At 42.5% G+C, this 72,089-nt stretch overlaps 1 protein-coding gene across 1 annotated transcript; it reads left to right on the top strand.

Moving 5' to 3' along the window:
• Positions 1-53,525: 53,525 nt before the first annotated feature.
• LOC115389486 (uncharacterized) lies at positions 53,526-54,515 on the top strand. The gene is made up of 4 exons (XM_030092886.1): positions 53,526-53,570; positions 53,647-53,702; positions 53,776-54,027; positions 54,121-54,515. The coding sequence occupies exons 1-4, from the start codon at positions 53,548-53,550 to the stop codon at positions 54,513-54,515; spliced, it is 726 nt and encodes a 241-aa protein (XP_029948746.1). The 5' UTR covers positions 53,526-53,547.
• Positions 54,516-72,089: the final 17,574 nt, after the last annotated feature.

Genomic DNA, 72,089 nt, shown 5'->3' with positions numbered 1-72,089 from the left:
GTTTCTTTACAGAAATCTTCATCATCACAATGTATCACCAAGAAATAACTTTGTTAAAATGCATAAATCTTTAAGAAAAAAGGACGGTAGTTTTAAATAAGCCGTGGTCAAGCCAAACATTCAAGCCAAAGCAGACGATACGAAGCGATTAAAAGCCCGATGGCATCCTGACCTCTTCTGTCCTCAGATGACAAACGTTTCCACGCTCACATTTTGCTTCTGACACACCCGGCCATCGTCTCACAACACTGATAACCATGCGCTGTATTTTATTTCACTCGCTTTTTTAACCTGACATCTCGAGACGTGATTAAGTGAGATGGGAAGAGAGACAAGGTCGAGAGACAGACAGATTATGTTTGATTACTCATGTCAGATCCAATCACGTTCACATTCCACTACTGATGAACTCATTCAAACATCGACGGCGGTGAAATTCCAATTTGAACGTATCACAGTTCAGATTTGACGGATCAAGCTTGTGCATTCTTGTTTTTAACCTGAAACTTTGTTTACAGATTTGTTCGCAGCCACAGAAGAGAAATCTGAAGACAACTCACAAGCTCCCAAGAAACTAATTGGAGAACCCCAGAACTAATTAAAACATGGGAAGAGTCTTTAGGTGTTGTACCGAGCACAAAAGACCTCACTGACCCACTTCTGTACACAGGTAGGGCGCAACAGCCTGAGCTGCGGCGGCTTTAATTGGAACACTCCCACTAATTGTGTTCCAAACATCAAAAAGCGCCGTCTCCAGAGACGCTCTCCTCGCTGTGTGCTGGCGGGAAACAAGCTAACTGTACAGGCGCACATGCTTTCACTGTAAAAGTGTCTCGCTCTTGAAACGCGCATGACGGTTTGTCAGCAGCTGCTTGGCCTTTCCTTCAGCTCTCAGAGCCATAAATGTTCACGTTTGAACTAAAAATAGCCTTTTCTCGTCCTTTTAACCCATCTTTTCTCCTCCGATTTCTATTCGTCTGCAAATATACTCCTCCGCTCCCTTTCTCTCCTCGTTCTGGACCGCTTTTATGCCTTTTCCTCAGCCTCCCCCTCTTGAATTCCTTGGTCTCGCAGTTAATTAGCTCCTTTGCCATCAGTTGTTTAGGGATTATAAAATTGGCCTTTCTGTGCTGACACTCAAAACAATAATCATCTCTGTCTGATGGCATCTGATCTCTGCTTCGGTGAATTCAAGGGGCTTTATCGCACAGGAGCACGTCGGGTTGATGCTGTGACCATAATATTGAGGTCAAAGGCACTGAATGCATTTGGTTTAATTTTGAGTCAAAAACGTGAATCTGGCTCTGTCTGGTGGAGATGTAACCAAAAATAAGAGGAGGACAGACCACACCTTTAGCAGCTGATGTAGGAAATGCTGTGATGCTAAAACATGGTTTTTTGGTTTTTTGTTTTTTGTTTTTTTTTGCAACACCTAGCCTAAGTTTTTCCATTCACTAAAATGACACTGGAGGAAAACATTATTATTTTCTTTCCAATCGCATGTAAGTATTCACTACAGCCATGGTGTGCATGTTCAGTAGCAGCGTTTTCAAAAAGTTGCATTTTCTCTTGTGTTCATTTTTGAAAACTTCCACCTTGGAAGCCATTTTCAAAAAGTTTTTCTTTTCAGTGGCTCCAAGCACGGTTGTGTTGTAAATGGGGCTCATTTATGATTTTTTTTTATAGTTTAAAAACAAAGATAAATCCTGGAATTATACTCTGACTTGACAGACTAGATATGATCATAATTTACAAGACAAGAGTATGGGTATATTTGCAGAAGATAATGTGAAGGAGTTTCCAAATATTGTGTACTAAACAGGCTGTAAAGCTGTTTTCTGATAATTGAACAAAAAAAAACTGGAAATTGCAGCACCAAGTTTGTTTGTTTGTTTTAAATAATCAGATAAGAAATGTCAAATGAGTTCGACCAGGATTTCTTAACTATTCAAGAATTAGCTCAGTGTTACGTTATGGTCCAACCCTCTCTCAGTGGAGAAAATTTTCAAGTGTAAAAACCTCAATTTACAACTCGTTGCTGTATATTTTTCCATTGTCATCTGTTGTGAACTTGCTGATTGTGTAAATCGGTTATGATGGATTGAAAAAAAAGTTTAAATCTCCCTGCTTGAATAAGTATTGGAAATATAGATTTTAAAGTCTTTTGGGTGTCTCATGTTGAGCCTCATGCTGGTAATACCCCAGCCCTTCCCATTATCTTTAAACATTTGTATTTTCACTCTGAAAGTGGCAATCGCATCACCAGCCTCTGATCATTAGCCACTTTCAAGCTCCCACTTCAGCCTTTTTGTACAACGACATAAGAATAACTGGAGGTCAGAACAAGGAGAAGATGTAGAACGTAGCCTGCAGGGTTGCGGGCGGTGGTGGAGTCGGGGGGTTAGGGTTAGATTTTACTGCTGTAGCAGTGCTGTGGAGCACGGCTGCGCTCTGACAGTGATGCTATTTAACACAATCATCTGGCCTCCGGGCCAAAAGTCTGTCCACATTACAGTGAAGTGGGGAACACAAGCCAAGGGGTGTGTGCGTGTGTGTGTGTGTGTGTGCGCGTGTGCGTGTGCGTGTTATTCTACCAACCTCACATTCACATTTCTGTGTTCATATTTATGTGGGTTGTGACTTCAATTACATATTTATGTGCCATTTGCTCGTCTCTCCGGTGTCTGTATCCACCCTGAGTGCTCCGAGGGGAACGAAGGAACTTTGGCCTGTCTTTGTTCTGCAGTGTGAGCACAGAAGGTACCAACCGTTTGGAACCTGAAATCCACACATATGAAGTCTTTACACACGGTGGTTAAAGCTCGTGTCCGGAATTTTGAAAGAGAGAGTTTTTTTTTTAATCCAACGTCTCAGGTTCTGCCCTCCCTCTGCTTTCATGAGCAACCAAGCCACGCCCCTTTAATTGTGCACGCTATTATCCGTCGGGTGAAAATGAGAGCCTCTCAGTCCTACAGCATCCTCCATGTTCAGCTGTTTACGGTGGATGTTCAGCAGACAGTGGATATATCCGAGGTAAGCGCGGCGGCTGCTGCGGAGCTAACTCTCCTCTGCTGGGCGAGCGGCCGTGCTCTCTGGCTGCTCCACACTTTGATTGACAACACGAGAATGCGGAAGCTCGAAATCTATTGGCTGAAGCTGACCGGCGCTTTTTCGGATAACATGGGGGTCTATGAGACGAAGGCGGGGCTCATAAATAAATGTTTATATTGCTTTATGCCAATATTATATTATTGTATCGAACCAGACTGACACTTTTAAGCTCTGTTGAAAAATGATACATACATTGGAAACGAACGGAAACTCCGGACACGAGCTTTAAGGATTTTCTCGATCACTTGATATTTAATCAATTTGTCAAAAAATGCGTCATGAAAATGTGACAGTCTCCTATTATAATCCAGCAGCTGTCATGTAATGCATCTGTTAAAGGAAGCAGTTTTATTAATCAATCAGTTGATGTTATTAATGATAGAGTAAAGAGAGTGTTTGAGTTTTGCCTCCCTGGCTTCGACATAAAGAACCCGTCATGCTCACAGTTCAAGACAAAGTCTTCCAAGTATCATTTACAAGCACATTCTACATTTTACAGTCAATCCCTCCCCAGTCGTTCACGTGTTTCAGCCTTTTATTCATTCACTGTTGGTATAAAAAAATGTACAAAAATCCCAACTTACAACAACAAAAAGACATTAAACCAAAGTAGGGGTCAGATCTTTGTACAACAGAAGCAATCTTCAAGAAAAATGTGTGAGAGGTGAACTGGTTCCAAACGGCAAGGTTTCCAGCCTCCAAGCTTTCAGCCACAGCAGAACCGGCATTAGTGGCTTCACTTTAAAACAGCTGCCACATTATTCATCTGCCGGTGGTGTGTTTTGAGTGTTGGGTTGATGGAGTTGAGAACTGGGATAATTACCATTTAGAAAGGTCCCATCACCCAGTTTAAAGGATTCATGTGACAAAAACAACCAGTCAACATGGCCGCCTCCAGCGGTGCAGCTTTACCTCGGCTGACGGGACAGAAGAGACGTAAACAAGCTTCACAGAACATTCAGCGACTCACAGGGTGGACGGAACACACTCGGGGTGTACAGTATTCATTTCTGCATGTCTGCTGTTGCCGTGGAAACAAATTCAAAGTGTTGCTGTGCAACCACAAAACTTCCCTTAAATGAAAACACAAAAACACATTATTTTTACTTGAAAGGCGGCGTCTACAGGGCCCGAGGCAACACACACTCATATAATGGGAGCTTCCTGAATCAATATGTAAATATGAGGACTGAGATGGTTTTTCCTCTCTTAAAGCAGTCGGCTCATTCACAGCTTCCTGAGCAGCAGTAAGAGAAACTCTAGATGTTCTGTGTTTACTGGACTCATTATCCCTGAACTCTGTAATAAATTTAAGACATTTTAAGCACTTTGATTTGAAATGTGTGACACAATAATTTGTTTTCATCGAGTTAAACAGAAAATGCTCTTTATGTATTGATCCAGTTTGAAACAGAAAATCATTGAAATTAGAATTTTTGTCGTGCTATGTCCTGCTCCAACGCCAGATGAGCCTGTTCTAGAGAGGAAGTGATGCAGGAAAGAGTGAAGCTGGCCTCGACTCTCAATATAGGACAAAAGTCTCACTGAGGGCAAAACTTGTTACAACCAGCAATAATGGCAGCAACTGCTCTAAATCAGGACATTGACACGCCGTAATGTATTTTTGGTAATAAACTGACTCTGTTCTGATGACATGAGTCCTGTTTTTTGCTCCACATCTCTGCTCTTTTAAACACGTTTTATCAGATAGAAAATCATGCACCAATTGTCGGTGTGTTAAATACATGTTCCAAACCAGTCGTTTATGTCGTAGTGCTTTATTTAAAGTCACATTCAACAGCCGAGCGAAGGCAGTTCTATTAGCACGCCATTAATTATTAACCTTGACTCGTGGAAATTAAGCTCCAATCAGGCTGAGGCGGGATTACGCCATAATTCAGCAAAACAAGCACAAAAGCAGTGATTGCACATAGTTTTTTCCCTTTCATGTGAAAATATTCGCTTCAGCCATGTTATTCAGTCCTCCTCCTCAAAGTCACTGGGAGAGAAACATCTGTTTTGATTAATCCTCCACTTAACAGATTGTCTTCCGCTCAAGCCTTACGTGCATTGAAATCTAATGTTTTATTTTAATGATCGGGGTGATTTTTTCCTGATTTACATGAACAGAATGCTTCAGAACGCATCCATGTACACAGGAAGGGCAGCTGCCGTTTCAAAGAACATCTAGCGTCTTGATCCTACACTGTCTGTGAATCCTGTGGACGTGAATGCAGGTGCAGTTTGGCGTGAAGACCAAAGAACATGAAAACAGCGCAGTAATGGTCTCTGCTTCTGTGATGGGAAGTGTCCATGTTGCCCCTCCTGTGTGTGTGACTTTCATCAGGGAAATCAAGTTTCCAGTCTAAAAACATGCATTTGAGATGGAAAGAAGACTTCTGGGCTCCGTTACAAAGGAAAACTGAGGCTGTCCGTAGAAAATAGTTCTTCAGAAATCATTTCTCCAAGAGGGATCAATTAAAGTATGCAAAAAAATCCCAAACTGGCCATTGGTGAGAACATGACTAACGGTTTCTGGGTTTCTCTCGTGTTTCAGCTGTGATCTTTGCACCAAGGCTCCAGCCTCAGTGGATAAATTGTTCTGCAGGATACTGTCAGGGTGAATCAGTAGAACTTGACAGACACACTGACCCTTGAAACGGAAGCGTAGAGAACGTAGTCGAGAGACAGGTTACTCTTATCCTACTGCTGTGCTGTTTCAGTGGTAATCCAGCTCTGAAAGCACCTTCAGTGACCCAGTTGGAGCTCAGAACTCTCTGGAGCCAAGTTTTAGCTGACATTTGGCAAAAGGGAAAAACTAGCCAGGACCGGTTCAGTCCATCATCTGACGTTCATCCTATCAGCAGTTTACGAGTGCTAACACTACCAATTTATGTCACACACACAAACTACAAATAAAATCAGAGACTCCTCAAATACATATATAAAAGACTTTCTCCTACAATGTTTTTTTTTTTTTTTTTTGTGCAGAAATGATCATTTCCGCATTTTTGCTTCAGAAGTTCTGCTCTTGAAAACAATGTCAGTTTACGAGAAAATGGCAAAAATACTGAAAACGATGTTAAAATGCCACTCGTCACAGCCTTTTCAAAAACCTGCACCTTGGAAGCTGTTCTCAAAAGCTCCCAATTTCAGTGGCACTGAGCAGTAAACACAGCGAGGGGTTGGTTTAACCTGTGCCCTGAACTGACCGCCGTTCCGTTTTCACTGCAGAACGCTGTCATGTGGAGCAGGGCCTGAGACTCGTCTCGATGTGTTTCCCACATCCCACACAGCTGAACACGTCTGTTTGTACGCGGTTCCTGGAGTGGCGTCATCGGCCCAGAGTTAAACTGATGACAATATTTGGTGCATCTGGAACTGATCTCTATTTAACTCCACAGAGGAAGGAGAGTTGTGGATTTGTTTACACGGATTCACAGTTCATCCTCTTTATGAAAGAAATAACTTAGATTTAAGCTGATGCATGCTCCTCATATCCAACACCCCAGTTTCTCACGGTTGCTCAGTTCATCACTTTTTGTTCCCATTTAGTAAAGGTTCTCACAGACGACTTGCTCGATTTTCACATGAGCCATGGCTGATACCAGTTTTACTTTCATTCCTGCACGATCTGCCAAGCGGCTAATAAAGCAGTGCTAATCACATTGGAAACTGCTATCACTTGTCACAGATTTGTTTCTAACCATAATTTTTGCTGAAACTCTAAATTCATGCAGATGCCAAGATTTGCAAAAACAAATAGTGTCTGAACTAAAGTCATGCTCAGCCAACAGTGTTATTACAATTAGACCAAGCCTTTAAAATGCACAATCTCCACATTCTGCACGCTGCTGTTTCTTGTTTTCGGGCACAGAAAACCTCACAGCCGCTTATTACACACCTGGCATGCTTACGTACCACAGTGAAGTGTTGATTATCTTTTTTTTTTTTTGCATTAAACAGTGGCAGGAGCAGCCAACTGATACTGAGCAGAAGTGTGACACTAATATACTACTAAAACTTCACAAAACACACATCCTATGATTTTCTAACAAATTGCAACTACAAAGCAGCTGTTTCACAATTACACAACATACTTTGAGAGAAGAAGCTTTGATTTGGGGCGATTTTTTCCCTCTATTACAGCAAGTATTGCTGGGTAACTCTGATCGTGATTGATCTGACTGAGCAGCCTCTGTGGATGTGAGGATGAACAGAACATGTAGTTGATATTGGCTCGTTTCCATGACGACGTTCTTAAGTGAAAATCGTAAACTAGAGTTTTTTCGTTCTGTAGTCGGAGCCACTGAAAATGAAACATCTTAAATAACCCTGTACACACACACACCTGCTGGCTGAATTCACTTTATCACAGTCCTCCTTGGATTGTTCATCCATCGACGTTTCACCAATCCCATCCTCAACACACCAAACCAGAAACTGTCTTCCTTCTTCACCAACACTTCCATCAGTTCACTTTTGCAAAACCACAGAGCTGATCCTGAGTCACAGTGGACTGAAGCAGGGAAAACCATGGAGACATCGCTTGTTACACACTTGATTCCATCTACAGTCAGTTTACGGTTATCCGTTATCCACGGTTTCCTTGGATGGTATTTGGGAGAGAACTCGTGCACAGAAAGAACATGCAGAAGGACCTTGCCTTGCCTTGAAATCTCAACCTTCCAGCTGAGAAATGAGGATACTGACCACTGAAAAATGCACTGGCCTCTTCAAAAGTTCCATCTTGGGAGCCACTTTGCTCTGAACACTGTTGCTGTGTAAACGGATCACCAAAACACAGCAAAAGCTACTTGTTCTCCAAAGTATTCATATAAACCCCAAGGATTGCACAGGGAGAACATGCAGCCTCCACACAGCTAATAGGTTGCAAGACTTGACTGAAAGCAGGGACTCCTCGTTTCACTGCGCAGGCCAGGGTTCCAGCCATGCAGCCGTCCATGCGGGCTGCTCGGGTGCGCTTGAAAACGTATCTAATCTGTGAATGAGAGAGAAACCGTGATTCCACTGGGGAGGAAATGTGAGCTTCAGCAGGAAATACTGCCGAGAGAAAGAGAGACGCACAGCCAAAGATCAGAGCACAATGGAGCAACAGTCATGCAGCACAAAAGAAGTTAAAAGGGAGCTGCCCCGAGAGATGGTGCGATAGGGGAACGATGAAATATTTACATGACAGGAGTAGGTGGGTTTATCTCCCGATGAAAAATAGATGAGTTCTCTTCGCAGCTTCCCGGGATCTGTCCATTCACCGCGAGTCTCACTCCAAACACTGAGCAGGGACTCAGTGCTACTGACTGACAGAGGACCAAGATAGCATGAAGGAATGATAGAAGTGTCAGTGACACACTCTTCTGTACGCTACATCCTACTGATGATACCTAACAAACACTAAGGCTGACTCCAAACCCCGCATTTGCTCTGTTTTGTGCATTTTAATATATATTTCTATTTGATAGAATGAGAATTTTTTTAATAAATGGTTCTGCTTCAGCACTGTCAGAACCACGCCTTTCCACATTTCCTTTGCCCGTGTTTGTTAGCGCCTGTTACATTCTGTCAAAGCTGCATGCGGGGCATGACTTGCAGAGGGAGTGAAGGATTCACACTCTTCTCTGTTGAATGAAATTCAGTAATTTTGTGCCAATGCATTCCACATCAGAGTAGTTTGTTATTGGGATCCAGAGATGACGAACAGTAGGACAGGTCAGAGGTCAGTCACAGCCCAGCAACGCCAGGACACATCATTCAACACCCAGCAGTGACATTTCTGATGAAGACGAATTAATCCAGTCGAAACGTTAAAGGGATTTTTGTTGTGAGGAGCTGCAGCCTCCTTAGTGGTCCAGCTTGGGCTTGTTTTGTTTGCCAAACCTTCAGTTGTTTCATGTTTTATTACTATTATTTGTAAATAAGGGCACTACAATTATTAGTTCAGATCAAGAGGGTTGCTGTTTGGCTCTGCAACCCTTTTTTTTCTCCTGTTTTTCATTCAAGAGATTATTAATGCAAGACACATTCAAGATGAGAAGTTGTCTTTTGTTCCTTTTTTCTTGATCGGCTGAGAGTCCTTGATATAATTTTGGTGTATTGGATTTTTTGACCCTGCAATTTTCATTAAGTAATAAACTGTTTTGTTACGGTCCAAAACTTATGAGTGTTGGCCTTCTCGCCAATAGGAAGTGAGGGACGAGCCCAGAACTCCTTGACCATGGACAGGACATGGTGCGCGTGAAAACCAGTCAGCAGGAGTCAGACTTAACGTCACGCACGCTATACTGTTAGTCTCATTTTTGTAATCAAAACTATAATTCAAAATATCAACTCCTTTAAGTTAGTTTAATGTAGTTTTCATCACATTTGCTGCTTTTTTGACAGTATTTTCTCGACAAAGTGCGCTGAAGATGAATGCAGATGAACACACGCGCCGATGCTTTGATTTGAGTGGCTCATCAAACGCTCTCCCAGCAGAGGCCTCTTGAGGACAGATCATAAAACACATCAGAGGAGGTCAACTGCCAAAAAGCTCTCATGCAGCCATGCAAATGGAGGCCTATCAATATATGGAGGCGCATTAGCATCGTGTCATGCATTTTACTGAAGTCTCTTGTGATGTGCAAAAATATGGAACAGTGGTGGATGCTGATAAAGTGACTGCTAATCAAATGCTAATTTAATTACTGCCATTCGAACAATAGACGAGAGAGTACAATAGCAGACACTCTTGATCCCAATCAGTGTTTATATGGAAACTGTTTTTCTCTTTGTTATTTTTCTCTGCCTCCTTCTCAGCCCATCATCTTCATTTGAAAATCATTTTAAAATCATGACTCCAGCAGTGTTTGTCTTCGCCAGTATTTCTCTTTGGTTTAATCAACGGTGGAGCGTAGATCGCTGTGTTGGGTAGAAAGAGACGACCCACACTGAAATAACGATGAATTTTCTCTTGAATTACTGAGGTGTAAATGGTTGTTTGTGTGCAGCTCATGAAGGGTTTGAATGCTTTGACTGACGGTTACCTGCTGTAGGTAATTTTAATAAACCCTAACAAACAGTAGCTGCATCAGACTGCTCTTCTGAGTGGCTATTATTCATCAAGGCTTCTGCCACACTTTGATTTCTCCTAGATGTCACAGCGTTTAGAACTTATCGCACATCCTGCCTAAATGCAGAGTACCTGCTAATGTGTGCAGAATCTGCCGTGTACCATCCTTGGCCCTGTTTGTTGCTGACATGGCAAAACAAACAACCGGTCGACTGAAAGTCTTTGTTCAGTGATCCTGTCTTTTCATATTCAGGACTCAAAATTGTATTTGTTGTTTACAGCAGTTTGTGGAACAGTCGTCTTCATCAGTGCATCTTCTCTTTCTCTCATTCATGGTTGCAATGGCAGATTCAGACACTGCATTGAACCGTCAGCCAATCCCAAACCAGATGAACATTCACTGGTCTTTACAGGACAACGGTTCTCCGAGCCACTGAAGTGTTTCCAAGTGGAACTATTTGAAAGTGATCACTCTTCGTACGTGAGAAGTGATTCATAACAGTGAATGCAGTGTGTGTCCTTCACTCTTGAATTTAACAGCGTTTCTCCAGTAAAGTGTTCATTTACCATCATCTGATCACAAAACAAGAAAAGCAGCTTAAGGGAACCTCAATGTTTACAGCGTGTGCGCATAAACAGTTGGTTTTATTATATTAAAAACAGCACTCACTGTATGGATTTTGCCTAAACGTCAAACCTTGGTGCAACAGAAATGCTAAAATTGCACATTTTCACTTGAAATACAATTTAAGTCTAATTTAGGTCTAATTTAAGTTTGAATGAAGACATGAGGACAACATCTCACAGCTCAGGATCCCACTGCAATTCTATTTTTTTATAACGCCAGCCACAGGACCAAAATTCACAGTTCCCACATGAATCTTCTGTAAAGTGAAAAATCTGCTACGGTGTTCAGACCCGTTAACAATGAGGAGAGTCAGCAGAAAACTTTTAAACCATGACATTTGCACTTAAGAAAGCCTAAAAACAGAGGGAGCTTCAGTGTTTGCTCTTCATGTCATTAGGAAAGCCCCCCGTCTGGAGCTCAGCGGCGGTTCTTAGACGTTTCCCGACTCTTTTCAGGAGATTGTGCACGGCCTCGGGTAGAGGAACTGTCTTTCATTTCAATCCTTTCTCTGATGTTTAAAGACCAGCATATGTACGTTTCTCATTTTCAAATGAGGCCAAATGAAGCATAAATAATACAATGCGATACTGTACAGACATTATTATAGTATGTTGTCATGGAAACAGGCCTAGGTCTTAATAAATGAGGTTTTTTTCAATCGAATAAATGGGTGATCAGTTACTGGATATACTGTAGCTGTTGACTTTTTCAAACCCTCTCAGTGAACTGAAGTGGAGATTAGATTATCTAATGTGATATTTAATATTTCTTTTTTATTTGGTTGAGTTCTATGATTACTTCCAGGACGACATTCAACTGTTTGAAAAGGACACTTTAAATTGTTTGAAACCCAAACATTTTGCTCCAGCAGACCAATTTTATAAGATTCAATTATCAAAAGTTGATGTTACAGTCAGACCCCCTGTATTGCACATGGCTGGATGATTCCAGCATAGTTTCCATGTTGTCTCAGAGGTGGCAGTACATCCAGCAGGCTGTGTCGTCATCTAAACAAGGAGGTTAATTTTTAATGTTTCAGTACTGGGATTGATTATTTTGGAGTTTACCAGTGTGCTCACACTAACAAAGTCTGAACCAAACAGATACACTGCAGATGATTCAACGGTGTTGAACAAATGTTGATTTAAGCTCAGCTTATTCTTGTATTTGGTTTTGAAATTGGAATTTTATCAGTTGCAAGAACATCCAGATGTTTGCTTATCAGTATCACATATCAAGCGTTCTGCATTTTAAACAGCTGTTTATCCTAAAAAAACCAACAAAGCATTCCAAAACTGATTTTATGTATAATTCCTCTTCATTTTCATGAATTAGCCGACAGTCCAATCTCAGTCAGTGATGTTTACAGAGAACGGAAGATTACTTTCTACTTTAATCAACTATTAAAAACACTTAAGGCTTTAAGCCATTCTTCGTCTGTTCAACAGTCGTCCAACATGTCTGACTTCATTTTCAGGTCAGGGGACAACCAGGACAGGATATTTAGGAAAACAGCACCAGAGTCTTGTGTTAATGCAACACTCTCACACTCCTGCATCTTGTACAGGTTCTCTCTTGATAGCATGAGACCAAGCAGCCCTTCCGGTATCAGTGGAGTTGTACCTGTGACCTCCGCTAATGGAATCAGTCAGTTAGTGGGGATAAACTATGAAGCCGCCCCAGATTCTTCACATTAGTTGTCCAGAACCGAGGGTGCTGTGAAGTGCAGGGACACCGTCTCAGACTCCTGTCCAGCTGTTACAAGGGTGACACTGGGATGTGTGCTAGCCCAACAATGAATTATATCCACATGCACGAGTAGGTGCTAACAGACAGGTGGTGGGGGTGTGTGAAAGTCGAGGTCATCGTGGAAAACTGGATCACTGATCTAAAGTTTGCTTCCAATACTAAAATATGAGACAGACAGAGACAGAGAAGGCCCTGACTTCAGGACAAGCAAGAAGGAGCATCTTCAATTTCTCCTAAATGAAAACTAAAATCAAAGTCTCGAGCAGATTAACAAGATTCTTTTTGTTTTTCTTCGTTTGATTCTCATGCTGCTTTTCTCAAACACGCATTGAATTTGAGCATTGGGTTGAGACATCCAACTCTTGTCCCTGATGCGTCTTTTGAGTACAGATGGCAAGACCATGTGTTGAGACCATAGATGCTGAACAGAGCTGGGGCCTTACCTACGAAACTCTGCGGGAAAATCTGACAATAATGTGCGTGGGAACGCAACGCAAACTTCAGTCCGCAAAAAAAATTGGGGAGCCAAAGAAAAGTCCACCGCACAGCTGTTCGCAATTTCCAAGTCATGGTTTCAAATCCTGCAGAGAACATGACGGTGGCCGACCCCACCCACAATCCCGTCCCAACTCCACCCCTTGGCACCATATATGGGTATGCAAACAAACTCATGAATGAAATATGGGTATATTAGAGGGTGCGGCGCAGCGCGGAGCCTGCAGATAACAGCGGATTGGGCAGATGACGTGTCGAAAAGTTAAGATTTTAATGACATTCGGGCGGGTTGCGGTTGAAGCACTCAAATAAAAAAAAAAGCAACATTTTAAATCTTATTCCAAACATAAAGGAACAAACGAAAATGATAGAAAAACACTTTTTGATCAGCCAAACGAGCAACAGTGTGCATAATCATGGCATTTACAATTTAATCGCACATTCAGCAGGGTAACGCAGCTTTTCCTTTTCAAGGCCGATCAGCGTCTCGCTGCAGCAGAACACAAGTGTCGGCCGGCAGGTGAGACGCGCTGCATGCAGGAGGTGATGCTGCGGCCCCTCATTGGTGAGGTGGAGAGCCGTCTTCTGTCCTTTTTGGAGGACACAGCAGTGGTGTGACAAATGGAAACATGTTGAGTGGGAGCAGGTGACCACAACGTGGTCAGTGCCATCGGGCCACTACTGCTGAAGTTAAAAAAAGTGGTCCGACTTGAAGGTGAGTTGTCAGAATTCATAGAGTCTCAACATTGCAGAAACACCTAAAAAAAAAAAAAAAAAAAAAAAAAAACTTGACATAAAAATGTAGTGGAAATTGGTTGCACAATATGATTGTGCGTTCATGCATTATCAAAATAGTTTTGCCTCTTGAGTCAACACGGTTTTAATGCGCTGCAGCACATAGAGGCTGTGAGCCCTGATGATTCGGGGTTCGGACGTCAGATATGGCCGTGGCTAAATAGCAAACATTTTTTTGTGTCAATTTGCCATTTAATTGAGAACAATTTGAAGTGTGTATCATGAGAAAAATTATTATGTCATTACAAGTGACAGTCGGTATTTGTAAGTGCAGAGACAAAGATATTGTAGTGTTTTTATTACTTGATGTGTTCGATTGCTCCCCTTTGAACAATTTATTTTGTGTTTATTTTAGAAGATGTAGAAAGGTGAGGGTACAGGATGAAAACATTCCAAAGTCACTGAACGCGACTTCCTCAAAGTGTCTCCCCTCATGTGCTCATCACCACTCACTGTCTGTCTTAAATGTATCTTTAAATTATATCGAACTTATATCTGTTATTAGTATAGTGTAAATACCTGTCCGTCCTAAACGTTTATCGTAATTATCTCTTTGTGTCTGCTAATGTATATCTTTATATCTGTTATTTATTTCATTATATCTGTCTTGGATCTTTATGTAAATTATATTTGATTTATATCTGTCAGCTTATATCTATTACTTAATTATATGTGTCTTCGATTTGTATTTTCGTTATATTTAATTTAAAGTTAATAATTAGTTGTGTCAGTCAGTCTATTTCTGTTATGTAATTATATCTAATTTTACATACAAATTAAATTTAACTTTTCCTTGTGTCGTTGGGCTTTGTATTTTTCTACTTTTCTTTCTACGTTTTTTGCTGCTGCAACCCTGCGGGACAAATGAAGGACTTTCACTTCTCTCCTTTTTCGTCTCCGCGTAGTTTTTTTCTGAATTGTGCGGTCCTGTACGGTAACTATTTTGTTGGCGGTGAGGACCGCAAAGTCACACGCATTTTTTTCCTTCGCAAAATTTGTATAGGTACCTGCTTTGGCGCAGAGGAGCCGCTGCGCAGAGTTTTGGGCTCGTTTTGTGCAGCGAGCTTTATAGGTAAGGCCCATGGTGAGGTGAAGGCAACCTGAATGGACCGTATAGTGGAACCACCAGAGGGATCAGCACTACAGCAACAAACCTTGTGGAGGGGAGGAGCACAGTAACATCTTGCAGCAGTACAGTCTCTTACACCTGAGTGAAAAGCATCCGGCACTTGGGGAGGAGATGAAGTGTACGTAATTTAAACTAACTAAAGTCCACTCCTCTGGCCTCTCAGGTGTCACTGCAATGTAGGGCACACCGTCCATCCAAGGACACTTCAACGTGTGGACATGGGGAGTGAAACCTGTTAGACGGCCGCTCTACCAACTGGGCCCCAGCCGCCTCATTGGCTGACAGGAGTGTAAGAGGGCAGGGAAGTAGAGTGAACTGAAGAATCTGACCGAGGAAACGGGAAACAGGTAGGTTCATTCATTGATTCGTTCATTTATTGTTTAATTCATTCTTTGGGTTTGTGGACCTAAGTGAGAAAAGCCAGAGATGCTCCAGCAGACACAGGACTCAGATCGTGGTTTAAACAGGTGTGACTGGGGTGGATGTCGACTGTTTCCCCAAGCAAAGCTGGTGCTTCAACGGGCGGGGTGGGAATACATGTAGAACATGAATTAAAACGTAATTGCAGTCAGTTATGCTGACAGAGCACAGTCCTGCAGGCTGATGACTGATACGCTTTGTGTGTGTGCCGCATGTCTTTGTTTTTCTCCTTCATTCTGTAGAGCCAAGCAAATCAAAAAGACATAAGCACTGTTGTCTTACCATTGATTTATTTTTTTTTCTAATTTCAGAAAGATAATTGAGGTTTTCCTTTTTGTCTACTGAAAACAAAAGAAGAAGTAACACTGACAGTGGTAATCACAATGCTCATCAAAGAACACCCCTAAACTGACAAGCTAACAGGCTGACAGAAGCATAAAAAAGTTTTCCTCCAGGCTTCGCTTTGTCTTTATGGCTGTGTGAAATCCCCCAGACAGCATTTCTCCGCTCCTGTCCTGGGCAGCCGGTCCTGCCTGCTTTAAAGTCTTCCTGCTGCGTGAGTCCAGGCACAGGTCCACTTCCTACAGAGCCGAAACAGTTCCTGTCGAGCTTCCTGTTCCTGAAGGTCAACAGGGAGCAAATGATGTAAATCTCTGAGATTTTGTAATTCTTCGATCATGTCAAGTTCATTTCAGTCATTCTGCTCGTTTGCTTGTCCAGACGTGATGATGCACATATTCCAAGATGGCCACCCGGAGCCAGCATTGGGCTTGAGTTGAGACTAATCATTTAATGTTAGCTTTAAACTTTGAGAGAAAGTCTAAACACAGACGAGGTGAACATGCAGCTCACCTTCCTCCAGACAGAACGGGTCTTGGACCAAACTGGGATATTCTCGCCGTGCGGATGACAGGCGTCTCGCTTATTTACAAAGCTCAGCATTGAACACAATTTATATCGCGATAGATATGTTGCAACACTGCAGTGCCTGCGCTTTAAGATATTCTCCTGTATTTCAAAATGAGAGGATTAAATCAACCGCTCAAACAAAAGCAGAGAAAATGACTGCAGATTTTTTTTTTTCCCGTCGTCTCAAAGAATCCTCTCTCTCCTCCATGTCCGCCGTCTGAACATCTTTTCTTTTCAATATCTGTCTGTCCACATGCAAAATAAGCCGTTAGCTGGGAGATAGAGCGTAATTACTTGCAGAGAAAGTGCCTAAATTGACATTCTCACCGCCTCTCGCCTTGGAAAGGTCCTCCTAAGAGGCTTACAGCATGACAAACCTGCAGCGTTAATAGGTTAATCCTTAAGCCTCCCCACAGCCTTCACTTCCTCCACACCTTCATGTATTTGTTGTGAACACATGCAGTCATTACCCCCCCTCCTCTGCCCCTTCATTTCTAAATACTTCCCCTCACTTTCATCCTGGCTCTCATAATGCAATGCCCTATGTGCTGCTTCTTTGTCTGTGGTTAATTAACATTTAACTAACACACTGTTTTCTTTGTGAGATTCTCCTTCGCCCTCTTCTCCTCCTGCCGCCGCCTCTTTTTCCTCCTTTCTTTCATTACTTCCTCTTGCCCCCCCTCCCATCCCCCATCTTTTCTTCTTCTTCCCTCTCTCTCGCTTTGTCTTTGATTCCAGCCCTGTGGCGAAGCTCGTGAGTCGTTGCTATCCTCGAATGGATAATTAGAATCACATCGCAGCCCTGTATAACTGTGGAAGTGTTTCATATAAGATTTATGTTTCGCCGAGCTGCTTTCTCAATGTTCTCTCACGCAAATATTCACACAAACACACGATCTGGACTTCACATTTCTTTCTATTTTTCAAATGTCTCTTCTGATCGCTGGTTCTTTTTCCCCCCCTGATGCCTGTGCTTCCCGCTCTCTGGAGTTCCGTTCTTTTGTCTCTCTACCTTTCAGCCTCCCTTCGGAGGCCTCACATCCCCCCAATGGGAAAAAACTGCTTTGCTAACACACATCAGAACACACAATCTTGCACGTACGCACACGCGTACATGACAAACTCTTGCTGTCAATTGTTTCCACTTGTCTTTCCACTGCCTTCTGCCTCTCCCTCTCTCTCTCTCTCTCTCTCTCTCTTTCTTCCTCCTGTCTGCTGCTAGCAGTGATTCCCAGAGTTGGCTCCTCCTCGGGGGACACCGCTCCACAAAACAACTGTACACAATCAGCCATAGGCTAGCTCAGGAAGCACCAGTCCCTCTCTTGATGGATTGGCTATTCCTCTGTTTTGTACACGCGCACACACACACACACACACACACACACACACACACACACACACACACACACACACACACACACACACACACACACACACACACTTACAGCTCTTCTTTTCCCAGACAGCCTCTTCAGACTCATGTCTCAATAATGTGATATCTGTGTTTTCTAGCTTTCCCACAGCTCTTGAGGACGGCCATCTTTTCCTACACCGCGCCTCAGGAGTCTTTACAGCACATTTTCAGCTCACTTGCACAGGGAAGAAACATGCTTTGCATTACCACTGCATGAAAACATTCACTTTACTCTCACACTGTGTCGAACATTTTCCATATGAGACTCTATTTACACTGTTATGTACCTTGTTTTATGTCTCTTTAGCCTCCATTTAGCCTCAGTTATTGTTGATCTTGAAAGACCACAGACATTAAAGATGATTAAGAGTTACCGAGATGAAGTGTGTCCGAACTACGTCGTTTTCAGTGTTTCTTCCATTTCTGTGTAAACACAGTGCAGTACGTGTAAAACATGAAACTTTGCTGAAAGAACAATGCAGAAACAAATGTCTTCAGATGAAATGGTTTCATGTACATGTGGCCTTAATCAGACTATGGAAAACACAATCATTTGAACAGAGATACAAAACCAATTTCAGCAAATAGTTTGTGTGTAAAGAGGGTCTGAACATGCAAAACGCTTCAGGCCCAAAATGAAAAGACAAATCATGGAAAGGCTTTTTCTCTTTGGATTCTTGGAAACAGCGGTCAGTAAGATCATGTCCACGTTACTCCAGATGAAGATGCAGGATCAGCTTTTGTTTGCTGTAGTCTGCTCAGTGGTTTTGGTCGTAAATTTGCTGATTAGCATCGTTTGTAAGAACAAAAAGAGAATGAGGCAGTTTCTGTTTTATCTTCTCTAATTGTACAGGCCACAAGGTTCAGCCCATTTCTTTGATATTTCTATATCTCCTGTGACTCTGACACATCTTCTTTGATCATTAGCAATATGGGAATTACCTTTGACAGATCATGAACATCCTGAAATAATACTTAAATGGATGAATAAAGAGCGTCAGGACATGGGAATATTCTAGACATTCTTCTGTCCTGAGTCAGAGCTCGCTGTATTTAGAAGACATTACTCAGAGATCTTTATTTACAGACTGAATTCTAAGAGGTATCTCTTTGTTTTGATGACTAAATGTGTCTCAGCCTCTTTTTTTTCCTTGTTTTCCCGGAAGACAGAAGCACATGCTGGCATGACTCGGTATTTTCGCTGAACAGAGGACTCTTGCCAGCCGCACTGGCGTAAAACACCCTGCCAGGTGGTCTTTGAACTCGTGACATGATAGTTTGTGATTCTTTATTTTTGCCTTCCTTGATTCTTTGTCTGTGAAGCTATTTTGGCTGCAACCTAAAAGAATAAACAGCGATTCAAAATACAACACACACAGGCAGAGCGGAGGAGAGTGAAGTGGAATAATGAGCAAATTAAACTGAGAGCATCAAACCTCGACACATTTTTAGAGTAAAGCCATGTAATTATTTGTACGACTGATATTGTTGCGACTGGTTTTCTATTTGCTGCGGGATTTCCTCTGTCTGCTCTTTGTTTCTGAAGTTTTGCTGACAGTCATGGGAGATTATTTTGTGTTACGTCTGTTCCGCTGTGATCAGAGCTCCACACCAAACCACTTCAACTCTGCTCACTGCCGCCGCCCTCATAAATCCCCATAATACCTCCTGTGTCACCAAACAGGATGGAAAATGACAGATGGAAAACTTGCTTTTCACCGCCGCGACTCGAGAGGCCGTCTGTCTCCCTGCTCAGCTCGACAACATGTCATTAGCTCGGCTGTTTAATTCAACGGGGGATGTCAGACAGATGAAGATGACCCATTGGGAGGATCAGCGGGAAATTGGCATGATGAGAAATTTGTACTTGAGGCGTCATTATTGGCAGCGGTTCGGTTTGTGTGTGTCGACAGGATGGGGAGAGTGACAGTGATTTGGCCCATCAGGATTCCCTGAGATCATCGTCCTCACTGAGACTTTTCTTTGATTCACAGGAACATTTTGTTTGTTGATGATCAAACTGACCCATTTTTCAGACATTGTGCCGCCAGTGTTGTCCAATCTATTCCATTTAATGATTTACTTTAAAGGTGCATTAAGGAGGTTTACAATCTTAAAAATACTTATTTTCCACCATAAATATGTTACACATTTTTAATGATGTGTACAATGTGCCCTGACATATTCATTACAAGTACCTCTAACAGCGCTAAATTGTCACTTGAAAGTTGCAGTGCCGGTCCGGCACCAGAATTTTTTTGGGGGAGAATTTGAAAGGAATGACGTGATGCATGCTCCGGCTGGTTAAGTTTCGTTTTGTCCGCCATTACTCCGCCATTGCTTAGTGAGCAACAACTGAGCAGGATCTTCCAGAAAGTAAGAAAAGACTGGCTTCTAGCACTGCCACAACTCCAGCACAGACTCCACCAGGTAAAAGAAACTTACAATTTACTTGAGCGCGGAAGGAGTTCCCCTCTTCCGTGCACGCAAGCCACAGGCACGAGTTTTTCACTAAGCTGCATTACGCCCAAGGCCTGCAGGGGGCGCTGTTTCGCATAAAACGTGCAAACTCCTTAATGCAGCTTTAAGTTGTTTTGTAAAGTTTATTTGTTAAGAGTAAGTTATTATATTGGGGAAAAAAAAACTTTCTGTTACTTTTTCTCCCCTAAGTCTCGTTTACATGTTAACATTTCCAAATGAAGATGCATCGTTTATTAATTTTTGTTTGTTGAAAGTTTTGTATTTACATGACAATGTTTTGAAAATTCAGTTCTTTTCTTCTTGTGTATCTAATTAGCATGCCAAGGCACGGATTGGCGCTATTGGCTGCTTTGTAATGTAATGAAGTTTGATTGCTATTGTGGATGAATCTCAGCTCTAAAACTCCCAAATCCCAGGAGAAGATGAACTGGGAGTCATGACGCGCTGGAGGACAACGATGTTTCCATTCTCAAAGCAACGTTGCTTCATAATGCATTCATTCACACTGTTGCTGCTTACATTTGAATAAACCTTCCTACATGCCCACAGATCTACTGAGCTGTGCGTTTTAGTCAGAAATGAACAGAGTATCCCATCTGTCCCCGGACACATCAATTAAAGTCGTGAATGGTCGCCGTATGCTTGTGTCCCTCGTGTCCCCCTCAACTCATTAGCCGTTAATTAGCCTGTTTGTTTTCGCCCATTCTTCTGTTTTTCTTTGCCTCTCAGAGACGTAAGGTGTCAAAAGACTTGTTGATTTCACATTAAATGCAGGAAGCAACAGTTTTCAGTCCAGTCCATTTCTTTTCATCGTCACTCTGACTCTTCAGGATGATTTTGATTTTATTCTGGCAGTTAATCAGTATCACCTGACACCACAGGCAGAAATCATTTGGTGACTAAATGACCAGAAAAGCTCTGATCCTAAGGACCCAGAGTGGCACTTTGTTTCTGTCCACTGGCTGCTTGAATCTCTTTCAGATATCTGATAACTGTCACAGATGTTCTCCAGATTAAACTTTTGTCCCCTTGTTTCATTGTGCTAAAACCAGAAAGTCCTACAACCTGGAAAAACTGCCAGTGCAGTATTTCCATAATATTTCCAATAGTATATCCATAATATCCATCCATAATATAAATGTATATATTTTTTAAGTAATACAAAAGGGATTGCAGTGATGAGAACAAAGATGCTCAGACATACCTCGTGGTGCCACAACATCCTCCAGCTCATCTCTCAGAACCCGAGAAGTTCTCATACCAATCAGTGGCTTTGATTTTTCCAGCAGGTCCAGAGATTATCTCTGGGTTTTTATCCAGTTAGATGTGGATGACACATCTCACCAGAAGGCAGCAATGGGCCACAAAAATCAAATAACCAGTCAACGTCAACGGGCTCCTCTCAGGCCCCATTTACACCACGTTCACAGTGGAAATGGAAAAGTTTTATTCTGCTTTGGGTGCCGGTTTAAACGACAAAAGCATTTAGAGCCACTGGAAATGCAACTTTTTGAAAATGGATCCCAAGGTGGGACTTTTTGAAGACACTTTGATTCCATCTCCATGAAAATGTGAGAAAGTGCAACTTTTTGAAAACTCACACACATTTGATCTTTGTAGGAAAAGCAGAAGTGTTCTGAAATGCAGCTAATGTGCATTCTCGCCAGGACCAAAGTAAATAGTTCCTCTGCACAAGTGAGTAGATGGTCAAACACAATAGTGGCAGGTTCCAGAGAGTCATGACTCCCAGTCCGTATTCTGAGGGGGTTCTGGTGGTTTTATAGAGAGTCACCTGAAATAGCAATCATACTTGGTCATCAGTCCATACGGATGTGTGTGTCCTCTCTATTGTTGATGTTTGCAGTGTATTGTTCTCTGAGCCCTGAAAGCACGTGTGTGGATTCATTACACAAACAGCTGACAGCACCAAGTTGTGGCCTGACATTCTAACTACATTGTTTTCAGTGCTTCTGTCATTTCTGTGTAAACGGAGATCGTTTTCAAAACTTTGGAGGTGTTGATAGATACTGTAGCTAGACACTCAGCTGGAAACTGTTTCGGTCCATACAGGAAACGACACTGTTTCAATTCATCCCCATTATTAAAAATAAAATTTGAATCTTGATCATTTTATTCTCCACTGATCATGTTTTCTAGAGGATTATAGGAGTGTGTGGACCTGGAAAACCTCTTATGAAGAAATAAAACTACTGCAGTCTGTATTAATAATGTCTGGCTGATTGATGAAACATGATATTTAAGATGCTTCTTTTCCAGACTGATCAAATAATGAGCATCATGGAAAAGCCATCAAATAACAGCCGTCGTTAATAAAAAACTCATGAATACATGCTGCATAAAGACGGCCCTGACAGATAATACTGCATGAGGAGAGGCGATGCGAGACGCTGCATCATTGTGAGGCTGATAATTAAAAAGCCTCATAGAGCTGGAGTGTGGTAACATGTTGGCAGAGTAACTGTGAATTTCAGCCTTGTTGAGTGACAGTGACTAATAACAGAAAGCCTCCCAGCAGATGTGCAGTTTGGACTCTCTTTGTTGATCCACCTCACTTGACTTTGCTGTCAAAGGTTGTTTCTTCGGCTCGGTGTGAAAATGAAACACCCAATTTGTATAAGGTGCAAGGAGCCTTGCAACGGAACTGACTAATTCAAACATCAAAGTGGGACTAAACTGGACATCGGTGACCTCTGTTAGATGTTACCTTTGAAAGTTTTCCAAATAAATGACTGGCTTCACAGTTTTCCTTTGATTTGAATAGGACTGAATAATGAGCGGGAGCTTTGAATAGTGTGCAGAATCCCCGGAGAGTTTCATCTGTATGCATACTTCCCGGCCTCTTTATGCTAATTCTTTACACTGGAAAGACATGCTAATAGCCTCAACATCTGACATGTTTCATTCAGTTCTTCATTTGTGTCCAGCTGCAAAACACAATTTGTTGCCTTTTCAAATCAGCTGCTTTGTTATTTTATCTGTTTGTCCTGAAATAATCTTTCAGGTTTTCGCTTTGCTTGAATTTGCATTCAAATAAAGAGGCTACTGGTGAAGATACTGCACCCGTCTGAGTGCCTGATGTTGCCATGAAGAAGATTGAGCTGCACATTAACTTTATGTTATGGCTTCAGTTTCACTCCAAAACTCATCCCTCCATTTTCTTTCCCGCTTCGGCCACTTATGGACGTCCACATATTGCTGTCTCCTGCTGTGGTTTTTAGGTCTTTTTGGTGGACTGTGCCCTGTTCTTTTCCCAATATAGAAGACAAAAACATTCTCTTTGTACTGTTGACTGAAATCTTGCATAGGCTTGTACACGGACCATTTCTGTTTAGAAAATTGCAGTCAGCACAGCAGACATATAGTTGGACTTCGATTTCAGTAGCCTGAAATGCTCGCTGGCTAACAAGCAAGTTTTAGCTGAATGGTTAATCGTTGGGGAGAAGCTATGGATTAGATTTGGCTGTCCCTTATTGGCTCTTCAGTGGCTCCTTTTACCAAATTCACTCCAATCATCACCTCCTTTGTTCTTCTTCTGTCTCCCTGATCCTGTCTTGTTTTATGGACCTTTTCAATTTCATGTTAGTGGATGATGGCACTGTTGGGTCTGTTCAAAAAGGCTGGAATTACTTCAGTTTTGATTTAAATTAGCAGAAATGAGAATATTTTCATCACTGGGACCTGAGCTGAGGTATCAGTGATGCTGCCATGAAAGCTCCCTTGCTTCTGCCAAACTGGCCTCGAAGCCATTCTGTCAGGGGGTGTTTGGAAAACTGTGCATAATTCAACAACGATAGGAGAAGTTACTGCTAATGTTCTTTATAGTCCACCATGAGGTCCAATCAGCTGCTGGTTCCCCCACCACTACGATTCCCTATCCCCCTATCATACTTTTTGGATAGGTTTCCTTAGTTTATGAAGTTCTGACAATGAGAAATGAGCTGCAGGCGCTTCAGCCTGGTCTTCATCCATGTTGGGATCTTCAGACATGAGGACCATATATCAGCTAAAGCTACAAATCTGGAGTGTTATGGTAATGTGTGATGCGACGTTCATGCAAAATCCATATATGTTTTCAACAAAATACAGTGGAAAGGGCTGTGTGCAACACACTTGAAGCGGTTTAGTGCGTAGTTCTTAACTAGTGTTGGTTTGTGACAGAACAGTGCGATAGAGCCTGAAGTGAAGGATTGCAGCCCGGTCACCTGATCCATCTAAAAAATACAGGATTTTGTCATCAAACATCAAAACTTCAGTATTTCTGTCCTTAAGTTGAATTCAGCCTCTTGGCAGACAATCAGCTTTTCATTTCTGGTGGAAACAAGATTTTGGGACCTTTTTAAAATCTGCTGTTCTTGCCACTCTTAATAATAATAATAATAATAATAATAATGATAATAATAATGCATTGGTTTTATATATCGCTTTATTGGACACTCAAAGATGCTTTACATTGCATTATTCATTCTCTCCATACTGGGTGGTGGTAAGCTACTATTGTAGCCACAGCTGTCCTGGGGCAGACTGACGGAAGCGAGGCTGCCAGTCTGCGCCATCGGCCCCTCCGACCACCACCAACCATTCACTCTCACAACTTTCACACTTAGGCAAGGTGGGTGAAGTGTCTTGCCCAGGGACACGACAGTTTTATGCCTGCGGGAGCGGGGATCGAACCACCAACCTTCCGGTTATGAGATGACCCACTCTACCATCTGAGCGACTTTTGCTAAATTGTGTCCAGCTGTGATGACTTCCTTCATTAATTAAATCGTCAAGTTAATCCTGTGGCGATCAGACTAATGAAAGTTCCTCAACAAGTTAGAAAGTTTGTTTTATTTAAATGTGATGATGAATGTGTCGTAGTAAATAAACACTGACAGTGTGGACTGAGATAATGCACAACACAGCAGCATGTTGCATTATTCCCTACTTACAGAGAGCATTAATCACTATTACACTAATAGCTTTGTAGATTATGCACAACAATTTAAAAGGAATTAATCTGCCTGCATGAAAAAAAAAGCTATGCACTTTATAGATGTTTTTGTTTTTAGTGAGCATGGCAGAAAAGATTGCACAAATGAACCATTAGTCTGCAATTCTGTCATACGTGCACTCAGAAAAACAAACCCTTTGAAGCCTTTCAGACACTTTTTGATATGTTCCAACATTAACCAGACAATAGAACTTGAGCTGTGTTTGAACTTTGTTATTAAACTGTCAGTCCTGAAACATTTCGCTAGCTCTGAAACGTCAGCTGCAAAACCACCAGCAGAAAACCTGATTATCCTCCCCGCTCCCACACAATAATTCTCATCAGCCGCTCAGACAGCAATAACAGTAATAACCCTGAACAGGCAGATGAGAGCACCAAGTCGTGAGAATCTACGAGAATACCTTTTGGTACCAGCTCGCTGCGTGCGTTCATGACCACTGGCAGGGATAATAAAACAACGCCGATAGCTCCAGGAGCTAATTATGCCGCTGCTGTTAATCTGTCTGGCCTCCTGTCTGTGTTGGATTGTCTTGTTTGTTTGGACTTTTGCTGTTTGCCCTTTGGCTTTGGTCTTGGCATTGATCTAACTCGTAAAAACTCTGGGAGAAAAAAAAGCTGGACGTTCAAAGATTTTATGAGAGGAAAAAGAGAGAAAGAATTCATGCAAGTGACCACAAACAATAAGAGCTTCTTATTACCGTCCTACGGGGCTTATATGGAAACTCTAAATTCCAGTGTGAAGATGCAATGATGCTGTTTCTTTTGTTTACAGAAGGGTTCTTCTGACAGTTTTATCTGAATTAGTTACACTCTACCAGATAACAAAAAAATATCTTTACTCTTAGGGCCTATTTACGCAATGTCTTTTTTAAGTGAAAACCCAAAACTGTTTTTGCGCTTAGAGCCATTGAAAAAACGTTTTGAAAAAAGCTTCCAAGGTGGAACTTTTCGAAAATGTTGACTGTCTCCATGGAAACCGGGGAAAAAACAACTTTATGGAAATGTTCAAGCTTCATCTCCGTGTAGACAGCAGAAACAGTCTGTTCATGTGAATGTCTGTGTACTCGCCATTGTTAATGTTCACAGCATATTGTCCTCTGCCTGAATGTGTGTGTGCCTTCATGAGAAACAGCAATGCCAGCCCCCATTCAGGGCCCTGCAAGAAAACACTTCAATTTCCATATAAATGGACATTGTTTTCAAAATGTTCCTGTGTCAATGCACAACTTTTCTGAAATGAAAACACAAAAAACAGTGTGTTTTCACTTGAGACATTACCTAAATGAAGCTTTAAAAAAAATAATAAGTTCAAAGCGGGACAGCCAGGTAATGGTGCTCAGTTTTGCTTCTATTTGCAACTACAAGCACATGTTGGTGACCAAAGATGACAAAAAAACACACTGGTTAGTAGGGGTGTAACAATACATACAGTATATTTGTATTGAACCGTTTCGGTACGGGCCGTTCGGTTCGGTACAGGACTGTGCACGGGTGAGTTCACGGGCCAAAGTTTGTTTTTTTTCCCCCGGCTCACGGGCCGGATGGTGTGTGTGTTAACGTTCTGCCGCTTGCATGTGCAGCTACACCTGCAGCCATGATTGCTACTGCTAGCAGCTTCGTCCATTGCTTCACATGTCCGCGTGGCGCATTGGTCCCTGGGACGTAATGTCATGAATTTTGTGACCGCGTTGCGCGTATGCGCACGTCGCACCGGTACACGCACGCGCCAGAGCGCCACAGCAAACAAACCATGACAGACACTAACTTTGAAAAGTGAGTCTGTGAAGCGAACAGGCTGCAACTCTGTCTGAAGAAACTCAGAGAAAAGCTGGAGGATGGAGAGAGCAGACTCTGTCAGGAGGAGGAGAAGGTCTGTCACTGAAGTGAAGCAGTGTGCGAACTATACCGCGGCTGTCGGGGGGCTCACTTATTGGGCCTCGGAGGGAATATGTCTGCTTTAAGTGACGCTTAAGGCATAGCACCCCCACGCTTCAATGGTGAGGACAAGTACTGCATGCAGGTCGGCATCTTCATTAAAGTAAAATAGTGATGCGCAAATCATCCATTAAAATTGACCTGATTCTGCATATAATCCATGATTATGATCATACAAAATCAATAATAATAAATTAAAGGAAATACATTGGGGAAACAGCATTTTTCCAATATTTAGGCCCCCCCCCAAAATTTCACAAATCATGTTTTCAGGGGGGCTTATCTTTCATCAAGGGGGGCTGAGACCCCCCTGGCCCCCCCATAGTGTGCACCCTGAGTTAAAGTATCTAATCGCTCGGGCGCCGGCCCAAGATTCAGAAACAGAAAAAAAAGGCTAAATAAACTCTGATACTAAATGATAACGTACTGACAATGTATGAGCCTCATTTCCTATAAATAATCTGAAATAAAGGAGCAGATAAACAGTCTAGAGAGCCGGAAAAGCTTCTCGAGGATGCGTGGATCAGTGCGCTTGCATGGAATGTGCACAGCTGAGCCCAAATGTAGCAGGAGAGAAGAGCGTTGGCATCGGTGATGTGCCGCAAAGCAGACACGCGGACATGGGAAGCATGGACAACAACAAGAAAATTTAGGTTTTACATTTTGTTCCCTACTGTATCGAAACCGAACCGAACCGTAACCTCAGAGCCGAGGTACGTATCGAACCGAGATTTTTGTGTATCGTTACACCCCTACTGGTTAGACATCTAAATATTTTGTTTTCGGATCCAAATCCCAGTCGAACCTCACCGAGTTGATCATTACATCATTCCATCTCAATGATAAAGCTTGTCGGTTCGTCCTTGGCAAGTTAAATGTGTATTCGTACAAAATGATCTGCCGATCAGCTGATCTAGCTGCAGACGCTACTGATGCTATGTAGCTTAAATTTAGGACTTGAAAAAAAGGGGTGTGAGAAATTTCCCATGATGCTGAGTCCACTGATGTTACTGATGAAGTTGATGGCTATTTCAGCGTGTTTGAGCGCATCGCCTCCGCTCTTCACTGGCCACCAGAGGTTTGGTCTCTGTTGGTGCAGTGCAAAATTCACGGTAAAGCCCAGGAAGCAATTTCGGCACTTCCTGTAGAGGAGAGCCTGAAATATGACAGTGTTAAAGCCGCCATCCTCCGCGCTTATGAGCTAGTTCCTGAAACTTTCCGGCAGAAATTTAGAAACAGGGAAAAATCACAGAGCCAGACTTTCAGTGAGTTTGCTAGAGATACAGGGGTTTTGTCCTCTAGAGGACTTAGCTATGCGCCATTCTGCTTTTCAGGGCGCTCGTCTCCCAAATTCTGAAACGCTGCAGAAGCTTCCCTTGGCACTGAGCCACCTGTCATCTGACCAGCTGGGTGACGTCAGCGGCCCAATGGATAGTTTCCCGTGTTTGTTCAGCGTCAGGCCCACTCGAACTCATGCTGTTAAACTTGAGGTTAACCACCCGCTCCTACTTTACCAGTGTATTCCAGCATTCTTGAGGTGTGGGTTGGAACAAATCCCTGGCTGGTTGCTGTATACACCAATCTCGACCCGCCCAGGTCCCTTGCCCGCATGGACACCTGTAACCAACGGCTGATGCGCCGGGCCCTGATCGTGTAGGGTCAACCTGGTAATACGACACAAGAGGTAAAAACATCTTTGCGGATGCCCGGTCCAGACTTTGAAAAAAATACACCCTCCACTGTGATTGTACATTTGTTTTGTGTAACAACCAGGGGTTGTTATTTTAAGGGGAGGGGCGTTACGGCTGCTGCCGTATTGTTTGTGGCTTGTGTTGTGTGTGTGCGTGTGTGTGCGCGTGCATGTGTGGCTGTTTTCCCTCTGCTTCACCTTCAGGCTCTCAGGCATGGAGGTGATGATTGAATAATTGACTGGGGCACTGGTCCATCTGGGAGAGCGCGCTGGCCTCCAACCACGGGTGGCCGTGGGAGGAGCGAGACCTTCAAAAGCTTCGCGGGAGGCTCAGTCTGGGGGCGGCTGTGTCTGATCAGTGACCTGTCGCTCCTCGTTGGTCTGGCTTGGCTGTAGCAAACTGGTCTTTGTGTTTGGGCTTTAGGAAGGCAGCCATTGGTTTTGGGTTGTTTAGCTATAGGTTTAGGATCACTGTGTGGACTAGTGTTTGGTTCTTTGTACTTTGTGTTGAGTTTTGATTTATGGTGTTCCTTAGTTTGTATCCTGCCCTTTTTACTTATTAAACACCTCTATCACCTTTACCATCTGGGTTTTATGTTGCCTCCTTTTCCTCCTTTAAGAGCCCTGGACGTAACAACTGACAAGATGGAAGAGCAAAACCAGAAGGAACACATAAATGTAAAAAAGCATAATTAATTGTATTAATACAAATGACACCCGTGTTTAAGAAATATCCAATCATTTCATACTTGAAATCAATCTTAGCCATTTTTTGAATCGTTGGTTAATTTTTGAAATCGCTCTTTGGAACGAGTTTGGGTCGAGTCGTGGCTGCCTTCATCTCAGCCAGTGAGGGGGCGAGGGGTGACGACAAGTCGAGTGGCAGCTCGTTTCATAGGACTTTGTTGTCAACCCTTCCCTTCACCCCTAAGCAGAGGGCCAAGCGGAAGGGTTAAGGGATAGAATAGAGATTGACCCTTAACCTTTACCTGGTAGATCTCCAGTGGAAAAGATCCAATACCTATCGTAGTCAGGTCCCTGAACCACCTCAATTCTTAACGTATTGTGGTGGAGAAGAAGCTTGTTTCTGCCGTAGTTAGGCCCTGTCACACCATCACGAATAACCGTGTGAAGAAAACTAATTCCAGCAGCTTATATGTACCATCTCTTTCTTTCCCCCAGTAATCAAAATTCATGAACATAGATGAGAGCAGGAGCACAAGACTGACTGCTAAACAGAGCTTCTCCCCACTGTGTTGCTCTTTCTTTACCTCAACGGTCCTTCACAGCATCTATTTGTGCCTTCCTCTATCAATGGAGAGGATCTGATCTAATTTGTTTAAAAAAAAAATCCCTATGGAAAAAGTGAGTAAGATTGGATTCACATTACAAAGAGGAGGAATCAGAATCGTCTGGTGATTACGCTCCGTTTACATGGCAGTGTTTGCATATGAAAACAGCAAACTTGTGTTGCATTTCAGGAGTCTGTTGATGCTTGGAGTCAGTAAAAATGCAACTTTTTGAAAACATTTTGTTTCCATGCAGCGAAAATGAAGCTTTTCAGAAATGTTGGTTTTGCACAAGAAGTTCAACCATGACAGTGAAGGAACCTGGGAGCCGTCTAAGCCTTAGACATCATGTCTCGTCTTAGTAAAGCTAGAGGTGCCTTCAGTGGACTCCAAAACATCTGGAGGTTCAAACAACACAGCCTCAAAACCATGTTCAGGCTTTCCGACAGCAATGCTGAGGCTGTTCTGCGGTTAGGATCAGTGTCAGGAGATATGAGAAAGATTAATTTCTTTCATAACAGCTGCCTCCGTAATATCTGTAATATCCACTGACCCAACAGAGATGAAGAATCATAGACTGTGAAGGCTTGGCCATGTTCCAGTGATGTCCGGTGACAGGAAACCCAAAGCTGAAATGAAACACACTCCAACTGAGAGGAAAAGAGACCAACAAACACCTGGAGAAGGACTGCGATGGAAGAGCTGGAAGAGGTGGAAGCCAAAGTTCAAGAGCAGGGTTATGAGTGGCCACGGCTTTAGCCCCCAAACGGAGGAAGATGTTGAACGAGGGACTCCTGACATGAGCAGGCTGTACAAAACAAGCCAAAGGTAATGGTGTGTATTGCAGGTCAGTCAGTTCTTTGCAGTATGTTATGGTGTATGTTTATAATGTGATCAAAACGAAGAGACACAGCTCTAATGAGTTTTCTGTCTCAGACACTAAAACTATCTTTAAACTTCAGTACTTATAGTGTTTACTGTCTCCTTCTTTTCAGAACTTCAATGTGAGATATTCGTGCTGATTGAAGATACCAAGCATGTTGACTGCCCAACAGTCAACTAAAGGAAAACGTACAAGTTTGTGAGTTTCCTTCATTCTTTCATCCAATTTTTTTCTGACACTATAAGAGAAGGAGTTCATCTCGACGAGACTAAATTAACTTGTCTCCTTTTTCTTTTCTCTGCTTCCCCACCATCGAGTACCGCCGCCAAGGAAATCCAATTAGGAAGATTTCAACATGGCTGACAAACGACTTTTTGCACTCGCCGCTCTTCTTCCTTTATTTGGATATCGCTGCCATTTAGATAGATGGACCAAGGAATTATGCCATAAGCAGTTGCTTTTCTTTCTCATATACACGCCCACGCACATATGATTGCCCCAGTGCATTGGTGCTTGCACACACACACACACACAGACTCACAACTGTTTGAACAGACACATACCAGTAGGATTAAAACCTAAAGATAGCATGTTTGTCATGATTTACGAGCTACAAACACACAAAAAATGGAAATGACACACACTCATTTCAGCCCTGGATGCTTGTACTTTCCAACAGCAGAGCCTCCAACATAAAGGTAGCCACTGCAATAACCATTCTGGTGTAAAAATGAGTTAAAAAATATCTATTTTGCCCACATGACCACTCCTTTTTCATCACAAATTATCTTGGAACTGCTGCAGCAGCAAGGAGCTGTAGATCTTATAACCCACCACACAAACACACACCACACACACACACACACACACACACACACACACACACACACACACGCATACATCCTCTACCCATGCAATCCTTACACAACCCCACACCCTGATGAGTTTCCATGAAATGCTTGCATCCCTCTCTCTCCATGCTCTGTGCACACCATTGATTTACAGAGAGGATCGAGCAATGCTTTAATGGCTTTTTACCACACGACTCTCTTTCTGTGCAGAGGGATCGATAAGACTCCTCATACGGAGACCGAACCTTCGGATACCACTTTAAAGACCCTGGACAAGTCATTAGGGACTGAGTGTAAGACATGTTACTTAGGTAAGTGGGTCTGTGGGCTGGTTCCAGCAGTAAAAAAACACACAAAACAAAATATTATTGCAACGGTCTTATATAGTGTTTGATCAGGGATAAACTCTATTTCCAAGTGAATTAAGTTGCTAAAGTGGCCCATGCGGTGAAAAGTAATGGCTGTATTCCAAACCATCCTCTTCATAATGGGATAATACTGCAGTCCAGGAGTCTTCATGCCGCAGCTCATTATCAGTCATTTGAAAACTGCATTATGAGTTCCAGTTCCCCTTTGGAATGTATGTGAACAGTGGCCAGAAAAATTACGTGAAAATAAATCATTTTATGACGGTCCTTTTCAGAAAATGTTCGTGTATATATGCCAACGTTTAAAAACAATGTTGTTTCCAGCAGAAACACTGAAACGATGCAGTTGGCATCAGTTGGGTGACGTGTTGGCACTGTCGCTTGTTTTGGTAGTGAAACCACACACAAATGAAGACAACAATATAATCCATTAACAGTGGGAGTACATGGGCATTCGTGCACAGGTGACCAAGTTGTTTGTTATTCTGGGTGATGCTCAACTATAAAACTAACGAGTAGCAGGAGAATCTGGACTGGGAGTCATGACACTCTGGAGGCAAGTGTTGTTGTTGTCCATCTACTGAGCATGTGCAGAGGCCTTGGTGCAGATCAGAACTGATCCTACTATTTGAGAAAAGGTGTTTGGGGGCTGGCATCAGAGCACTTTCAAAATGTTGCATTTTTTCCAACCTCTATGGAAATTGCGTCAGATCAGTTTCAAAAAGTTCCACCTTGGAAGCCAAAAAAATGCATTTTCAGTGGCTCTGAGCACCGTTGGCATGTAAACGTTGTATGTCTTTCTTTTGGTGGTTTCCATGGTGACAGTATGTAAAGCAAACTCCAGTGAATAAACACGGAAACGCATGATCTATCATGCAAAACCCCCTTCGGAATACGTCTGTGTGCGCACAATATCAGTCATCTATTGAGCATGTTTTTCAGCAGGCTTTATGCAGCATGTTGTAAATGAAGCCCATAATCTGCATTAAAATCCTGCCTGCTCTTCAACACCGATTACTATGAAATACATTTAGCAACATTTCAGGGGGAACGATACCGTGATCGTAGGAGGAAGACTGATTTATAGGTTGAATTCCACGACGGTGGTGTTCCCACACTGTTCCTCAGTTAATCATAGCCAGACAGCGTTACTATGCCTGACCAAATATAGAACACAACCGGCTTGTAAGTGAGTGAAGCCTGAAATATGCAAGTGGATGTTAGTGAAGTCACAGCAGCTCCATTAGGGAAAGGATTTCCTCGTGTGTCATCAATTTTGAATTCAGCTTTACTATTGTTAACAGCTATTCAGAAACACAGACAAGCATTTCTACTCTCGGAAATGTTTCACCTGCATGAGATTCTGGCTGCTGAACTGTCAGTTACAAATTTGAAAATTAGGCTTGTCTTATTACATAAACTCTGTTTCCCTGCAAACTAAAGCAAAAAGTCAGAAGAATACCAACTTCTCAATCACAACCTGCAACACATCTCATCAGCATAACTTGATGAAATCAGTTTCTGCACAGCAGAGTAATAGCTCAGAGGAATTTTCAATTCATGGCCCAAACATTTTGGAATCAGGTTATCCCTCATCATGTTGGATGGGTTTGCACCTCGATGCTGAATTTGCAATAAGTAACTTTGGGTCTATAAAATACTTTCCGGAACAACTTTCCTTTTGATTGCCTGCACTAAAATAAACCTCACATGCAGACTTGAATATATTTCATATTGATTGGTGGACCTCAGTGCTGGAGGGTTACATAAAGAGGGAGTGGATGCACATTATGTATCATAGAATATCCTGCAGGGTTTGTTCTGAAATGATCAGCTTGAGTATGTGCGCTGCCAAAAATCAAATATAGTTTGAAACCTTCCAAAGTTTCCTTTATTGTTATTTTATTTTAAATTCCCATTGCAGAAGTTAGACAAGAAGTACCTTTAAAGAAACCCCCTTGATACATGGAAGGTTTCCTCAGCACCCAATTAGCTATATTCAGCTTTAATTACAGAAACAGTGTTGGATTGATTGATTTTGGTGATCCAAGTGCTTGACGGAAACTGCTGTCTGTGCTGTTTGCTGCGGTTCCTGCACATAAAAGAAAAGAAGCTGTCACACGCAGAGCTTTGTTGTTGGGAAAAGGCAAGTTTCCCATAAGGCAGCTCATGCAAGTCTGATGCAATCTTGTGATATTCCATGTGAAATGTACAAATAAACCGCTCTGTTCTCCCGTCACGGTGGTGGTGGTGTCCTGGGGAGGCCTCTGCATGTTGAGCAGACATGTAGAAACCCGTTAATCCACCAGCAGGGAGCTTTACTGGTTTTAAGGTGATTGTCCAATGAATCAAACTACAATCAGCCTAGAAAAATCATGAAGTTCCATCGAGCTTCCGAATGCTGACGGCGGCTGTGCTTCAGCGGCTTCATTCCTCCAGCATGGGGTTAATGCGCTGGTTAATGATGGATGGTGGGTGGTTGGGGTATGTTAGCTTTCTGTAAAGACTGCAGGGCACAGAGAGAAATGTCAGTGGGTTTGTGCTCTGTGGAAATGCACTGGAAGAGCTACCAATCTGTCTGTTTTAAATATATATATTTAAAGGACCTGTATCATGCTTTTTTAACTCGTCCAAACCCTAGAAATAGCATTAACATGGTAATAGTTTGTTTTTGGCGCTAAGTAAAAGTCATTTTGTGTGAAATAAAAGATTTTCTGGGGCTAATTCTGAAACCCGGAAGAGAAAACGCTCTGGTTCACTGAAATCCCGCCTCTCCCCCTGTGGACTTTGACTGACAGCTACTTCAACCAATCAGCGCTTCAAAACAAATACGCTAGCTAGCTTTAGCTCTTTAGCTCTAGCTTCTCCACACGCAAAGACACGCGAAAAACGTGTTTTCCTGTGAGAAACTCACCAAGCGCAGACCCTTCAGACTCTTGCTCTTGTTTGGCTGTTGCTTTCAGACGATGGTTAAAGTTTATCTCCATAATCGGAGTTACAAAAAGCGGCAGGCCTGCGGGAGGGGGGCTCAGGGGAGCCATCTTCACCGTGTGACGTCAACGTGGGAAACAGAGCGTTTTCACGGGTGCGGGAGGGGCTGCCTCTCTGAGCAGCACAACAACGAGGAAAACTCAAACACAGGCACGAAGGAAAAAAACCCTTTGGGGGTGTTTTTGGTGAGTACATAACTATATAACAAGGTTAAAACATACAAAAAGTGAATTTTGCGTGATACAGCCCCTTTAACTCTCATGAGGCCAAACCCTAAATATGATGCAGGATATGATGGCAGGCTATCTTTTTTTATGCTGCTCATCGTTATTTTCAACTTTGAATTAAAAAAAGAACTGTCTGTATAGATATGCGTTTATACTTGGAATGGACTGACACCAGTTTTTTAAAGGACAAGTGTGAGTACTAACATTTAAATGCCACGGAGCCTAATTTATACTCCAAATGCAAATGACACACAACAGCCATGCTTTGTCATGAACCCTCTCCACACACCCTCTGCGTCGACGCTACACACACCTACACCAGCCTTGACGGCTCCAGCATCCTGCAGTGTGTACAGCAGAGAGCCAGCAGTGCACCGGGTCATCGTGTTTCCCTGTCCGTACTGCAGACCGAGGAGGTGCGCTGTTCACCCGTCACACTTGAATCATGTGTACCATGTGGCATGGCTGGTGTGTGAATTATGAAACATTTTAGCATGTAGCATGTAGCATCCACTCAGCAGCTAAACAAATGGGAGACATTTAGCTAATTCTGTTGTATCAATTATCTGTGGAGATTAACTTCCTGGTGTTTTATGAACTAGCATTCGCCTCCTCTTGTTATTTTGACACTCCATTGTTGACACTGGATTATTATTTTTATAGAATCTCCAAACCGCAGACTGAGGTCTGATCAAGCTGGATTGAGGATTTTCTACAAGTTCGAGCACACTGTGCTGTACAGTATAGTAACTGAGAGATGAGCGCTCCTGTTTTCTCATGTGATGTAATACAGTGACAATGCAGGTATTTTCCTCCTTTCCTCTGCTAGAAAAGGATTTGTGCCTCCATTACCCACAATTCAAAAGCCACCTGCCCAATTCGTAGGATTGCATCAGACTCCTTTTGCGAGAACTGAGTTTTTGAAGGTTGGCACTCAGCGTGGTGCTTCAGCCGGACATGCTTTCTCACAACCAGAAGACTCATAGGTCAAAGATTTCTGTGGCTTCGGTGTTAATGTGTGGATATTGTGTGTTTTTTCTATGCTTTCTGGCATTTCTTAATTCCACATGAGATTATTTGGCGATGCTGAAATATTTGAAGGCGGCAGTGGGAATGTTAAGGCTCAGTTCCACTCTACATAAGTACCTTAACAGAAATACCTTTTTACACTTTGATGATTCCACTGCGTTGGAATGAGACCTTAGCGTTCAAACCACCAGAAGGCGCCACTCTGAATGAACATACAGGCCAAAGAAAGAGGTCGTCCTAAACAAGACCCAGTTGGCAGCATTGCAGGCAGCACTGATCTGTGTGGCCATTACACACCTCAACGTGTCATGCAACCACCTTTTAAATGCTTCTGCCATTTTTTATTGGCTTCTCATCTTAAGAAGGCCCGATAGTCTCCCAGCGGGTTTGTTCTGTTGGCTTTCGAGAGATGGAAAGAAATAATGGACAAAATGAACTCAGCGCACTGATTAAAGGCTTTGTGCATGTCCGTATGTAGGCGTAATATAATGCATGAACGAGCTTTCGCTCCTGTTATGGACAATCTACATGCCAAGAGAAATAAAGTCTGGATTGAACAGGCATAGATTTGTTCAATAACGGCATGAGGTGAAGCAGCCGCGAGTTGGATTTAATTAATTCTTCTGCTAGAGTATAAATGGATGAACAGTAACAACATTGGCGGCCAGACTGACATGACTTGGTTGTTTCATCACCTGTAAGAGCAAATTAACGTGTTTTTCTGTCCATCCTGATGTCTGTGTTGTCACAATTGTTGGTGTTTATAGGGGATTCCTCTTGTGGCCCAACATCTGCAACATTTTCAGCATTTCTGCTTTTCCATGTAAACAGACATCGTTTTCAAAATGCTGCCATGCAAATATGAAACTTTTCTGAGAAGAAAACACAAAAATGACTGAAAGACTGACAGAAAGCTGAATTTCTTAGTGCAACTTCATTTTCTTGTAATTAGGACAGACGTACTGCAGGATGAGCAGCTTCATTATCGTGAAATTTCCTGACACGTTGCTGGACCCTGTTGCGTTTCGCAGCCGGTCCACATCCGCCGCTCAGTGACACGGGAACGGCTGCATCGCTCTATCCTGCTTCTAATATGGTGCAAGCAGTCATGGAACACACAAGGGAAATTTATCAAGAAGTTTGAAACAATGTCCTTGGGGAAATTATAAGTAATAAGACACCTGACAATGATAATGAGCCACACCGTTAGATGACAAAAAAAAGAAGAAAAAAAAAAAAGAAATTGAAGGCAGTTTCCTGAGGATCTGGTTTTCAGAATTTAAATCCTCCCTGTTTTTACTTTCACTGTTGCTTTTATTCCTTATTTTATCTGCATGCTCGTTTTATTGTTATTTTCTCACAAATAGTAGATGGCACAGTTTTTACTGCTGTAAGAATTCCCGTTTCCCCACAAGATATCATCAATCATTTAATATGCTCCTGAGGAGATGCTGCTTCTGTGTTAAAGGCAGGTCAGGAGCAGAGTGAAGCACCAGATTTCTGCCTGCGGGAGATTAAAATGACCCCGGCTTGTCAGCCGACGCCATGGCAGGTGTTATCTGATGCTTCTTGGACTTGTGTCTCTGGAGGACAGAAGTACGGAACAATATGTGTTTGTAAATTCTGCCTTTCTTCCTGTTTTAATGAGCGAAGGCAGGACAGACTTGTCCGACATGTTCAGGAGACTTTAAGGCATCAAACTGGCGCTGTTTGGTTAGCAATGTAAATTTGCTTGAGTTTGAGATAGGCTTTCATCAGTAGGGACTGTGTGTCCACAGTGAGGAGGGTCTGACCTGCAGCACGGAAACCTCCGAGCTGCTGGAGCCGGTCCCAGCTGAGACTGCACTTCCTGAGGAGGAAGAGAGGAAGAACATCACCCAGAGACTGCTGCTGTCCTTTTATCTGAGCTCCACAGAGACCAGACGTTCCACAGGGTCTCCAGAGGGTCATTAACAAAGCCCAGAAGAGGGTCCAACACCGTCTCCTCACACAGGAGGACACGCACTGTGCCACAAGCTGGAAGCATCAGCTCAGAACACAATAAAGGAGACGTCCCATCCTGAACCGAGGCAGGTGGTTCAAAACAAGAAGAAACGGATCAAAATGGAATTAAAGCGGGGACAACCTGAAAGCAGATATATTTGTTAATAATCAGTCTCAGCTCATCCCTCATTTACACGATGCTTTAAGTGAAAAAAGGTTTTTGCGTTTTGATTTAAGAGAAGTTTTGAGTTTGCACGGCAATGTTTTAAAAACGATATCTGTTTATACAGAACTGGCAGAAACGCAGAGAACAATGTAGTTAGCACGTTGCAAACGACAACAGTTGCACTTTCAGGTCTCCAACACTTAAGTTTTCTTTGTACTGGAATGTATTGCTGTTAAATCTGTGGAAAAAGCAACTTCCAAAATATCTGTATGGACAGTTCTGTGTTGTTAGTGAAGCTGTTATAAAAGTTATGTTACAGTGATGACTCTAAAAATAAACCCCTGTTGAAAGCTTCTGTCGGTTTACTTGCGGTCGGACCACAAATAGATTGAGTGGAAACTTTGAATGGATCCACGACGGCAGAGGTTTGCTGCAGACGGAGATGGAGAAGCTGACATGATGATAACAAGACACAGAAAACAAAAAGAGAAAAAACAGAGTCCAAAATAGAAAGTAGTGGGCAGGAAGAGCGGAACAAGGAAAAGAATGAGAGTGGTGTTTTTTATGTAAGGAAATGACATAATGGGCTTGTTCCTGGATCCCCTGCAGGCTGCGAACAGCGGGGCTTGATTCCGTAATGGGCTCCCGGCGTGGCGGCCGGGCGGCGTCCGTCTCCCTCCGCGGCCGGCGGAAACAAGTTGAAATGAGGAGAGGACGCCTCCTTCGTTTGGAAATCCATCATTCTGACGCAAATCCAAACACAATCGCGAGACAGCCATGTAGGTAAAGAGCTCAGCCTGCCTCTTATCCGCTCGCCTGAATAATGCAGGAACATTTCAGACCGACGCGTCGTTAGAAGCTGCTGCTCAGACGTATGAATGGATAATAACTCCGAGCCGAGCCCCATTCCTCCTTCAGGCAGGTCTTTCCTCTCTTTCCATTCTTTTCCTGTTACATTGTCTCACACACATTCTCAAAAACAACCAGGACAACACTCCTTATTCCATTTAGAAGGGAAAAAAAAAAACAACTCTTTTTCTCACACAAGTAAACACACACTTCCTCCTCTTGAGTTCGAACGGTGTGAAAGTCCCGGTCGAGGTGAGAATTGAATGTTCATTATTCATGAGGAGAGCACTGCTACACACACACACACACACACACACACACACACACACACACACACACACACACACACGGGTGAACACAGGTGATTTATAACAAGGGAGCGGATTAATAATTGATGTAAGGTTTTATTACCTCTTCATCCATCACTATTTAGCAGCGAGGACGCTCACTCTGGTCACCACTCCCATGATTAGCCGACCAGACAGCCAGTAATGAGCAGGGAGACTGTTCTCACATCGCAAGACGCTTCCTCTCTGATAAATGATCAAATGCAGAATAGAAAGAACTAAAAAAAAAAAAATAAAATAAAATCCCAACGAGGCAGCGGCAAGGCCTTTTCCTCCTGATAATTGATTTAGAACCAAGGAAAGAGAAGCACAACGTTTCCTCTGAAAATGTTTCAGTTTGCACCTGACTTGTTTCTTAAACTCTTTTAGGTTTGCAGAAGCTTAAGGAGCTGCAGCAGTGGGAAACATCGGGTTGGTTTGATGCCTTTTGCCAGGATGTCCTTGTATATTTTCAGACGGTGACCCCTAAAAGACCTCTTCAGTGTCTTTTCAAAGTGAATTTTTTTTCAGCAAATATCATTGAGAAGCCCCCTTCATAGAAAATGTTTTTGCATTTTCGCTAAAGTTTTGTGTTTACATGGCAACATTTCAATAATTCTGTCGCTCTACACAGAAAAGGCAGTACCGGTAAAAACGATGTAGCTAGCAGGGATGGGAAAAAATACCTCCAGATATATTTCCAAATAAAATAACAAATATGCAACTTTAAAATGTGTCAAAAATAGCCACAAAATACAGCAGACACAGAGTATATCAAAGTAAAATACTGTATTTTCAATTTAAATTTTCATTTTTTAAAATACTGAAGAAAAAAAAAAACTTCCGTCTCCCAAGAACATTTTCAATCTTCGCCGTTTTCATCTCGACCTTTACTTGAACATAAGCTGGAAAACATCTTCCACCATCAGTCAACAGGCAGGCTGACCCCTCGACCCCTCATGAGAGAATTCCTTCCTGAGAAATGTTGGCGAACTCACATTCAACGAAGCGTTGAGTCGGTGCACTTTCAATAAGTTGTGTTTTCAGTGGCTCCAAACACCGTTGCTGTATGAACGGAAACCGAAAACAAAACAGAAGTTTTCTGTTTTCACTTCAAACAGTTGTCTAAAAGCGGCCGAGCACGCAGAGGAAACACACCGGAGAACCTTGACCCCTTCAGAGTGAGGCGAGAGCGCCTACCACTGCACCACCTCTCTGGGACTCATTGAAAGAAATGGCAAAATAAGAATTCTATCAAAATGCAATCATTCATGAGAAGGAATCACACTCTGTGACATTATCAAAGCACCGCTCTGTGTCGAAGATGAATGTGTTCCACGGCTGACATTTCAAAGACTTACCAACACTACATACACTTTGTTAATAGGGTCACGATCGCTGTCAGTTTTTCATTACTGGCCGAAGTCCACTATTCCACTATTCCACCACTTTCCCTTGGTTTCATTTCTACATGACGCCCTGCTGTGGTGCTCAAATATTACAGTGCTGGAGCAGGAGAGGCACAAACCTGGGGCCCCGGCGGTCAACACTGATCCAATCTGACTTTATTAAATGAGCTTGGAGCTTGCTAGGCCTTTAGCCTTTGACTCAGTACCGTGGGCTCCTTTTGCTCCCGGCTGTCATGTGTCCCGCTCCTTTTATTAGAAGGTTACAGCCGCTGAGTATCAAATCTGATTCTTCTAATATTCAAAATATGACTGCTGTGCTTTAACACACCCAAAAGTACAGTAGATGAGGCGAGTAGAGGACAGAGGATAATTTCACCTGCTTTCAGCTCTGAAGCTTATTACATTTTAAAAAGAAGAGAACACAGAACCAGGACAGATCTTTTCAGCCTTTATTGTCCTGACATGTTAACATTAATGGGATTCGGGATGGACAGCTTTATTAACCACAACTCGAAGATCATTCAAGACCTCTAGGAAATTGTTTCATGATGGTAGTTTAGTCATTTCATGATGGTAGTTCCCACATGAAAATAAAGTGACTTGTGTTGTATGAACATCTAAATGCAAATGGAAAAACACCTTACAGTCAAAAAAACAAGAAAGAAAAGCAAAATTCTAGATTCTCAGACACTTAAAGTTGACATTATCTTGAAAAAAATAGATTTTACAGTGTAAAACCGTCTTTGATCTGGTCAGAAGATATTAGGACTTGGTTTTCTACTGTTAGGGTGTAATATCCCTCATTTGGGAAACTGCTGGACTGAATCGTAATCATCCTCATTTATGAAAGCGAAAACAGAAAAAATGTTGCATTTTAGGTGTTTGTTTACAAGACAATGGTGCTAGGAGCCACTAGGGATGGGAATCGAGAACCGGTTCTTTTGTAGAACTGGTTCCTCGTGTCTCGATTCCAAGGAATTGTTTGTCTGTCTCCTTTACGATTCCGCTTATCGGTTCCGCTGTGTGCGGGACGACGTAATATGTGCTCCGTGCATGGACTCACAGCGGCCACGGCTGCCGTCCGCTCTGGCGCCGCTACAGAGCTGTGGGGTCCAGCAAGGATCCTATGTTTCCTCACTCCGGAGCCCTGCCGATTCAATCTAAACAGAAACAAGTCGGGTGCCAGATGGAAAGTAGATACGTGTTCCAAAATCTGTGATTTTAAAATAAAATCTGTGTCGTGTTTTTGCCTTCACATTGTTTTTTGTAATTCTTCTGGTAGAATATATGACAAACAGCGCAATCTAATCATTATATGCATTAGAAGAATAAACGATGTTGTACTTACTCATTGTAGGAAAGTCCAAGACACCAAAATTGCACAAATCAAAGCTCCATGACCAGAGCGGCTGTGTTGCCAGATTGGACGGGTTTCTGCACAATCACACTTCTTTTGAACCCGAGGTGGGTTGATGGAATGGCTATGAGTTTGTGACGTGTTTTTTTAAATGGAAATCCGGTTTTTACAGTTTTAACCTGCATTTTCTTTTTTTTTTTTTTTTTTCCCTTGTCCTGTTCGGCAGCTGGGGCATGCAATATTGTATGATTGTAGCCTTTTACTATCCGAACAGATTTTAATATTAGCAGTAGGATGAGACTGAGTCTCCTCCTGCTGCTGCCTTTATTTAAAGCTGGCATCCGGCATGGCTGCCGGACAGGACCGCGACGGAAACGCTCAGCGAGCAGGGACTGAAAGAGAGAAAGATAAAGAGAGGGAGAACGGGGGGGGGGGGGGGGGGGGGGGGGGGGGGGGGGCACAACCTATGTACAAAGTCACAATACAAAACAGTGTTGTCGACGCACCACACGCAACCTAGAACAATCCCAAACCCCCAATCTAGACAATACCAAAACAGAGCCGACAACCAACACAGAAAATTACAGAACCATACATACATTTTTTTTTTTTTTTTTTCCGAACCATATTAGTGAACAGACCAGGCCACAAAAATAAAAGGAGGTGTAGGGGAGGAAGAAAATGCAAGGACACCACAAACCCTTTTTTTTTTTTTTTTTTGAATATAGCTAGTCGTAACTCGGGGCGTGCATCAAGAGAGGTCTGCTACAGATCACCATTAGTCTAACCACCACAAGAAGACAAGGTAACCCAGTATGTGAAGAGTGATTAAAGATCAACGTGATCATGTGAATATGATGGTGACAGTAACCTGCATTTTCTACAGAGATGGAGGTTTGGATTGCTTTCTATTGTTGGACGGTTTAAATATTATATTTGGGACAGATCTGACAACCTCCATCAGCTGACAGCAGACACACTGACTGTGTGAGTGCTGTGGAGCCAGACCTGACACGCACGGGCCTCCAGTGTGAGGCCGGTGTAGTTTGGTGTTGAGCTTTTCAACCTGCCGTCAGGAAGAAGCTCCAGAGTTCGGCTGAATTTCGCACGAAAAGATGAAACTGGGGCTACTTGCAGCTTGCAAAATTTTCATGACATGGATATTTTTTTCTTCTGTTCAGGATGAAGATATTAAAGAGTTAATGCAAACACCCCATTTGTATTGTTTTATTTCTCACTCAATGAGAATCGATAAGAGAATTGATAAGGAGTCGTATCGATAAGCAGTATCGATAATGGAATTGGAATCGCTAAATTCTTAACAATTCTCATCCCTAGGAGCCACTGAAAATGTGACTTTTTAAAAACTGTGACTGCCCTTACAAACATGTGCAAGCAGATTTACGAAAAAGACAACAATGGAGAGGACTCCAGACTGTCCCGACTCCAAGTCCATGTCCTTCTTGGACTTAGTGGTTTCATCATTTCATCATTGAGAGTCACATGAATCCCTGACTGGTCACGATATTTGAAATATACATTATACGATGCAGGACAAGCCAAGGAGCACCCCCCCAAGACCAGGGCGGATGGCGACCATAGCCAGAGAGCCACTGACCCAAGAAGCAGCCACCCATCATGCATCAGGAGGAGTGAAGGCGAGGACAGACAGGGGCAGTGGAAGAACCCAGACCCAATTACATTACACTTTGTTGGAGAAGGAAAAAAAAGAAGAATTACGTTCTGTTCTTTTTCTCACTCCAAATCAAATGGTCCATGTTTCTGTAATTGGCTCTAATTGAAGAAAAGGAACATGATAGTGTAAATACCAGACACACTTCCATGCTTCTAAACGGTAGCGTTACACCTCTGATTCTTTCTCATTTCAACAGGCTTGTTTGCCTTGCTGCGGCCTCGTGTCATGTCCTTCTCCATTCAGTATAAACTGGTATATTAACACAGTGATAGATGGAGCTCAAGCTTTTCAGTGAGTTTGTGAGAAAAAGAGCCTTCTGGCCTTTACCTCATTTGTAAATCACGCTCATCCGTTTGCTTTAGTTCAGATCACCATCTGACAGAATGCATCATGGTTATTTTGGCCTTTTCAAAAGACAGTACATTTTAGTGAGTATTGACCCCACTGGAGTTTTTGAACTGTGCAGCGAAGGGGTTCATGATGAATAGATCAGCTGGACAGACAGATGCAATGGCTCAGATTTTGGAAAGAAGAAAAAAGGATGAAAGAGAGTGATGGGTGAAAGAGCAAAAGACTGAAGTGCTGAATAACTAAGCTGTCAGATTGGCTCTGAAGAGATGGGAAAACTGAGGCAAGTTTATGAGATGAAGACGGAAGGGTCTGCAAGAGAACTAATGGAGACAGACACAGAGGTCAAGGCTGGCCATGCAGGCAGAAACGGAAGACAAACACCAAAAAGAGGCAGTGAGGAAGGAGAGAGAGAGAAGAACGCAGCAGAAGAACATGAAAACAGGACCGAGTGGAACAAGTGACGTATGAAGGGTGGAAGAGAAGGAAGAAAGTGAAAGAGCTACAGAAAACTCAACTTTCTTTTTTTATTCTTTGTAAAGAGACAGAAAGTGAAAGAAACATACAAATGAACAGACAAGCAAACAACAAAAAAATCTGAGTGAAGACAAGGAAGAGAGTGCAAAGATATGACAGTCTTTTAATTAGTATCGACACGCCATACAAGCGGCTACTGCACCTACATACGATATGACAGAAGGCATGCTACGGACTGTTGTTGGAGAACATAGTTGGTAGTGAACTGGGGGGTGCAAACTGAGAATCCAGGTATGACATTACACCAGAGCATCAGGAGAGGCCTACTTCAGATAGCCATTAGTCTAACCCACCACACGAAGACAAGGTAACCGAGTCCACATGCAGAATATGAAGAGTGATTAAAGATCAGCGTGATCATGTATATATGACCTCTGACCCCTGAGAAGACCAGAAGCAGGCCAGAGAGGCCCTGAGGGCCCAGACAACGAGCGGCCACAGTCACTGTAAAAGCAAATCAACTTTTGTTGTCAGTCCATATGAATGACTGTGTTCTTAGCATTATTATTTATAATGTACCGTCCTCTGTTCTTTAAGATGAAAATAAACAACAGCTCCACCTTGTGGCGTGGCATGCTAACTACATGGTTTTCAGAGCTTCCACCGATTCTGCGTAAACAGACATCATTTTCCAAACGCTGCCATTCGACATTTTATGAAACAAAACTGCAAAAACTGAGTTTTCACCTTAAACGTTTCCATGTCGAAGGGCCAAAGGCAAGAAGCTAATTCCCAGGGCTAGTCTGATATAAAGAAAATAAATTAATTAATCGGGAGGATAGATTGAGCCAACTATTTTTTTTTATTTGATGCATTTCATTCTTTAAAAAAAAAAAAAAAAAATGTATACATATATAATCATGTCTTTTTCTCCTGGTGTTACCCAGAGTGTTTTGGATGTGCTCTTTCATCAGTCATTATCATTAGTCCATCCTATTTGCTTAATGGAACAAGTAATGCAATTCAATAATCAACCTGATTAAACCACTTCTAAAATATTCATGTGGTTTAAACAAACAGTTCCAGTCATAACAAGTTAAAATATCTTGACTCTGTTTGTGTATTTAATTAGAGGCATGATCTGAAGTTATACATCCTATCCTTTCAGTGTTTTTTTCTTAATCATTACTCATTTATATTTTCATTGGGTGTTTAATTTCTTTAGCAGCATATCATCTTTTATTATGTTTTTAGATAATTATTTCTCTCAGCATCCGTCATGATTAATGTTATGTGTTCTATATTCAGTTGTATTACATTTATTTTAATACATTCATCTTAGTTTCATCTTAATTTCTTCCCCTCTTGGGTGATTAATTAATTGATCAAATGATTAAATCACATAATCCGTCCATACTGCATGTGGCGTGTTCAGCACAGATTAAAGAGACGTTTAGAAGCCGGGTGATGAGGTGACAGTGATTTCAAAGAGGTTTATTATAAAGACATGAATTAAGTCCAGCTATTCAAGAACACTTTGAAAACAGAGCGAAATCTTAGAATGAGTCAAGACGAGGGATGCGCCGATACCAAGGATTAGTGCATGTAGGAGTACAAACCTTTGAATACCAAAGCCCAACACTGGTATCGGTATGAACACATCCCAGTTATTATCAGCACCAAGTGTAAAATTTAATTCTTTTAGTGTTTTCAGTGGACAGAGTTCTTGAACTGAACATTTTTTTTTGCTCCATTCATGCTAAAAATTAAAGACAAATAATAATAAATAGGAAATAATAAATAAATAATAAAAACGGTTAGAAGGAAGAAACAATAAGTCATGAACTGTAAGAGTGATAAATTACTGGTTCAACTCACCATAGAGGGCTATCTGACTAACTGAATGTTCTATGAGACCCTTATGAAGCGAAATCTGTTTTTATGGTGAGAGAATTTAAAATCCTGGGGGAAATGGGAGAATTGAACCCGTAACCTTCCAACTAAGAAGTAACATCACAGCTTTGTACCCGTTTAGACCGTTCTTATGAAGGCAGGCGGCTGAATTCACCATCCAAACAATGGCATGCGTTTTATTCACAGTAGCTAAAGTTACTCCACTCCTTCCTAAATGATCTTAATGAATCCCTGCTTGTTCTGGGTTCAAGCTCTTTGTTCCTTAAACCTTTTCAGTGCCACTATTGATCGCTGTTGTGTGAGAGAGTTGAACTAATCAGTGCTAAGAGTCCCTCTATAGAGAAACTTCCAGTTCAGTATTCAAGACCAGAACCAAGGCCAGAAAAAAACTTTGTCCTCCAGCACCAAAGTGACTTCTGTTTGTGAGCCGCCGCGTTGCTCATGGTGACAGTTGGGAGAAACTTCCAGCGAGTGCAAGTTTTCAAACATGCATTTTGATTTTTCTGTTTGTCAGCACAAATGTGTAAAAAGACACTCAGTGGTGTGTTATTTTCCCACCTCTTTTGGCTTTTTATCTGAAAGCTCCTCAATATTCTGAAGTAGGGCATGTAAGATATCACCGGGAAAAGAAGTAAGACCTGCATCCTACAAACTGCGGAAGCATAAATTCTGCTTCATTCCCACACATACCTCAGTATGCAAATCCTTCAGGTTTACGCTCAACACAAAGAGATCTAAGGCAATTCTACGGAATATCTACAACACCCTAGAAAGTCAGATGATTGTAGAAGTACAAGGAAAATGAATTGAAAAGAAAGTTTTCAGTTCGCCATTTGGTGCAAAGTGAAGTTTGAGCTCCATTTGACCGAGACCGAGCAGATGGAGGCCACAGTTATTCCATCTCTCTTGTCCAGCGTCTTACCTCCGGGTGATGAAGTGTGATTTTAATGGTCCCTTTACTTCCTGCTGAAAGAGTGTGTTGTGGGAAAGTAACAGAAATATGTCATGGAGCAGAGAAGACCATAGTTGACCAAGCAGCTTGGCTCAAATGTTGAATAATTGTCTCCTGCCTGGGATTTCTGTTAAAGCCAGTCTAATTCAAGCAATGCCGCTGTTGAAAAGCAAGGCACATCTACTTATAGAGCCCCATTCAGACACAAGGCAACTCACAGTGCTTTACAAGGAAATGAAAGAACGCATTATTGCAAGCAACTGAGAATCTTAATCTTAAAGGAATACTCCACCCAAAAAACGATTTGGCCTCATTTTCTACTCACCCTCATGCTGAGAAACACTCTGGAGCACTTTTTTGACGTTTCAAATGCAGTTGGAGATGTTTGGGGATTTTCGTGGTCAACAAACAGGGACCGACAGAGCCCGACAGAAAAAATGGTCCATAAAGTCCACAAAACGTTCCCATTTTCCTTCATAATGCTCGTCCGCTGTAATCCAAGTGTCCTGAGCGCGTAACGTCCATAATTAATTTTTAACGAGGTCATTTAGGACATTTTAAGAGCCCAAACAGGGCGCTCTCGTACAGCTCCATTGCATGTCTGCACGCGCACCCTGAACCACGGAAGCCGCGGCAGACCAAGCCAGACGCTTGTGCCCTTTCAGCAGGACACCAAATTCAAAGCTTTAAAACAGTAGCCAATCACTTTTGTGATTGTCCACAGCTCGGTCACTCACAGCAGAATATATACAGCGGAACTTCTTCTTCTACGCTTGCAATTTAGAAAAGTAGTCCCTGAAAGCGCGCAAGCATCTGGCTTGGTCTGCTGCAGCTTCCGTAGTTCAGGGTGCGCGTGCAGACGTGCAATGGAGCTGTATGAGAGCGCACTGTTTAGGCTCTTAAAATGTCCTAAATGACCTCGTTAAAAATTAATTATGGATGTTACGCGCTCAGGACACTTGGATTACAGCGGACGAGCAGTATGAAGGAAAATGGGAACGTTTTGTGGATTTTATGGACCATTTTTTCTGTCGGGCGCTGTCGGTCCCTGTTTGTTGACAACAAAAATCCCCAAACATCTCCAACTACATTTGAAACGTCAAAAAAGTGCTCCAGAGTGTTTCTCAGCATGAGGGTGAGTAGAAAATTAGGCCAAATCGTTTTTTGGGTGGAGTATTCCTTTAAGTGGTTAAGAGTTTCAAATACTTTGAAACATCCCACATTTTCTCTGACACACTATCATCCTTTCCATTTGATCAAGTTTACTCCGTGTTTTTCACATATTGGTATTTGGTATCCCAGAACCCCACAGGTCACGTTGTTCTGAGTTACTTTACAAACAGTGGACTCGTGCTGCACATCCAAAATAGAAATACTAAATATTTTCATGAGCGAAGGAAGCACTGCACAGCACCACCTCAAAAAACAGAGCCATTTTAGTTTGTGGTTTTCCAATATTGGTATTTGGCGTCTAAGTCCTCCACTATCGAACTGAACTCAAAATTCACAATCCTAACTTGGTTTCAACCCGGTGTCTGTTTGACCAAAGCTCTCTGCTCTCAGTTAGGCCGTATTTACAAGGCGTTTCAAGTGAAAACCTGTTGTTTTTGCATTTTTGTTTCAGTACCTCACAGAACCAGCACAAACAAAAACCTTAACCTAATTTCATGGCAGTGATAGACATCAAAAATATCAAGATAGATGGCTGTCCACTTAAGTGTAGCATCTCTCTTCATGCACCATCATACTGACAGCAAAGAGAGTAATCACTGGAGTGTAAGAAGAGGAATATCGTCCTTCCTGGACTGACCTTGTTGCAGTGAATAGGTTTGTGTGGTTTTCTGATCGTCAGAGCTAAGCAATCTGGAGCACATGCTCCTGGTAGGATCAACCAAAACAGACCCATCTGGAGTGAAGGCCCACATAAACCCGGGACAAGGAAAGCCAAACCAGTGTGTACACTGCTTGGAGAAGGGCGATCCACCCTTGGAGACAAGCCCTGGGTTCATCAGCATTGAGCCATGTGAGAGGGTTACCTTGGCCCTACACCCGTACAGTCCTACATGGAGAAGCGGTGCCATGCTCACACAATGTGAAGTCTGGTTTATGCTCTAAAGTCTGTGAGTTGCTGTAAAAAACCTCTGACAGCCTCTGTCTACCAAATTGTTCACTATGACCTCAAATGCATGAAATAAAGACTTTAGTTTCAATATTTTTATGCCCCTTAGTGTTACCGCAGTGAACTACTACTCAAAACCTCAACGCAAAACATCCAGCGACGAAAGGACTGAAGACTGAAGCACTGCCTGGTAGACGCAGCCGTGTATTTCAGCCATGAGAGTGTTGAGGCATGTAGCGTGAGCTTTTTTGGATGGATGGAAAAAGGATTGTTAAACTTTTATCCGGACATGCACAGAAAAGTACTTATTAATTCAATTTAAAAGGAATTATCCATGTGTAGGTTGTGGAAAAGACGTGTTTAAGGATAGTATGAATTGGGAATATCAGATGAGGAAAATTAAGGACTGGACTGATGAAAAACTGGAGTAGTAGCTTGTTCCATTTTCACTGTAGAGGAAATATGAAAGAGTATTTTTTGATCAAATTGTCTAAAACCAATGATGTACTACTTTTTACACTTCATTCATCTGTCTTGTTAACAACCTTGATAAAACGAGTCATGGGACCAGAGCCAGGAGAATATGGGCAAAGGTTACACTTGATATGAATCACCAGTCCATCAGACAATCATCCACAAGCCCAGCTACAAGCAATTTAAAGTCACCAAATAACCTCAGTTACATCTTTCAGGACTGTGGAAGGACAACGCTGGAAACACCACTATGTGGCTCACTTCACTGAGAAGTATATTATGGTTTCAGTAGAATCAGGTCAACCTTTTATTTGAGCCTTCCACAGCAGTGCTAGTTTTGGTTAAATGAGTTACCCACCTCTGACAAAAAAGTTCGATGAAGATGGTTGTAGGTCAAGTTATAGTGGTCATGTAAAAGTTGCCTCAGTTATCGGGGCACAGACTCATGCAGTTTAAGACAAGACATCAACCTGCGCATGTTTCATTTCTGATGTTTCTCCGGCCTGACCCCAAAGTTAACATATGATTAGGAATAATTTATCACATGCTCTCTGGTCAGCTTCCATTGCTTCTCTGGAGCACTGGGGTCCTGATCCAGTTGCAGCCATTCTTGGTGCAACGAGGTGCTTGTTTCTGCTAGAAAGTATGAGAAAAAAGCTGTTTCGTGTGGGACTGTGTTTGGGAAAAGGTTCAATTTGTGGATGTCGACACTGGACACAGTATCCAAAAAGGATTTGTGGAAGAGAGAATTAGCAAACACTCTAGATTTGGAGAGACTGATATTTTTTAATGATGACAAAGAAGATGTGTTTGATAAGATCTGGGACTCTGCTGCAATCCCTGTGAGGAAAGGACTAATGTGAAAATCAGAGCTCTTTGCTGCAGATCAATGTGCTGCGATGAAACTGCTGTATTTAATGTTATGACTGCTCTTTTACTGACGGTCAACAGCAGCTGAGCCGACGGGCATCGAGGTTTCCTACCTGGTGGCTGGCAGCACAAGCGGCTCGGTGAACACACTTGACTTCATAGACACCAGCGCAGTTAAGATATGTGAAGAGGCCAAGCTGGGCCGAACAGCCAGGAAAGGAAATTGCCGGTGAAGTGGAGTCAGGATGAGGAAGAGTCCTAGAGTGCAGGGTGAAGATAATAAAAGTAGAGATAAGAGGAGACACGAGTAGAGAGGGACAGGAGTGAAGGATGGGAGGGTGTACTCTGAACTGATTTCCCCTGATTGGTATTACTCTTGCTATATCGCTCCCCTCTCTCAGCATGGGAAGTCTCTTTTTGGAGGAAAAGAACAGACTTTGCACAATAAAGAGATAACAAATCAGCAGGAAATACTGCTGGTTCTGCAATTAGTGTTTGGGTCAAAGTTCTGATTAATCTCAGCTCTGTGTGTGTGTGTGTGTGTGTGTGTGTGTGTGTGTGTGTGTGTGTGTGTGTGTGTGTGTGTGTGTGTGTGTGTGTGTATAGCATTGATTGCACTGCTAGGTCAATGCCTGTTTCCAATAACTGATGAATTTATGGATGTGTGAACAAGAGGTTAGTGCGTGCGTGCACACCTGTGCGTGCATGTGTGCGTGTCTGTTTAAACCATGTTGCTGCATTGTCCATTCAATGCAAAGACTCGAGTCAGAATACAAAACTGAGCTCGTCGTGAGCTTTAACTTGGCTGCTGAGGGGAGACAGAGAAGATGAACCATGGAAATCTTTCTTTCAATTCTGGTTTCAAGACCAGAGCATCATGGACCAAGACCAAGACCAGGACCAGAACATCACAGACCAAGATCAAGCCACTCAGTCAACAGCAGCAGTCTGACTGCGTCTGAACTCTGAGGAAAATGTATGATTATGTTTTCGGTGTTATTTGATTTGTGAATCATGTTCACCAGTTGAAAGTTTTCTATTGAGGAGGAAAAAAAACCTTCTGCTGGAGAAAAGTATCTCAGGTCAGCATACAGGGACACTCCTTTTCTCATCCAGTTTTGTTTGATCAATCTGACTTTTGTATATAAAATAACAAATGCCAGTTTTTGTGTTGAGCAGAGGAAACAGCTGATCGATGGCTGCACTGTCACCACTGCTGCAACTACATGCTTTACAGAAAATGGAAACAATTTTCTCTGAAGCCCAATATGTGCTGAGCAGTTACAATTTCATATATTTTGATGTAACTTCTGACTCCAGCCACTGTTTGATGTGACCAATCACTTTTTTTTTTTTTTTTTGACTTGATCCTGTAGGCTACATCTGTGCTCTTGACTGTCTTCTCAACCATGATAGTCTTCCTCTCAGATGTCATGAATCACTGATACAACTACCAGTATCCAGAAAAAACTTTACAAAACACACAACTTCGCTCACCAATGAACCATTTTACACTGTGGGAGGAAACCCATACACACACAGGGAGAACATGCAAACTCCACACAACAAGGCCTATGAGTTGTAGGTATTTGAACCCAGGACCTTCTCACTGAGAGGCAGTATCACTAACCACTGTGACACCACACAGCTTTGGCCTGTGATTCATGAACTGGGATTAATTTTGTGCAAAATCTTTGTAAGTTCTAAATTTGTATCCATGCAAACTAGCAGCCTCGTACACCTTGCAAAGTGTTTTTTTTTTTTTTGGGGGGGGGGGAATAAAATTCAACCACACTGTCAACTGTAAGTTTCAGTCGTCCATGAGCACAACACATTTTTCCAGATCGTGCCTCTAACCCTCCTAAACAGCTCAACTCACATACATTTGTTTGCATGAGCGTGTCAGGTTGAATTATCATTTCCTGAAAGCATTTTGTGCGATTTAAATGTACAAACTCAGAGAATAACCGCAAACTGTGAACAGCCAGTAAACTCTGATTTGCTCCTTGACGTTTCAGCTTGGTGAAACGGTGCAGGTGTGCATTGTTAACTCCCTGTGTTCTGATTGGCTGATGGCCTCCACTGCAGTGTGTATAAACCTCTCACAGGCAGCAGAGCTGGTCTTACCAGAAGATGGCTACTGTCTCCACTGCAAGGTATGGCGGCAGATGTTTGACTTGCTGAGTGTTTCAAGTAGTCCTGGTCTTCATGTTGTTTTCCCTCCTTCACTAGGACTTTGCTCTTTATCTTGATGTTGGGTGCAGGCTACAGTCGCCCCACCAAGAAAGGTTTGTGCTCCTTATCTTTCTGTTTCCTCTGTCAAGCATTACTTGTAATGATGCCATTTCTCTCTGTGTATAGGTTATGTCAGCCAAGGCGGCGGTTCAAATATAAACCCTCAGGTGTATGTGCCTACAAGCCCCGGCCCCTACGGTGGTTCAGGTCATGGTGCTCCTTACTGGTTGGCGTACTCCCAGCCTGGCGTTGGGAGTGGACCAGCGCTGCCTTACGGCTCTCAAACTGGTGGTGTGTCCTTCCCTGTGTATTCGGGATATGTGGGCGGCTACCCCGTGGGTCCAGTACAGCACAATACAGGACCAGCTGCAACCCATGGTAAATAATGGTGCAATTATACAGAAGAATCACTTCGCCTGTGGTGTGTCTATGTGTAATTATGCTTTCCTTCCTGTAATTTCTGTTCTGTAGATGTGGACTGGTTCAAAGCAACAGGTCTCCCTCTTTCTGATGTGGAAAGCTCTCAATTGGCCAGAGGAGTTGAACCTCGAGCAATGGGTGCAGGCGGCTTTAGGCCGCATGGCCGCAGCCTTGGTCCTCACAGCCTGGCCGATCCGGCGGGTCTGGGTTCATTTTATCAGCCCGGTGAATTGTCCCAATTGAAGAACACCTTTGAACAGGGACACTACGACACCGAAACAGAAACCGAAGGTCTCCAGCGCCAGCAGCCCGGTGTCTTTAACCACAGATTGTATCTGCCAGTGGCCTGTCATTATGGATGGTGTAAACGACCCCTCCTTCCCCTGATACCCAGGCCACAGATGCCTCTACAACAGCATGTTCCTCAATGGCAATATGCAGGCTAGTCCTGTGAGCAGGGCAAGGGCTGCTTGATTTTCAAAATGACCTTCCTGTTGGCACTAATGGTTAAAGTGAAGAACTTCTCATCATGAAATGTTCTATATGGTAGACTTTAGGTCTAATAATCAGCCCAGTGGGTGTGAAAATATTGAGGACATTGTAATCTTGGCCACAGCTGATGTGTTTCTGTTGGGTGTCCTCTTGAGGATGTTGTTTGGATTCTGAATAAAATGCCTTGTATGAAATATATCTAGTTTGAGTGTGTAATAGGACTTGGGTACAACTTGGTGTCTTGGCACAATTCCCATATCCGGGTTGGGAACTTTTTCTTAAACACTTCTCATTTGCTGGGTTGGCCATTGGGGCCAAAAAAGAATGAGCTTAGTGTGAGGTGCCAGTTAAACTGTAACCTAAAATGGGTACCAGGTCTGAAACCATTTCAAAAGCTTTAACTTTTGGAACATGGAAAGAGAAACTTGGCTCCTAACCATAATCCATGGGCTCATCCAAGCCCTGAAATTAATGTACACCATTAACGGCCTTGACCTGATCTTAAATCTCATGCTCAAGAGAACAGCTGACACTTGACCAGATGTCACTGAGGCCTCAGTTTCTTGGCACACTGAGAACAGTGGTCATGAGACGGAATTATTGAAGAGGAATTTCCCAGCTGATACTGTTTCAATAATCTAGTTGTTTTTATCTTTACCTGTGAGTCGAGGTAGGATTCAACTTGAAATTCAAACCAGATGACCCCAGGTCTGAAAGCTTTCCATATGGGAAAGCTTAAAAAAAAAAAAACTTGGTATTTCGTGTGATGGGGGAAAACTGCTTACCCCCTGTTAATGCTTCTTTTAGGTTATTTCCAAGGGCTCTATTAAGCCCTGTCCTGCTCGCTGCTAAATATTAGCCTATGCTCATGATTACCATGTGTTAACTGACTGCTGCTCCAGCTGAGTCATTGGATTGGCTCACACACTGAACAGCTCAGCTGTATTAAAACCTTATGTACATTGAGGCACAACCCACTGAGGAAGGGCATCAAGGTATAGGGACAGGTTGGCGAGCAGCAGAGTCAATGATCTTACTCTGGGATCATTAACAAGAGGAATTGAACCTGAAACCTTCCAAACCCAAGTCCACTTCTCTAACTTCTAGGTTACCACTGCATCTTTGTGTTAAATATAAACTAAATGTAGCCCACCCCTGATATTATTGTACCTTTTAGATTAAAAACAAAGAAAACCCACTTCTGCTTTCAAAAGGTTTTCCTGTAATGAGATTAATCTTAGGTTATTCTTTGATCTCCTCATGGGGGAAAAAAAGCTATGTATTCAATGCACCGTATTCTAAATGACCTTTATTATTAGAGCTTTATATTCGAGCTGTTGAGGGTCTTGGAGAGCACACTATGACGGTATAGCAGAAAGTCTCCTCTGAGTCTGGTTCTGCAGCTTTCTTCCTGTTCCTCTGCTTGCTCCTGTGAAATTGAGTTTTTCCTTGTAAAAGAACCTTGGAATGGCAGTGTTGTGTCTGGTTTGATTTAAATATAACAAAAGCCAATTGAGCTGACCTGGGGTTGAAACTAGTGAACTTCTTTGAGAACTCCAATGTACGGATGGAGAAGCTGAGATCAGCAAAGCAAAAGAAAAATAAGTATTCAACTTTTACTGTTCACAAAAGCTCAAATGGTTCCAAAGTACTAATCCAAGTTGCATGAGAACCTTTATAATGAAATTGTTGGATTGACCTGGGCCCCTTCAAATTCTACCAAGTTCAAGAGAATATGGAGTGGGAGTCATGACACTCTGGACACACACTCATGTGCATGAGAATAATCAATGACTATGGCTGTGGGGCAAGTTGTGTTTTCCCCCATTTCCACAAAGAAAAAGATGGCACATTTTCAAAAAGTTCAACCTTGGGCGCCATTTTCAAAAAGTTGCATTTTAAGTGGCTCTGAGCACGTTGTCATTTAAAATGACACTCACAACACAAGGGAAGTTTTCAGTTTTCACTTGAAGATGTTGTGCATTGTTAACTCAGTTGCTGAGGGCTTAAGAAGAGGTGTTGCATCTACATTGCATTTTGCTTTGGTAATCAAGAACACATCATAGAAGCTCTAATTAGCTCCACAAAGTACGCTGTGGTGTGGGTGGGTGTGGGACTTACAAACTGGTAATGCTACATGTGTAATGAACTTCTTCAATGTGTGTGTATGTGCACTCATGTTGTGCCTGCACGTTCCCTCCATCATGCAATAGTCACACTGTGAAGCAAAAAGCATGTATACATGCTGAATATTGCACCAGATTACTCACGTTTAGAGGCTCGGCTGGTAATTTGCTGCTCTAACAGTCTGCAGGTTTAGGAAACCGACTGCTGCGATTTATTCTCCTTCACCCAAAGGAACTTCAGGGAGGTCTGTCGACTCGTAGCTGACCACTTCATTCAGTGTCAGATGCTATTGAGGTCCAGGGGGGGTCAGTTGAAATCTTCAACACCAAAGAGAGGGAGTTCACTCAGGATGTGAGAACGCTGTGACACTGAAAAAGAAAGCCAATGATCAAAGCTAAAAGCATTTTTTGCTCCAACAAAAATCGATTTTTTGCACTTGGATTCTTCCATTTAACTTCAATGTTTCGGAAATTGTGAAGATATAAATCTAAAGCTTTCTTTAAAGGAGTATCGTGAAAGCTTTCAGTCCTGCCATGTGTAAGAGGCAGTTTGTTTCACATTAGCTGTAGCATCAATATTAGGTGTGTGTCAAGTTTAAAAGTTAAAGCTCGTGTCTGGAGTTTTTAAAGAGAGAGGTTTTATTAATCTAACGTCTCGAGGTTCCGCCCTCCCTCTGTTTTCGTGAGCTACAAGCCACGCCCCTTTAATTGTGCTCGCTCATTACCCGTTCGGTGAAAATGAGTGCCTCCGAGTCCTACAGCATCCTACATGTTTAGCTGTTTAGGGTGGATGTTCAGCAGACCATGGATATATCCGGGGTAAGCGTAAAGTCTTTCTGGCTGCGTGCACACGTTGATTGACAGCATGACAAAGCGGGAGCTCGAAATCTATTGGCTGAAGCTGACTGGCGCTTTTTTGGATAACATGGGGGTCTATGAGACGAAGGCGGGGCTCATAAATACATTTTTATATCGCTTTATGCTAATATTATATTATAGTATCGAACCAGACTGACACATTTAAGCTCTGTTAAAAAATGACACATATATTGGAAATGAACGGAAACTCCGGACACGAGCTTTAAGGCTGACATTGCTGAGCTTTAAAGTGCTCACATTTCTGGACTGTTATTTTCTGTTGATGCCATTGTTTTTTTCTTTCGTGGATCTGGGGTCTATTTCACCAAGCAGGTTGAAAAAACTCTGAGGGAAATCCTGAACTCTGTGTTGATCTACTCTGAAAGGGAAACGCTGGGTTTTCGGTTACACAACAGCTGATTTGAGTTGGATTACTCAACTTCAAGTAGTTCCACCTGGAGTTAAGCACGTGCACGACAACTATAAAAAGCCAGCATTAATGGAGCACCGATTCGACGAGTCACCATGGCAACAGAGAAGCGGAGAGCGACATATGGCAAGCTGGAACACATTTTTTTGAAAAAAAATGCAACACTGCTGCAGCAGCGAAGGAGAGGGAGATGCCTTGGCAGAAAATTGCTGCCCGTGTCAATGCGTAAGTTTAAATGTAGTCCTTTGTATCAGAATATCATTCATTCATTCATTCATTCATTCATTCATTTTCTGCCGCTTCTCCCTTTCGGGGTCGCGGGTGGCTGGAGCCGATCCCAGCTGCTGTGGGCGAAGGCAGGGTACACCCTGGACAGGTCGCCAGTCTGTCGCAGAGAATATCATTGAATATTAAATATTATTACAGGGAAAACTGTTTGAATGGTCACCAATTAAGGTATTTCATTTAGTTGTAATCCTGTGGGGGAGAAGCGCACATGGCAGCAGCTAAAGATGAAATATAAAAACATTGTTTAAAAGACCTCGGCATAATCTCATTGAGGTACATCTTTTCAAGCATGTTTAACATTGTAAAGTAGCATAAAAAATAAGTGGCTGATGGACTGTGCAGTTGTTTTATGTCACACATCTATATAATGTTATATTCAATAATTAATCCTATTTAATGTAATATTATTATCTGTTATTTGAGTATAATATTTTAAAAATGTTATTGATACAAATATTTATTTTGTCTTTAATGTCCTTTTCTTCTTTTGGCCCAGACTGTGAAGGTTCTGTCTGCCTGCTGGAGCCCCTTCATGCTACAACCAACCTGAAACCGTCAGTAGGAAATACTCAAAATATTTTTGCCAAATATTATTTTGGAAAAATATACACAAAAATACTGAAAGATGTTATTTATCCAGGATGAGGAGGATGAAACCGTGTCTGCTGCCCTCACAGAGGATCCAGAAAGTCATATCGAGGTATGTTATTGATTGTTCTCTTCCCATTAAAATTCTGAATACTCCTGTGGAACATTGAGCTTGACATTTAGCCGACACTGAAATATTCAAATTGTCATCCTTTTTAACAGATCATGGCTGGTCAGCAGCAGGATGGTCCCTCAGCTTCCACATCACAGATCAACACTGTGAGATGATGTTCAGTAAACACCAGAGGTTCATTTCATTCAGTTCATGTGCAGCTGGATAATTTAATGTCCTCTGTGTATTCCCAGTTACCAGTCAAAGAAATTTAAAAAATCCACTTACTTAACAAGATAAAGAAATCCTTTAAAGAACAGCAGTATCTGGACCTCCAGATGAAGAAGACAAAATTGGAAATTGAGATACTGGAGCACAAGTTGCAGGTGGGTTCATGGTCACAGGAGAATTATGTTCACTATTGGAAAATGAACTGAACCTTTTATTTTTTATTATTACTATTATTTTTTGTAGGAAATAAAGAAGACAAAATGGAATGTGTGTCATGTCTTTTATTTGCTGTGGTGGTGATGATGGTGGTGATTTAAACTCCTCAGTGCTCTGCATCTCCAGTGTTATATAAAAACTCCCATTTGTGAAGAACCGCAGCGCAACACACAATATCTGCTGGGATGTGAGTGCGAGACTACGTTTGGTTTTGTTGCAAAATATGGACGGAAAAGATTGTGAAATGCAGCGTATGGATTGAGACGTGAAGTGGTACCGTTCAAAAAGATAACTGTCCAGAAACGCCAAAACATCTATGCGCGGTCTGTAAATAATCTCCCGACGAATATTCAAATCACGCTGCAGTAATGCCGCTCCTTCATCTGCAGGATCGCTGATAAAAGGACATGAAATTTTGACAGCTACACAAAAACTCGCCAGCTGACTGAAAGAATGAGGGAATGGAACAGCGTGTGGCTGAAAGGGGGCGGAGCCAGAGAGAAACTTCAGGGTTGACTGAGAAAAACCTGCTTCCGACCAGGTTAGAGTCACGGAGTGTGTTACTGCGGTAACTGACCGGCAGTTTAAGTTCCCTCTCCTAGTGGAACAGGCTGGAGTTAGTCCTCTGTCTCTGGCTTGAGTTCTCTCCCTTTGCGTAATTGAAATCTCAGAGTTTCCCTCATTTCCGGGTTATTGAACACAGAGTTTCTTAAAACCTGTTTGGTGAAATAGACTCCTGATTTCTAAATGATCCTGCTCCTGGAACAATCCTGACAGAAAACTCGTCAGCGTGGCAGCATCTGAATCTACATGACGGTGAAGTTCTGTGACTCCGGGGTTTGACTGGCATTTCCACCACATCTGAGAAAAAAAGGGGCCTGAGACAGGTGAAGGAGTGTTTCCCATCATAAAAGGTTAAGTCGCTTTGTCCCAATTTCTACTGTACTTGACCTTGTCTCCACTTGCTCAAACATTACTCTTAAATTACATGTACTGTAAAAATCTTCTGCTCCCTCTTGGTCCAGAGACACTTCTTGTCTGTGGCTCCAGGAGTATATCGCTTCGGGATCTCTGCTGCCTGCAATACAAGACAACCCAAGATTTAACAGCTTTTCACATGTTCCATCAACCAATAGTTCTCAGTCGCAAACTTAACAATTGTTGAAGCCTTGCTTTGCTCATCCTTACTTAAAGATAATGTTAATGAGTGGACAGGATGGAAGCATATTTTATAAATGTTTCCATTTTGTAGACGACAGCAATGGGATGCTTCAGACACGTGAACTCCACCAGAAGAAAAGCACCTTTGTGGTGATCAGACAAAACCCCGGAGCTCTTCCTCTGCCTCCTGTCAGTCCTGCTGCTGCCCACGCTGCTCGGCGGTTATTGCCTGTCAGCCACTGTCATTGAAAGCTCTGCGTCATGGTCAAAGTGATGAGAAAGAGCAGAGAGGTTTGCCACTGACCCTGTGCAACCGGTTCTAGAACCTGTCCCCTGGGAGACAGAGTGACTGTCAGCACCAAGAAAACCCATCAGTAAGGATGCGCCGACAGATTTTACCGCCGCTCTCAATCTGCTCCTGCATTTTTTTGCCGGGGAAACCAGCAGGATGTAAGTGTAAGGGTGTTAGCCTGAACCGGGTGCCTGGATACAGGGATGGATCCAGAGATCATTCAGTACTGGGACACAGGAGGAACCAAGTACTGAGAGATGGACTTGGTTGCCACCCAAAGTTTCTTGTAATGTCCTTTTTATAGACCCTGTTTAAAAGAAAATGTTTCGGGTGAAATTGCATCATTTTTGTGACACCAAATTCTTGCATTTATGCTGCAACATTTTGGAAACAATATTGATTTATTCTACACATATCAGCTATGGAGTTATTTGGCATTGGATTGGAAGGGAAATGAGTGGTGTCGTACATCTCTATGGCGAGCCGTACAGTATTAGAAGATCATGTGACGGCAGATCTATCAGTCTGGTCTGTTTCCCAGACTGTGCTATTCTGGACTGAAGATTCATCATGTTCCTGGGATCTGCTGCTCCAGTTTGGGGTTCACCGCCCCGGGTGCTCCTCCTACAACAGGAACCACCTCAGCATTAACCCTTGACATCCATTCCTTCAAGTCTTGGTACTCCTCAGCTTTTTCATGTTCTTCGTTCTGATATTGCTGTCAGCTGCTTCTGCCGCGTACATCCATCCATCACTGTTTGCCTCCTCTGCTGTCAACCATCACAAGCTCTGGTTGTTTATCCAGCAGCTGTTTTTCAGTCTGGAAACTGAAGTCCTACTGTATCTGAGCCCCGTTCTTCTCAACCCCCTTCAGTGGGACATCCCACTGGGATTTGGGTGCTACACAGATGTTCCTGCACACTATCCCAGCCACTTGATTGTGTTTCTCCATGTACGCTGAACTATGTGCCGGACTTTCTTTGGGACATCTTTCCACAGCCTGCACCTTGGATCTGATCTACTATGGTAGACTCTATGGAAGCCTTTGTGTTCAGCGCTTGTTCTTTTGCCTCCATGATTAGCGTCTCCATGTTGACTTTTTGTCCAGTATCTTCCAGCTATTGGTAGGTTCTTCTTGATATCAGCCACTTCCTCTATCTGACAGTAGTACATGCTGTTTGTCTCTCCATGTTGCACACTGATGACTTTTAGACCTTTTTCTTTGTGGCAATTCTTGAAAAAACCAACATAAAGGCTCAGGGAACGTGCGGAACAACTCTGTCTTAAGTATGTTGAGAAACCTTTGTTAAACACACAATGATCAGTTTAACAACTTATCAGAAAATAGAATCTCAGATTTGATGAAAAAACAAAAGTAAACTGGATCTTATCAGGGATGCAACATGTTTTACTCTACAGCCTTGAAAGACCAAACACAGAGTACATTGTTGAAGAAATGACTTGTTTTCATTTCAATAAGCGGCAGAGTGAGTCAAAGTACTGCTAATTTCCTCAGATGGCTTCTGAAATGACACCTTTATTTGCCCTTTTTTTCGCCTCCGAGGCAATTTCCACAAAGCAGTCTTGCGTGTTTGGTCACTGCGGCTGTGTGGCCACATTAAACCTTCCTACATTTGGCTTTATAGCTGCTGACACAATGCCAAAACGAACAGGTCTGCGTCTCCCATAAAATGAGGACGACACGGTTCACGTCAGCAGAGCTGGGCTGGCGACGCTTCTGTACATACCATGAAATAAAACGTTGCCAAGACCCTCAGTGGGAGAATAATCTACATGTAATGGGACTGTGCATTATCTTTCACGCTTTCACAGTCCCGTCCTCAGCACATTTCTTGCTCCTCATAAAAATTCAAACAGAGCACAGAGGAGACAATCAATTGAAAATAGGCCCTTGTGGATAGAAATCTATCATGAATATAGATTATAATGTATAGATCTGTTTGTGCAGGCTTTTGTAAGGAGACAGATTACATGGTATTGGACTTACAATTACAGTAATGAAAGATAAAGCTGTTTGGAAGTAATGAGAGTTGATGCAAAGCAGCTCATATGAAGGATGAATGTAATATTAATCCAGCAAATATCTGCTGCCCGAAGCCTTTGTGTCTGTTTATAGTCTTGAATGAAGACTGCTTACGAAATTGTATTTAGATTTTTTTTTTAACAAAACTTCCTGCCAGTACTTGAGTGTGTTGCTCTCAGCTCTCAAGAAAAACTCAATGTGGTGCCAGGTTTGAGCATGAACAGCATCTCCTCTCGTCCCTCTGGGTCACTGAGGTCAATGCATTGACTTAAAGACCATTTGACAGTCTTTAGAAGTGCCATTACCTCAGGCTGATAGATGTGCCTTCCTCTGTGCAGAGCAAGTCTGCAGGGCTATTTTTTCACAAGTAGACTCATAACTGCAGAACGACCATGCATGATAGGGCTCGACTGTGCTCCCCACGCCTCTTCTGGGGTGCTGCAAGCTCACTGAATGGACTATTCAGGGACCAATTTGTGACAGGCTGTGAGGAAATCTCTAACACAGCAAAAATATAGGCCTTGCAAACTGTTTATCCTGAGAGTCAGGACACCTTTAATATAAAAACGGCTTCAGCCTGTGACCAGACTGAACTTATGCTCACGGGCAGAAGGGCGATGTTGCTCTGAATTCCAGCACTCTATGAAGTCTAGAGTAGACGATCTAAGTCACAATAAAAGGAGGATACATGTTGATTTGAAATCCTTCTTTTTACTTTTTGAAGTTTAAACGACCGTGTCTTAAAGATCTGTTGGTCCCATTTCACCCCAGCAGAACACTGCCTTCCCAGAGTGCTGCCTACTGGAGGTTCTGAGGTTTTCTAAAAGTAGAACGGGAGGCCGATCTTTCAGCTAGCAGGCTCCTCTCATGTGGAACCAGCTCCCAGTTTCAGGAAGGCAGGCTGACACAGTCTCTACTTTGAAGGTTAGAATCTGCTGTTGGTCATGACAGACGGGAGACCAACACTGAGCATCTTTCCTTTCTTACACTAATTCTACAGCCAGTAGATTTGTATTTGTTTACTAGTTGCTTTCTGTCTCTGCCCTATCATTTCTCTCTACTTTCCCCTAACCCCAACCTGAGCAGCCTCCTCTGAGTCTGGTTCTTGCTGTTAAATGGGAGTTTTTCTACTGTTTCCTCCACGTGCTTCTGTGGAATTGTTGGGTTTTTCCCTGTAAAAGTGCCTTGAAATGACATTGCAGAATTTCGTGATATAGAAATAGAATAGAATTGAATTGAAGGCAGTGAAATATTGAAGTTATAACATTACTCTTTGGGTAAAAATTAATTCAAAGAATTTTTAACTTTTTTCAGCTATACGTTAGTCAGTACATTTCAAGAATACCAAAACAGTGCACATGAGCAGCTGGACACCCCAAGGACAGGGGTCTGCAATCTTCATGCAATAGACATATTTTTCTCACTTTGTACGAAACACAATTTGTCTGCAGCAGCAAAACACACTCAATCTTAGAAATGAAGATGACACAGCTCAAAAAGCTATTTTTATATATTTTTTTTATCTGTCTATACTAAAAGGGACATTTTAGGTTGCAATAATGAAGTTTCATAACTACAGTTTACAATTGTGAATATTTTATTATTTTACCTCCCTTTTCACTCTATTGGCAATTTTTTCATTTGTGGAAATTTTGGCTATTTCAACTATTTTTAACCACGAGAAAAGACTCCTTTAGAAAAAAAAAACAGTCTAGTGTGCTAACACAATGAACATTAAAATGGACAGATATCTAGTAAACTCAAGGTGTAAAACAACTGTTTGGGACATTTCTGACACCCTTGAAGTGATGTTGATGGTCCATCAGCTGTCTTTCAGTACCATCTTTATTCTAACAGTACTAATCATTCAGCCTGTTTGACTGAACATTTATTTCTGTGTTATTATCTTCTCAAAGCGACCAGACCTTTCCGTGTGGAGTTTGCGTGTTCTTCCCGTGGGTTGCATGGGTTTCCTCCAGGTACTCCGCTTCCCACCATCAGTCCAGAATTTTCAATGTGCGGTTAAATGATGTGTCCAAACAGACAACACCTGTGTTTCTGTCTGTCTTTTTGTGTTTGAACTGTGCAGCGTTGATCCTGCCTTTGCCATTAGCTGGAAATGACTCCAGCACTCCGAACTGGATAAATCAATATGGGAGATGGATCTGTGGATGGTAGGAGAAATCTTTATAGCAACAATTGCATCTGATAAGATGTACAATCTTGATGATTTTTTTACAGACATATTGAGGATAAAATTATATGAAAAGAAAATCTGCTATTGCTTTGAGTTCAGAGGTGCAAAGACCCTGGTCAGTATTTAGACCTGGGTCGCAGGAAGTTAAATTTTATTCATTGAAAAATAACACTGAATCGCTGATAGAAAGGATTCAAAATGTGCCATTGTCCTACTTCCTGAACTCTGTAACATCCTTGTCTAGAATATGTGTGTAACTGCTTTGTAGCTGACTAATTCAAAATCCAGAAGTAAAAGTCATCCATTAATTGATCATTTGTTGCCTTATAACTGAAGCATTCAGTGGTTCTAAACTGAAGTGATATAATTCTAAACCTAAACAATATAATCCCCCGGTTCACCGTTTAAGGCATGCCCAGCGGTGGAGTTACTGGACTCTTACAATGTGATGTTTATTAAACTCAGCTATAAACCTGAGCTATATGAAGCAACATTGTTTTTTTTTATCACCCAAACACGACTTCTCTGGACGGCTTTAATAACATGGCTGTCCCAGAGTAAGCCCATGTGCGCTTACTTTCTGAAAATAAGGGCAAAATAAGCCAACTTTAATTTATTATAGAGACAGTAACAATTAAACTCTCTCACCTTGGGTAACCATGATTTTACTCATGGGCATATATCTCAATTTGGGAGCCTGCAACAGTGGCACATTTTGGGTATTTTGTCCAAATCCTAACCCAGGGGAGGGATTTAAATGTTCCTGTTCCCGGCCCATTTTCTTTCCTCTACTGCCGGTTGATGCGAGGGCAAAGTGGACAGGCGTCCTCACAGGGGCCTGTGTGGGACAGATGGATGAGTCAGCTAAGAGCCCAAGTGGGAGCCGGGTGGTTATATCAGCTGAGACCAGACAAAAACATCCTGGGTCACATTCACTCCGTGCATCTTAACTCCCATAAACCTAAAATGGGATCAGTGCAGTAGATGATGGAAATGAAGGTTATTGTTCTAGTGGAAGAAAGAAAATCTAACGTTGTGTTTTGGCTGTCTGTTTACACGACATCGGTGCTCGGAGCCATGGAAAATACAACCTTTTGAAAATGGTTTTAAAGTGGAACTTCATGAAAACACTGTGTAGACGGGCAGAAATGAGAGTTTCTGGAAACACTAAGGTCTCAGTCCCTGATAGATGGTGAGAGTGCTGCTGTAGTCATGACTCCCAGTCCATGTCCATCTGGGACTTGGTGGATTTGTAGTTGAGAATCACCTGCAATAACAATCCAGCTTGGTCTTCTGTCCACACGAATGTCTGTCTTCTCGCCATTTGTTGTTTTTTCTGGAGTATTATTCTGTGCATGTGTGTGGTTTTATTTCAAATGCCCAACAGCGCCAACTAGTGGCCTATTGTGCTGACTGCATTGCTTTAGTGTCTTTCCTCTTGCTGACACATCGTTTTTTGGAATGTTGTAGTGAAATCGCAAAACTTTCCTGAAATGAAAATGCGAGAACAGTGAGTGCTCTCTTGAAACACTGACATGTAAATGGAGCCTAAATACACTCCTTGAGAATTGGTCTGGCTTGTTTGCTCTCTGTTTTTCAGAAGAAGCTGATATGAAATGTCAGTGGACTGTCTCTTTCCTCCAATCCGGAGTCCCATCGCCCTGAGCAGTCATTGTTTCCGTGGCCCAGATAGCAGGTTTCTGCTGAGAGAGGGGAGTGGACGCTCTGCATACTGATACGCAACTCTCACGCTTCCTCTTTCACTCTCATTAAAACAGAGGAGGAGAGCAGAGAGGCAGGCCAGGTGGTGGCAGAACAGGGAGGGAGAGAGAGACAGAGGATCAGAGGTGAAAGACAGAATGTATTAGGACAGAATGAGCAAAGAGAAGGAGATAGGAGAGAGAGGGAGGATGGAAATCATTAAACAAAATGCTGCTGCTGCTGCTGCTGCTGCTGCTGCAGTGCCTCAAATCAGTTGTCAAGTCCCCGGCCCTCATGGCGAGATAGCAGGAGGGAGGAAAACAGCCAGGGAGACGAGGATAGAGAGATATCGAGGGAACTTAAAGGTCAGAACACAATGAGTTCCCATCAAGGAAGGAGAGCGGAGTCAAGTGCTCGCATCTGGCGGCTCATCTCTGTTTAACGCCGCAGGCCACCGGTGTTGTTTCCACCGCAGGCAGCTTCACAGCAGCAAAACAAAGCTGTGAAGCCCGGTGAGCACGACCTGCATGTCCAGCGCCGACAGTTGGAGCGTGATGAAGAGGCGAGCTGTCCAGCCGCATGGTGCATAAATTTTCATTGTGGCAAGGCCGGCAATTCAAATGCGGCTTTATCTGCATATCATGTATCAATTAGGTGTAAATTGTGTTTTCGATTTGTGCCTAACGTGGCCCGGGGTGCTAATTCCAGCACCGTCCTGGGTGTCGCCCAGCAGCTGCCAGTGGGCTGGAAGCCCGCTGATGAGAAATGATGGTAGTTTAGCCTGCCTCGTCAGGCTCATCATGGCCCCGGCCGGTTAGGATAAGAACTCACACTGTGTTGTTTCACACCCTGATTAAAGACTTCAATTATGGGGTTGATTAAAGACCTCCTCTAGAGATGTTAAAGGGTCTACGTAAAATACCCTAAAGGATCATTTGTGTTGGATATATGCCTTTTTTCCTCATAATATTAAAAAAGCAACCCACGCAATCCTTGTTCAACCTTAATCCCCCCCTTAAGTTCAAGGATGGATAACAGACAAGAAGACAAATACATTTTTCATACTTCAGCGTTAAGTTTGTTGGACTTGTTTTTTCTTGTTGGAAATTTCCACGTTAATGCCAATGATCTGTTGATGAATTTTCCAGAACATTAATGATTGGGTGGAGCGCCAAGGACAAGAGTTGGAAAACAACGATTTATATGGAGAATGACATTTTTGAGCAAGGAAGATGTTGCGATGCGTGTGTGTTTTTCATTTTGTGTTCTTGAGGCCGACAGTTCTTTTTAGATTCTATCTTACACGATCAGCTTTGTGGCAGTGAGTCATCATCGCACGGTCGTCCTTCAGAGAGTGAACACAATGGAAACTGATCAGTGTGTCATTAGGGTTCTGATAAGTTCATTATCCCTTCAGTTTAAGTATTTTCTCTTTTGGTCTCTTCAGGCCAGTATTTTACCACATACCATGAACACGTGTCGACTGAAGTTTCAGTCAGAGATGGAAACTAAAGCAGATAAGAAAATTGGCACAATGGGGGAAAAAAGAAAAAAAACTTTCAGAAAAGTAATCATGCTTACCTTGACTTCCTTCATTCTTATCGGACGCCACAAGTCCCCACGGCTTCCTCCATATTTTAGGACATTTTTTACAGAACAGGAATTGTCAGGACTGTCAGCCTAATTTGTACACTATGGTTGAACTTGAGATGTATTGTTGAAGAAGGACTCCTCCCCTGTGGCAACCATTTAAAAAGAAAAAGGTCTGGTGCAATGTATTTAAAAGTATGTTGTTGTTTTTTTTTATGTGAAGAGGTGGCTTTTTGAAGCTTTGATTCAGAAATGTAAATCTGTCTCTCATGGGAGAAGGTTGAAAGGTTTTGGTTAAGGTGTAATTTGAAAGCTTGGAGGAACAGGCTTTGGAAGAGAGAGAGAGAGAATGATGATAAAACAAAGGGCAAGCAACATAAAGTGAAAGAGAAATAGAGTGACGGAGAGAGAGAGAGCAAACGAAAGAGTGATAAAGAGTGAGAGGAAATGACAGACGGGTGAGAGAAAGAGAGTGATTATCGCGTCAGAGAGAGAGAGAGAGAAAGCAAGATGATGGAGGAGGAGAGAGTGAACGTAGAGTGTGTGTATGTGTGAGAGAAGCCTCGTTTACATTCATTCAAAAATCCTCAAAATCAGGCTGTGAGGATCACTTCACTCAGTGTTCATGTATCAGTTTTCATTCGGATTGAGTAAAACACCAATGTAAAGGAGGCCAGAGTGAGAGCGTCAGAGTGTGAGAGAGTGAGAGCGTCAGAGTGTGAGAGAGCGAGAGCGTCAGAGTGTGAGAGAGCGAGAGCGTCAGAGTATGAGAGAGTGACATCACCGGAGCATGAGAGCCAGAGTGAAAGAGAGTTACAGCGTCAGGCAGTGAGCGAGCCAGTGTCAGAGAATGAGAGTGTCCGTGTGAAAGAGCCAGAGTGTCAGAGTGAGAGAGAGCCAGAGCGTCAGCGTGTGAGTTAGCAAGAGTGTTAGGGAGTGTGAGAGAGAGAGTGCCAGAAAGCCAAAGCATCAGAGAGTGAGAGGGCCAGAGCGAAAGGGAGTTAGAGTGTCAGAGAGTGTGCGATAGAGAGCGACAGAGCGTGAGAGAGCCATAGAGGCAGAGTGTGGGGGCGTCAGAGTGTGAGAGTCAGCGAGTGAGACAGCAAGAGCGTCGTAGAGTGAGAGAGCAAGAGTGTCAGAGTGTGAGAGTGAGAGCATCAGATCATGAGAGAGCGAGAGCATTAGAGAGTGAGAGAGCAAGATCGAGAGAGAGTGAGACTACAGTACACTAAGCAAGAGCTCTGCAAACCTCATTCGACAGAAAGATCCTAAACTGCTGCGATGAAAACAGGTGACAAATGCAAATGAAAAGAAACATTCAGCAAAGGCTAAGTTAGTCATAAAAGAGCTAAGAAAGTCATATATTTATATTCACAGAAGAAAGTGACAGTAGATTTTTTTCCATAATTTTCATAATTAAACAATTAATAAGGTGACATACATCCATTCAGTATACACAACCATAAATATCTGTTTGATGAAAATACAGGAAATCATGCAAATATAACACTTTATTTCATAATTTGTCATAAGGGACGTTTTTTCCACCTCTATACTCTTGAATTCTCTTAATAATTACAAGTAGCCATTGCACAGTCCCCGACCGCTTACAGAAAAACAAAAAAACAAGTCCCACCCGCTCCACCCACCCTCCACTTATAATATAGGCTTCCCCTCCCCCACCCCACCCCACCCCCATCACCAAATGAAACATATAGAGATAACAGGCTCGGTAGAAAAACAGTCATTTGTTCCTACAGTTTGTACAAAATTCACAGATTTATCTCATTTGTTTGCCTTCTTCGTTTAGTTTACACTCCGCCCGCTCGAACAGGCAACCAAACCGCTGCGAAACAGAAATAGATCAAAGAGCACAGAAAAACACAGCAAAACCAAGCAATGATGAGCAATGAAGAAAAAAAAAAACAAAAAAACAAAAACTGAACATGGACTGGTTGGAAATATCTACCACTGCTGATATGAGTCTGTATGGATGAGAGTGTCTGGATTTCAGCCGTCTCCATGCATGTCACACCACGGTGTCACGGTTCCCCTCTGATCTGCCGCCTTGCATGTCAAGTCCAGCTAATAACAGCCGACACGCTAATAGAAGGCTTCGACTGCGACGCTGTTATTGTGCTGAATTATCGGGGATAATGACTTGTATTCGACGCCCTGGGAGCACTGAGGGTTTGTAAGGGAGCGGTGGAGCCTGGGTCTTAAGAGGAAGAGAGCATCGTTTCTGTCCTCTTCATACACAAGGTCACGTCACACTGAAAGCACAATGGTGCACACATTTTCCAGTCCCACAAGTACACAGAAATAGGAGACAGAATTTGTTCTTGTTTGCCCAAACCTGAGTTTAGTTATCAGCTACGCATTCCACTGACAAGATAGAGAGAAGAATGAACAAAGTAGATGTTTTTGAGGTTAAAAAGTAAGTAGTGTGCAATTTTGCAAACGTTTCATTTTCAATTTTACGGTTTCGTTGAGATTTACACAGTCCGTCACTTTGACAAACACTCAGTGGAAACCTCTGCTCTCTATCAGCATCTTGCTCGAACCCTCCTGACACACGGGCAGGTAAAGGATGGGGGTCAATGGTCCAGCCGTGGGACTGGAGGAGGACCAGCTCTATCAGCTGAGCTCCGTAACACATTACATCCAGGCACTAAACTCTGACATGTCAGAAAAGACTGTATTAGTAGGGGTGGGTGAGGCACCGGTGTGGGCCCTGCTGATTGGTTAGTGAATGCTGGGGAGGAAGGATCAGGCACCTCACCTTTAAACTTACATGAAAATCCTGTTCATTCAAAAAAATGATCATTTATGGAAATCTCTTTTCTGGTTTCACCTTCCTTACAAACAGTGATTAGGTTTTGTTCACACACACAAAAAAATAGTGCTTGAAAATTTCCAAAAATAGAACTAAACGATCAGAATCACCTGATGTACTTCTGATAGCAATCACCTTCATTAATGAATGAGAATGAAGGATATAATGCTGTGCAAATACTGGCTCCTTAAGAAAGCGATGCTGATCCTGCTGAAAACCATTAAAATGACCAAAACTGTGATGATTTGAATCCAATGTACGGTTTAGCTGCCTGGATAAGACGCAATGTTCAGGACACAATCAAGCTCATTTTTAGAAAATGTATTTCTCCAAAACAACTTAGAGATAGTCCAAATTTTCAAGTGCTTATCCTTTGGGGAGTCCGCTCAGAGAATTCAGCAGTACTTTGATATTTCTTCTTGATATTGACACGTTCATTATTTACATCGAGAGAGCTAGTTCCTGTTGAGGCATGAAAACACTAACTGTGAACATGAAATAGAAGTATTTATAGTGTGGAGATCACAAATACAGTAAATGTACATATTTGTGAAACAGAAATGTGAGTGTGCCACGTCATGGTTCCGATTTCTCACTCTACTTTTTTTGTCCCACTGCTGAGATGAACAACAAGCTGCCATCCTCAGAGACACCCTGCCTCCAGTGAAAGTCACAGAGCCATCTGATGTCAAGGAAACGGCTCACTTCTTTTGACCTCGTCTCTGACCATTTCACTCATAAACGAGCACAAAAATATGTTCAGACTCCCACAACTCGCAGCGGCCCAGCTGGAACAGTTTGAACATTGGGCCATATGTCTCAGGGTTAAAACTCTCAGATCTGTTCAAACCGATGCTT

Source organism: Salarias fasciatus, chromosome 6, assembly GCF_902148845.1.
Source record: "Salarias fasciatus chromosome 6, fSalaFa1.1, whole genome shotgun sequence".
Classification (NCBI taxonomy): domain Eukaryota; kingdom Metazoa; phylum Chordata; class Actinopteri; order Blenniiformes; family Blenniidae; genus Salarias; species Salarias fasciatus.
This window is presented reverse-complemented; position numbering and strand designations above follow the sequence as displayed.

Coding starts and splice junctions, on each gene's coding strand:
- LOC115389486 (XM_030092886.1), top strand. CDS start 53,548: ATGGCTACTGTCTCCACTGCAAG. Junction 53,571..53,646: donor GCTACTGTCTCCACTGCAAG/GTATGGCGGCAG, acceptor CTCCTTCACTAG/GACTTTGCTCTTTATCTTGA. Junction 54,028..54,120: donor AGGACCAGCTGCAACCCATG/GTAAATAATGGT, acceptor TCTGTTCTGTAG/ATGTGGACTGGTTCAAAGCA.